The 65,500-nt window shown below is 32.8% G+C and overlaps 1 protein-coding gene across 1 annotated transcript; it reads right to left on the minus strand.

Moving 5' to 3' along the window:
* Positions 1–32,856: 32,856 nt before the first annotated feature.
* On the minus strand, positions 32,857–42,215 carry LOC125076872 (thiol protease aleurain-like). Its single transcript, XM_047688596.1, has 11 exons — positions 41,956–42,215; positions 41,261–41,488; positions 40,515–40,641; positions 39,937–40,112; positions 39,036–39,143; positions 38,504–38,634; positions 38,258–38,333; positions 34,560–34,683; positions 33,961–34,136; positions 33,442–33,543; positions 32,857–32,996 (listed from the first exon to the last, which is right to left on the minus strand). The coding sequence occupies exons 1-11, from the start codon at positions 42,176–42,178 to the stop codon at positions 32,857–32,859; spliced, it is 1,611 nt and encodes a 536-aa protein (XP_047544552.1). The 5' UTR covers positions 42,179–42,215.
* Positions 42,216–65,500: the final 23,285 nt, after the last annotated feature.

The raw sequence follows: 65,500 nt of genomic DNA on the forward strand, positions 1-65,500 counted from the left end.
GTAATGTTTTAAATATTATAAGAGTTTTTTAAATATATACATATTTTTTTGATTAATAAAAAAAATATTTTCGTGTATATTGAAGACAAATACTCAGGTATGCGGCTCTATGCGTATAACTCTTGCACTAAACTCAAAGTAAATAGATAAATACGTTAAAAATATTTAGTTACATGTTCAAAGATATACAAACCATTCTTAGACTTCAAAAGCGTGATTAAATACTCGTTTTTTCGTAATCAAAAAAATCGTTAGAATGTGACCTTTTCGCGAGCAATGCAAAATAAAATAAAACTAAAAACGTCACTTTTATGAGATTCGTGTATCTACAACCGCCCACCGGTAGCCCGTCATTAGGGGCCGCTGCAAACTTACGACAGCATCTAATTGGCCGCTATATATCATCCGCCGTCCGTCTGTTTTATTGTGGTACCACAGTAGCACCAATAAACTTGTGAAACTTGCATTTGTTATACGAAAAGCTGTAAACTTTTTAGTAAAACTGTTATTGGCTTATAAATATCACTTAGTTACTTAGAATACGAATACACATACTAGTATAATATTGTTGTGTGGTTTATAATTGTTGTATTTATGTGGACTTAGAATTAATTAGTATTTGTTATTTTAATATACATGTACCGAATCTAATTGCCTTATCCTCTTCGTCTCTTCGGCGGGCGTATCAGGAACGCTTTTACCTGGTACTATGACACTAACTCTTCTCGGAGCTAGAAGGTTGGCAGTGTTACACTGCATCGGAAAAGCGTAACACTGTTGTTCCAGCGACTGAAGTCTCAAGTCAAGTCCGATTGACTTATCGGATTACGAAATGTCAAATGAGAGAGGTTAGTGTTGAGTTTGTATACGCACATAAATTGATATAAGCTGGGTCTTCAGAATACCTTCCGCGGACAATATCCTGTCAGGATGACTTCAAAAATAAAATAAGCGCGAATTTCTCTAAAAAAACTCTCTAAGCACATAATATGAACAATTCAAAAATTAAAGATAGCACTCAGATAGGTAGGTACGTAGAATTAATTTATTATTAATATTAAATAGCACCGTAAAATCGTTCAACGATCATCATGAAATCGAGTTTTAGACTAAACATTAATATACCTCGTCACCATCGATGTTGTACTGCAGAATTTCGAGTAATAAAATAATACAATTTTAATAAAATTTATTACACGAATATTTTGTTTTCGACCTAACATACTAAAACAAAAAGAAAATTACATACATATAATGAATATATTTGTATCTGGATTAAATGTTATCATACCATTGTGCGGTATTTGGGACGAGATTATGTTACAAAGCTTTTCAAACGCTCCCAGGCGAGTTGCCTGATTGGATAGTCTATCTTAGGTAAATACAAACTCGATTGTTGAGACTCCAACCCGCACGGAAGAGAGAGATTCGACAATACTCTTAACGCACTTGTTAAGAAACTACTGAGGTCACCGAGCATTGAGGTCTTCCAAGGTGTCAGCCGTCAGCGATATACTGTAAAGGTTAGTCAATTGATGTGAAATCCTTTACAGTCCAGAAGGTTGATGATATCTTCTTAACCGACTAGCGTCTTGCTGCAGTTGGAAATGTTTCGAGTTCTTGTCTTGAAGTTAGGGCGATCGTAGAGTTGTGCACCACCCGCCAGCAGCTCAACTCTAGCTCTCTGTTACCAAGTGCGTTATTATTTTTGTGTTGTACGAGAGCTAATCTAATCTACAAGATTGACTCTCGGATAACGTAAAAACCGACGTCCTTATTATCTTCAATGTAATGCCGAATAAGTCTTATTTTGGGATCGTATAGATACGTTATATTTATATATATCCTAAATGGAGATGAATGAGAGTGAACCTTGGGTACAACTTTTATTTCTTGCCACTCGATTGTCTAGAAGATTTGACAGACCCGTTTCTTGCATGGTGGAGTGCACATGACTCACCCTGTAATAGTACTCTCCTGTAATAGGATGATTAAAAAGAGATTGTAGAAATCTAGTCGAATAAAGTTGATTTGAATTTGGAAATCATATTCCTTGATTAGTACCTATTACCAAAAAGTATTTAATTTGTAGACAGGCCCAACATAATTTTATTACACACACACAGTATCATCTTTGCAAATCTTAATTTGATTACTTCAGATAATCCCCGAAACAATCACGCTTAATACAAACTTGACGCCCGTCATTTCCCGTGTACTGTTTGTAGTCAATACTAAGGCCGGTAGCACAGTAATGCGTTTCGTGGCACAATGACTTATTATGAGATAACATCGCTTTCAATTAACATTCCGTCCATGACGGGCTCGTCCTTACTCGTCTATTTAATTTTAAGCTATCAAAGTAAAACAAGTATACAACATGGTCATGTTAGATAAAAGTTTTTGTAAAATTTTAAATTTTACTTACATTTTTCATATTCAAAACGAGTATGTTTGTAGTACCTACGCGTAAAAATCAAGCCATTATGTTAAGTCTAGACTCCAGTGATTATATTTATCGCAAATATTACAAGGAAGAATAAAAATAGAAAACCGTGTCACAGTACAAATGACGAGACGACGAAACGATTAGTTGTTTGTATACGCGAATATTATCTAAAAAAACTTTTTCGTTTGTCGAACAGGGAGAATACCGGATTTCGTGCTGCGCGGGCGCAGCCACCGTGTAAATGTCAAAATGCCACTTTTATACCAGTGAGACCCGTGAGGCGTGAGAAATTAGGATTGCGGGTTTTGTTCTAAATCCCTTGATGGCAGAATCGTGATTAGATAATGGTTTGAACGTAGTAGTTCTTGAAACAAGTGGAAAATTCGTTTTTAAATCGAGCCAAATACTAATAAATGATGACATAGGTGGAGTTTTATTACGTCGTTCTTGACATTTTAAGACCTAAAATTAATTAGAATAAAGTGTCGTAAACGTGCATTAACACGCGAATATAATATTTTCATCAATATTAATTTTATAAGTCATAAGTATCGTAGGTACACAATAAAACTAGAAGTCAGACGAGCAAATTCTATTCTAATTAATAGTCATGGTGGGGCATCATGCAAGCCTGCCTGCGTACCTGCCACTCATCACATATTCTACCACCAAACAGCATTACTACAATATTGTTGCGATCTGGTTTAAAGGATGAGTGTGTTAGTGAAATTACAGGAATAAGGCACATCTGAGTTCCCAAGGTCGTAATTACAGGCAAAAGGGATGTACATCTTAGGGCCTAAGGTTGATGATATAAGGATGGGTAAATATTTCTTACAGCGCCAATATCTATGGGCGGCGGTGACCACTTACTACGAGGTGGCCTACGTGCCCTACGTGGCATTTATAAAATATTTATAAATATCATAGATATTGAAATTTTTCCATGGCATAATAAACAAAATAAATAAATATTGGACAACATTACATACATTACTCTGATCCCAATGTAAGTAGCTAAAGCACTTGTGTTATGGAAAATCAGAAGTAACGAAGGCTACACAAACATCAGACCCAAGGCAACATAGAAAACTAATGAACTACATCGACTCGGCCAGGAATCGAACCCAGGACCTCGGAGTGACGTACCCATGAAAACCGGTGTATACACTACTCGACCACGGAGGTCGTCGTAAATAGTCTTCCATTGCCAAAGCAATCTTATGGTAACCTATCCGAGATCGTGACGTTTCTTACTATAAACGAAATGTCACCCAGAAAATTAAAAAGTATAATAAATTGAATAAAAATCACACCGAAAAATGATATACGGCTCTTATTTAAATAGCTAATGCAATCATATATTCAAAGGAAACGAAAAACAAAAATCTTTAACCCAGATGCATCCGATATTAATCAAAATAAATTCTTGCACAAATTAAATTAAACCAAAGAAACGATCTTATAAGATCTTGGCCACTGGTTACGTTTGCAAACTTAAACTTTAACTCATAAAATTTTTGTAACCCCTATCTTAAGGATATAAGGATCATATTTGAGCATTACGATGGTATATAATTTGGTAGTTCGAAGGTGTCAACGATGGTATTTGTTTTGTTTTTAAATTTACTAAGAGATTTATGTCCTGCTGCGACATCAGGCTTAAGATACCGGACCGTCTAAAATATTGACGTGAATAATTATGTGCTATACATATTGTTGTGAGCCGAAATGGTCCAGTGGTTGGAACACTTGAATCTTAATTGAAGTATGCAGCTTCAAATCGGTCACGCAACTATGAATTTTCAAGTACCTTATTTATAATTATAATTCATCTCGTTGTCGGTATTGAAATAATGAAATTGTCACATATTTCGTGTTGGAATAAACCTTCTCTTCAAAAGCAGCCCGCAGTGGGAGATTAACAGACATTTACACTACACATATTTTTCGACACATGTCTAACGACAGTTTTAAGTAACTTCGTTTATCTAAATTAATAATTGCGTTAATAGCGCAATGGTATACGTGCTGCCTAGCGATGTAAAAAGTCGCTGGTTCGATCATGACTCATTGATAGCCGATCCACTCCTTTTTTTTTTTTTTTTTCGCTGGAAAAACGCGTTACGCGTTTGGAAGTGGGGGGGTATATGGGACTCGCCGGTGCCCAAGATGTTAGCGGCACACCGGAATACCCACTAAAAAACCATAACGTTTTCGCAGAAGGAGCGCATTTCTGACCAGCACGCCTCGCTACCGAGCATTGCGTTGATGACGCTCGGCAGCGAGAGGTCTCCGCCCAAAGACGCCACCAGGGAATGCCTCTGGGGCCCCCACGCAGCACACTCAGTCAGGGTGTGGTACGCCGTGTCCACTGACGCGCCACACTGATGGCAGGAGGGTGACACCTCCCGCCGCGCTATCCCGTGCAGGTACTTACCGAAGCATCCGTGCCCGGTAAGTACCTGCGTCATCCTGAACGTGAGCGTGCCACGCTTTCTCTTGACCCAGCGACTCAAGTGGGGACGAACCGCCTCCACTGTCGCCAGGCCTGCCATGGGTGACCCCAGATCCTCCTCCCATCGGGCGATCAGGGCTTGCTGGGCTATGGCCCTGATCGGCCCGACCTCCGCCAACCCTGGACGGTCGCCGCCGTTCCTCGCCTCCGCCCGGAACCGGTACACCTCTGCGAGCACCTCCGCTTGGAGTTCCCAAGGTGGATCACCCGCGAGAAGTATCGCCGCAGTCCATGACACCGTACGGTACCCTCTTATACTAGCCGATCCACTCCTAGCACAACGCTTTAAGCGTAAATTGAGGTAATTAGAAAAATTCCTTATAATAGGGCTACTGTTATATACATTTCTACTATTCTTTTAACGTCAAAATAAAATAATTAAAGCAACATATAAATATGTTAATACAACCTATCATCAAGACACACGATGAAGCTAACAATATTAAAGTATAATTTAGTTAGATCGTCTACACTAAAACAATGTATATTTGAATATAAAATAGTCGTATAAAAATATTAATGAGCTTATATTTAAAATATTAGTAACAGGATATTATTTTTATATGTGTTCTGTAGTATAATGACGATCGGTTTTTAATTTCAGCAATTTTTATATATAAATTTTGTTTATATGTAGTATATGTATTAAGTAGTTGTTTGTAATTTTATATATAGTTATTAGTAGGTATATATGTATAACACCAGCCATCTGATTTGAATGTTTAAATCTCATAACTCAAAGTTTGTCTGCACTAATATTATTAAGAGGTAAAATTTGTTTGTTTGTATGTACCGGGCTATCTCTGGAACTAAGGATCCAATTCTAAAACGTCATATACTTTTCATCATTAATAAATTGTACTCGTGCGAAACCGAGGCGACTCGTTAGTAAGGAATAAATCGCTAATATGCGAGACTACTTTGTATTTTTTTGCTTAAAATAATTTTATGTAAACCAAGTATAAAAAATTGTATTATTTTAAATAATTGTTACCTGTTCATCATTCACTCTTTAGTGCACACCAATACTTAAACTAAATTTGACATTTGGATTAACAAGCATTTTAGCCGTGTAGGTACATATTACGCGAACTAAATATCTCAAACTCAATAAAATGCAAATTCATCAATCCACATCTGATAATTCTAGTATCAAGTCGCTGTGTACTATCAGAATAGCATTCTTACTCGAATAGGGCGGAATAGTTAAAAAACAGGACCTACAATTCAATAACAATATTATATCGATATATACGAAATAATATTATTCATTACAAGAACTAGCTCCTTACTGACCAGCAACAGTCTTTGGTGTCACCGGCGAACAACAAAAGGGTCGTAAAGTGTCGTAAAGCATAAGTCCAGTTCGATCGCCGGATGCGAGGGCGATATGATAAAACCTCTCTGAGTGTTAATACCGTGACAAATGTTGAATTTATGCGATAGTGGTGGCAGCGCGCGCCCCGCTGTGCGCGGCCGCAGCGAGGACACTCTACATACGTTTTCTTAATGATATATAATTTTCCTGCAGTAGTTTCTATCTGAGCACTCGGATAAATACTTTGTCCTACTAAAATCTTTTTTGGAAGATCTTTCCCTAGAAATTTCAAATCTAATATGTTATGATGGATTTGAGTATAGTGGTGCCTGCAAAAGCTACGAAACTCCTCTCGTCAGTGTAAAAAGAGACGGGACTTTAGCCCAGCACTTGGACAGCTCGATTTCCAACTTCATGATAGCATAAGAATTAATTGCCACGTCATACCATTAAACGGTTATTTACGTACCTTTATTCGCGTCCTATATACGTCTTACGCTTGCTTCCTCATTTTATCCTTCTTAATTTTATTCTCGTTTGTAATTATGGAGTTGAATTATTACTTGGATATATGTACCTTTTAATTTCGTACTTTATTCGAGGCCTGTATTACTGATAAGCCAGTTACGATGGTACGTCATCTTTGACATTGTCACCGAGAAAACTAAATATAGACGAATAAAATAAATATTTTTATTTACATTAAAGCGACCCGTTGTTCGTTTATTTAGTATATTAAATACCGTCGCCATGTGTGTATTCCACTTTATAATATTACTTGAAGTATATCTTGTAACCTGCCGACTCTATAATGATGCGGTTCGGGTCATTTTTAAGTTAGACAAGGACTTATTCGCGGGTTATATCAAAGGTATTTTTAGGTTTTCTTTTTACGTCAACCGGTAGTCGTTTAGGTAAAAATGTAAATATGAAATAAACTTTTTATGTGAATACTTTTTTTTTAACCAGCCGGATTGGCAAATGGGTCACCTGATGGTGATCACCATTCATTCCTTACATTAGGAATATGCAACCAACCTTGACGACTAAGATGTTATGTCCCTTTTGGTTGAAAATACACTGGCTCACTTACCTTTCGAACTAAAGCAAAAAAGTACTAAGTATTACTAGATATTGCTTAGACTTTAAGTTAGGCTATTCAAAGTGTATCTCTAGAGATTATTTTTAATATAGATACAATATAAAATACCCTTACTTTGGAATGGAATATAAATAAAACAGATTATTTCCTATAAGTCTTCCCTGGATGTAGAAATGAATAAAATTACCTCATAGCATAATATGTCAGTGACGCGAGATGAGCTAAAAACTTCAAGGTAAATTTAAGTTAAATTCTGACCCAAAAACCAACATCAGAATGTGTTTATTAATTGTTTCCTTAGTACTAAAATATCAAAGTACAAATAACAGCACACTGTATTGTTGTGTTCCGGTTAGAAGGGTGAGTGAGCCAGTGTAGTCACAGGCACAAGGGATATAACATCTTAGTTCCCAAGGTTGGTGACGCATAGGTTATGTAAGGAATGGTTAATATTTCTTACAGCGCCTTTGTCTGTGGGCGGTGGTGAGCACTTACCATCAGGTGGCCCATATGGTCGTCCGCCAACCAATGCCATAAAAAAGCAACATTTAATATTAGAGAAATACGAGATAACTACGCGTGTTTATGTTCAACGCTGCCAACGAAAAATGTTAATTATAACAGCAAGGATTGCTCATTACTCATATGTTAATTTGTATAGGAAATACCGTTCCTTATCATTAGCAACAACTAACAATTGAATGTACGAAATCGTTCATCAATTAAAAAGAATGAATGGATTGAATGAAATAACTTACTTTAATGACAACGAAACAACATTAATGATCGAACAGCTAAATGAATCGAAAATGAATTACACGTATCGAACAAAACTTCGCTAATGTCTTATCGAAAAACATTGTAATCGATGTATTAGTATCAACAATCGAATTGTATGATTTATTATAATCGAAACTATTAAAGCCATGTGCACAAAGCCAATCAAATTTCCACGCCAGTAAACAAAGCGTAAAGCATGGTGTACACGAAACATTATATCGAGTTAACAATGGATTGAAAAGGAGCGTTAAAATATAGAAAAAAAACTATTGGTTCGAGTAAAGAGCAATTGTGAACGATTGTGTGCAAACTTACGATCCGACGCGCTAAATGGGGCGGAATTAAACGACCCGCGCATGTGAACGTTGCTTAATGATTTAGAAACAATTACTTGTGAGCACATTTCAACTCTATCACGTACACATAAAGTTCAAATTGTATTGATCATTAGTTACTGTTATAGCTTTATAGAAATTAGGTTTGCGTATAAAATTAAATTATGAGAATGATAATAATCCATAGTTTACCTCGTTTGCGATTATTTTTCATATTTTTTTTATGTAAACAATACGGCGGCTTTATAGATCTTTCGGTGCCTTTGCGCAAATCAACTCATGCGCACCTAAGAGGCAATATTAAGATTTATTGAAATTTATAATAGTAAGGATATGATATGGGATTTCCGTTTTGTGAGAATTATTTAAAACGTCGGCAATATTTTAATTATGTTATTTCCTGTTATAGATATAAAAAAAACTCATGTCTTCTCGACTATTATTATTTAGTAACAATTTATTAATTTTCAACAAGGATAAGAAAATAACCTTATACGAAACTTTACTTATATATAAAATAAATTAAAAGAATGTTGAAATGTGCTTTAATATAATTATAAATATTACAGACGAAATATAATAATGCAGATCTTTGATTTAAATAATATTATAAAATACCCGATAAAAATTAATGAGAAATATCTGAGAACAATCAATAATGACGTCACTTCACGTGTGACAAAATCAACACGCAAAAAATACACTTAAAATTTTAATTACACAAAGAAAAAAATTATCAACAGAATAAAGCGGTCTATTAAGAAATCACAAAGCTTTTTATCAAGATACGATCTCAGTTTAGACTCTTATTAATCAAATGGAATGCGCGGCACATCATAGAAAAAAACATATGTATCTAACAAATAAAAACAAAATGGCGTTAAGTAGACAGAACAACCTACTTCGAGCAGCCTTTGTAGCAACGGTTTGATTAATATACAATATCAAAATTAAAGTGCACACTAAAAAGAACTCTACAACACACGAGATAAATTATAATGTTCATGGAAATACGTAAGCCTGTAAGGGTTAAAATACCTTGAACGTGATCCTTTAAATCAAAACACCTGTTAAGATATCTTACACAAGCCTGTACATATTTCGTTGACGCATTCTTCTATAATAATTAACGGCTGTTTAATTTCAACCAATGAATTAATTACTGGACCAATCAAAGACGTTCTTTTAGTAAATTATACATAGCTTATACGAAGAATAAACGGTAGCGAACGGAAGTCTCCCAATCGGTAATCTATTGGCTTACTTTCGTTAATAAAACGATAACTTATATGAAATATTCATCACTTTCTTTTAAATTCAGACCCATATGGCTTACTAATTACTCTGTTTCGAAATTTGAATTCAAATATATACAAATATCGTTTAACACAACTAACAGAATAACTCACTGCGAGGGCTTAATAATAAAATGTTTAACTCCTTTCAAGCTTGGTGATCCCTTATACAGGCGTCGGCGTGTCTGGCTGTTACGATCACAAAAACTGGTTATAATGCTACAGTATTCAATTCTATGCGTTATGAGCGGTTTCTTATTGATGTTTTTTTTTTCATAACAGAGGTATTTGAGCCGGTTGTCAGTGTATAAATGTTTGGAGGAAATGAATAACCATTATAACGCCGTAGAATCTAAAATAACTACAATCAACATCCAGTTAGACTTTGAATAATATTTTAAACGGTTTTAAAGTCATTTATATGTGTTCTACATAAGTATTTATTTCTGATCAATAGCTGATTAGTGAAACAATTCTGTCTTCTTTTTTCTAATGTCAAATCAATTATGTTAGAAAGAGATAAATCAATATTTAACTAAACACCGAATAATCAGATAATCGGGCAAACGTGCTAGGTGTGGGAGTTCGTCTGATGGAAAGTGATTTCAACTTACCATGTGCATCTGCAATACCGGATAGCTTGCAGGTGCGTTGCCAGCCTTAAAGAAATAAAGTTCTCAAGTCGCGTTGCCTTTTGCTACTGCTTTCCGATATTTAGTGTGAGCTCTTTCTCGTACTGGATGACCGAATGGGATGGCAATCCCATTCGGCTGTGATCCCAAGGTTTACAGGTCGGCACTACTACAGTAATTGCATAAATAACACTGCAGTGCTTTAAATATTCAAAACTAGTATGTTAACTATTTTTCTAAAATATTGAGATAAAAACAACATCACTATCAAAAGTTTTCGTTTTGATTGATTGATTTTTCTATTACGGTGCTTAAATGTATTTATATGGGCATCAAGTAAGTATGAAAAATTTAATGAGATGATGAATACATGTACATTATTCTAAAGATGTGACGAAACAATTTCGAAACACTGACGATCTAAACCAAACAAACGATAGAGTAATTACGTACGGTGAATCCGAACAAACGATTCGAAGCCGACAATTTATCTGACACACTCCAACCGTCAAATTTTAATAACGAATCTTTTATCGATTTAACAGATAAACTTTATACAGATATAGTGATCCCTATTTCCAAAGCGATAGATGTTATTTTAACAAGACAATAATGTTGATATAAGTTTGTTGCCACCGTATATGTCGAGATCTTAAAAAAGTAAGACCATTAAAATGTAATGAGTGGCCGATCAAGTGGTACTCTATACAACCACGTGCCAATCACCAAATACGGCCACAAAGAAACTAACTACCGTTCGATGTAGCACAATGGATAGAAATAATTGTACAATTAATGTCGTAGTATATTCATAATGACACTTGAAACAGTTGAGTCGGAATAATTGGAAGTCAAGTTTTTTTATTATCGAAATCTTATTCTTATAAATAATTATGAACGTTACTAATTGCTACTTCGGTTGAGTCAAGATGTTAATACATTTGCGTATACGTATTGTTTTAACTGATGTGATTTATAAAAAAACTTTAAAATTAATACGCATCATCTAACAATGACACATTTTATTTTAAATATAATTTTTATTTCTTACATTTAAAGTCCTACTACTCCATTAACTGTTCAAAATATATTTTCCTTCAATTCAATTTTTAATGTTGCAAACGATACCATGGAACTCTTGCAAACACTTTTGTCAGTACCAAAAAAAAACCTTTTGTTTCGTTCGCCACTACGTTAAGACTAGGAACTGCCATTGTATTTAAAAACTGTTAAAATTGTAGATTATAAATCACCGACCACAGCGGTGTTAAGAATGGAAATTAAATTTCAATTCAGAGCTCTTTGTTATCTGACCACGATCGGTAAGACAAGGGATGTTAATTCAATAAAAGCAAAGGGTTATATTTATAATACAATAATACAATACGTGCATTCGTTCTCTCTTTTGAGCTCTATTTTCAAATGATATAAGGACATTGCTATTTATATGGCTGTGGATTTAATTTGATGGTAAATAAATCCGACATATCGCATGAGTTAATTTTTCCATTCTGATGCCTTTTCTCAATGGTCTTATATAGGACATTGCCAAGGGTGTCAGATTGAAAGATCTTCTCACGATAATAAGCGACCTTTGTCTAACAGCGAAATATAAATGCACTGCGGAAATAATAGCTAATAGTAAGTCCATCAACAAGCGTACTATTCAAACAAAATAACATATTGGCCATAAAGAATTGAAATAACATTCTTGATAAATTTTCGTTATTTGAAATATTACGAATCGCTGTCAATTCCAGTTAAATAGATACTCATTGAGAATTTGGTGTATTTGCTAAAAAGTTTGCTTTGAAACCAGACCACTGGGAGCTCCATTGACGACGTGTAAACAATACGTACGCTGCCAAAGAAATGTGGCCAAACCAGAAATAGTACGTCCAACAATCGACACGGTCATAATTGGTGATGTTTGTATAACAGGAGCCATTCAACATACAGAAGCCGAAAGAGAGATTTAAAAATACAAATCTTAGAAATTTCATCTTCACTTGTCTCCACAAACAAAGCTTTGCCTTTCAAGTGGGCAAACCGACGAGTATGACAAAAGCCAGGTTACTCAGAAACCAAATATTATCACGCGCAGCTTGACTTGAACTCGAAGACGACGCTAACAATGGTCCGAAGAATGAATGGACTCGTACGGACACTGGTATTAATGTTTGTTTAGTTTTATACGAAGCGTCTAATGAAGGTAATAAAACTATAATCTAAACTAATAATAAAATTGTGGACTCAGTATAATTTGTCAAAGGGTTAATGATCTTAAAATTATCACTTACGAACTTTTTTTACGATTCCAAAACAGGAATGTATATTTAGGTCTTTGTAAACTAAAAATCAGAATACAAAACTTCTCTGCAAAGCATATTAAAGTTTTTATTTAATAAGTAATGGATGAATGCATTTATTTAATATCGGCGTATTGCTAAACTCATTGTAGTCAAAAAAATCTATATAATTTATTATTATATTTGATATCTTACTATATCATGTGTTGTAACCCCATGAGAGCTGTTTCAAGTTAATATATTTCAAGAGAGGACACGCCTGGAGCGTTCGTTCGTTAGCACGGACGGAGACTATTCCTGTTTTGCGAATTCTTTTTAGCATTGTACCGAATACAATTCATCGACAACAATGGTGTTATTGTCATAAAAATAGCCAATAGGTTTGAAAATGACGGGTTATGAGCGGCTGCGTAAGAAGCAATCTTTGGCCATTATTAGCGATTCTTTGTTCGGCATATCCTCGGGGACTTCGAGACAACGTCCACAATGCCACCGTGAAATGTATTTATAAACGTTATGATGATATGAATGGATAATATAAGACTGTGATACCATTATGACAGTGACAACAATAGCGTATCGTGACCTTGAATTACACAATTCGGATGTTAGGTACTTGATTTCTAAATATATGAAAAATCTTGTAATTGATAACACGCATTGTTGTCCTGTTCGTTATTTCCACAGACTAAGTCCCGTGTACCGGTTTGAGGAAATCGTTTCAGAAATTAATCTAAGAAATATTTAATTAAAAATATTATGACTATTTATTATTAATGCTAAATTTAATTTTCATTTAACGAATGGCGCAGTTTTATAGCGTACTTAAAGGTATTGTAAAGTCGATGCGCGACAATATAATTGATCGGAATGGTATCTTAAATAGCGCGGCCGGGCGGCCATTGTGCTCTGTTGAAGGCGAAAGATAAAAGAAAGAAAAAGGTAAAAAGATAGACTATTCTGTTTGAACAAAGCGTGTCACCGACAGCCATATTCGTCGTCCACCCAATGGGATCGAATTCGAACTATGGAAAATTGTTTGAATATTTCGTTTTTGATATTACTTTTTCCATTGTCTTATTGTCATGCAAAAAACGGCTTGATTAAAAAGTCACGGTAAATGTACGTGTAAAAATAAAAGATTAAGATTTTCCCACAGTGGTGTTAAAAAACGAAATGGAATTCCATAAAATATAATTCCGAACCGACTTAAACCGATCTTGTGTTAGTTTAACAGAAATAAGAACTTGAGCAATCGACTCTTGATTTAAAATAATACAAAACCTGAATCTCACAGTAGCTCCGAGCCTAAAATAACAAAAAGTCTTTATAATACGATATTGGATTCAAAAATTGCGTGCGAGTTCTTTTGTGACAGATTTTTTTTTCAAATCATCAATGAGATTTGATACATTGACGGAACTCCTTTGTGAATGGGTTTTATTTTTTAAATTTTGACACCTGAATCTTGTCCCTTTCGAGGTGAAGCCTGATCAATTTGGTCCTTTGTGTTCTGGAGATATCCCGGATGTGAGGGGTTTATATTCATTGTAAATGTAGAAAATGTATGCTTCTAAGCCTTTGCGTCATTATAATATCTAATATTGAAAGTTTGTTTTTTTACAAAATAGTTATAAGTGTTTAAATATACATATTTTTTTACATTCATTACTATAATAAGATACCTTTTAGATGTCAATATATTAATTATTATTCTGGTTAAGGAATCACCGCAATGCGAAAAAGCAAAATCAAAATCATTCATCTTTATATCGGAATTTTATATATTCGGATGAAAATGAAAAAATGTTTATATCATCTCTACAATATTTGTTAAATAATATGTCTTGTATATTATCAAGTTATTAATAAAAGCTTTAATCGTATTTATTATTTGAAAATGTATTTATATCTCAAGAACTAATTATATTGAAATAAAACTAGTTTTTAACGGATTTAATCGCGTATATTAATTATTTTAACATCCCGACGTTTCGAGCACTTTGCAGTGTTCGTGGTCACGGGCAGACAATGTGTAATAATCGCGAAAATCTAAGACAACTAATTATATTCATATTTAATACCTACATTATATATGTGTTCTCATTTCACACAGAGTTACATATTATTATAAATAAACATCATTGCATGAAATCCTTCTAGATTTCGGCCACAGCAATGAATCACGTTAATCAGAATACCAATTGACAAGAGAAAAATGTTGTGTATGCTTAATCACAAATCAACATACTTCTTAGGAGATACAACTTTACGTACTTGGGGCACGAGTGTGTACCAATTTTTACCTTTAACCTGCTAAAAATTTACCTTCCGTTAGGGCTTTGTGCAAGCCCGTTCGAGTAGGTATCACCCACTCATCTGGTATTCAGACACAGACTCAGACACAAGCGACATAACATCTTAGTATCCAAGGTCGGTGGCTAGTTAGCGATGTAAAAAAACTGGTTCATATTTCTTTCAAACACATCGCCATGGGCGATGGTAACCACTTACCATCAGGCGGCCCATTTGCTCGTCCTACCTATATGATAATTAAAATAAAGTATATATACACTAAAAACTTATGAAACATACTACTGACTTTTTTTTCTTTCTTGGATTTTAACCTCAGGATCTCAAGATATGCAGCCTTGTAAACTAGCTTAGACCCATTAGGCAGTCATTCACAACTACACATTAAAAGTAAAATATAATACTGCTACAACAAAATTCTCCCAAAGGGTGTGAAAGCTTAAATGTAACCAAAATTACTTTAACAATTTTCTCACATGCCTTGATTATATTATATTCATTAGAAGTAAGAAATAGGTGTGGTCCACCCCGTAGATATCTCCGCCCATTATTCTAATAGTCGCCTCATTCATTTCTCGAAAATTCGACAACTTTTTCGCAGCAAGACGTCAACTCCTGCTCGATACGTAGGGTTGAAATGCGCCCTGTGGTGCAAGATACAGGTAACATTGTTGTACGTTATTAAATGAATTAGAATTTAATTTATTGTTATAATATATACAAGATTAGTGTATTTTGATTTAACGCTTAGTTAAGTATGTTTTATGTTGGATTAATTCATCGTATCAAATAGTTGTGCGAGATTTTATATCATAAATATTACGTGAGATGAAGTGGTAGATGCCGGGAGGTGAGTTTATAATTATATTTAGTATATTATAACTAAAGTGTATCTGCTACGCAAGTCATTAACCCTGAACAAAAGTAAATATGATTAATATAAATAATTTTGTTCAACAACATATCATTTAATTATAATATTTTCTAGACTTTACTTATTAGTTAATAATGAATATTTTAGAACGCGTTTATCTTATCCGATGATTTCGGGTTCGAACCCAGGCAAGCACCACTAAATTTTCATGTGCTTAATTTGTGTTTATAATTCATCTTGTGTTCGGCGGTGAAGGAAAACATCGTGAATAAACCTGCATGTGTCTAATTTCAACGTAATTCTCCCACATGTGTATTCCACCAACCCGCATTGGAGCAGCGTGGTGGAATATGCTCCAAACCTTCTCTTTAAAGGGAACCCAGCCCAGCAGTGGGAAATTTACAGGTTGTTGATGAATGCGGTTTATCATAACAACAATAAATAAAGTAAAATTTAGTCGAGTTATTTCGGTTCAGATACAGAACATATGGATTTCAGTCAAACATTAATATATTTATGCTGCCCCAAAAATAATGGTTCAAAAAATACTAGTATATCTCAAGTAATAGAATTTTTATAACAATTTTTTCCCAAACATCCCCTTAACACGTCTTAATAATGCGCTGGTGCAGGGCGGGACACATGCTGTTCCGCCCGCCCACTTTGGAACACCAATACTTCCTTGTTACATACTTGTTCACACGAAAACTTGACTCAAACTCATTATTACTAGTCTTTAAAACCAATTGAAGTCGTATGAGAGATTCGTTTAATTCTTAAAAATTAAAAAGCTTTCGTTTAATCTGTTGGTGTGTGTATTTTAATCCTTTAATGATTAAACAGTTTTGGACCTAAATTTAGTATTGATGACATTCAAAACTAGTGTATTAAATTCCATACGTTATAGTAAAGATAGGTAATAAAAATGTGCTCTATAAACATCTTAAGAATATTTTTTCTAACGATGTGATTATAATTAATTACTCTGTGATAACATGCTCTTAAACAAACGAGTTAAAAGAAATATGCAGAAATTTAATTCTTAAAAAACAACATATACAATCAGATTTACACGTAATTACTTTATTAACTATATAAAAATAATAATTTTATTATTAGATTTTAAATTAACATGGTTATTTTTATTACTACAAGTATTTGAAACGGGATATTTAGCATGTTTTTTTATTTTTATTATTTTTATTTGGTGGAGCTCGATATTTCGATATTATCTACGAATGTCCCCTTCACGAGACTGAAGTTTGCGGGTAGATGTTAAAAACCACGGTAAATATCCCGTTTAAAATACATATAGTAATTTTATTATTATGTTGAATTACATAATCAATTTATGTGTGAAATAAGTTTTTACATGACCCTTTGTTGTAATAAAGTTACTGAACTAACGTGAATTACTAGGCTTATAATCGAAATATCTTGAGAAATTTTACTTGCGCATGCGCAGGGCGCCACACGCTGCGCCGCCCGCCCACCGCACTACAGGCATGTTCGTTCTCACGGAACGTTACTAAATTATACAGTAGTCAACTGAGTAAACACACAATTGTGCTTAAAATTAATATTATTCTCCTTTTAAGGATACTTTGAATGGGTCACTGCTTTTATAATATTTATTAACTTTTATATTTTTTAAAGCCATTTAAACTTAATTATTACATATAAATATTACATTATCAACTAAAAAATATCACGTTCACTACATAGATATAACATATTTTCTACTGTTTTATTTGCAGATTAAAAAAAATAATCCGACAATAAACCCTTTTAAAAGTAATAAAAAATTATACAAAGAGTATTCATAAAATTAATATAATTCAAAATACACTTTTAAAAATGTAGCAACGTCATCTTAACGCACGGAACACCGTAATCCTCTCACTGAACGTCACTGAACACATTATAAAGATTCTCATAAATTACCAAATGCATAGAAGACATGCACTTAAGTTATACACCGCGTAATAAAAGGGACATTTCAGTAATAAAATTACCATAGAGTATAATTAGGGCTATTATAGTATAGTTTGCACGGTGGGCCAGAGATGGTCAAACAGTGGAAGTGCGTCACCCCATATATCACAATGCGTTTTGTTTACATTGTGTATGAATGTATAATTAATAAAGATATATCGCTTGAAGCATGAGAAAATACAGACGGACGGGAATACATTAGAATTTTTATATTTTCCTAATTTTTATACACCCTTTGTAAGTGACCACATCGTTATGGACTTTACGTATTTTAAAAATAATATCATTGTTATACCTACATCAGTACTTATGTACATAAAACTAAAAAATAGTAAGTGCATTGCAATATTATACAATCTATGTAAATCTATACTAATATTATAAATGTGAAAGTAACTGTCTGTTACACTATCACGGCTAAGCCACAAAACTAGATTTGATAACATTTGGCTTAAAGCAAGCTTGAAACCAAAGACCGCTTTTTCATACCTATATCATTCGACCCCTTACACGCGGACAATGCTGATGAAAACAAGTTTTATATAATATTAAAATATAGTATTTGTAGTACTAGACTCTTACAAGCACTTTTGTTTTGTCATTTTATATGGGATATACATAATATGTACATGTACATACTTATAAATTAAATCTCTGTATCTGAATTTCTTTCGCCGGTTCATATCGGAATTTTCTTTTTGAAATGAAATTACTTACTATTTAACGAGTTAACTAAAAATATATATACATTAAAAAAGGTTAAGGTTTAATCTGTGCGTATAATAAACTAGTATTCATTATAAGCTCCGTTTCATTGCATTATTTATTAATAATTAAGAATGTTAAGTCAAGCGATAACTGTAAACAATATTATTGTATTTCGTTATATATTATATACTAACAAGCTAATGTGTATATAAATTGAAAAAACGTTCTCTTTCAAAAATATGTCCAAACAATAATTCACAATTCCCTAAGTAATCGGTAATCAAATAAACAATAATAAAACATCACAAAGCTCAAAGCGAATCGCACTTCACAATTGCATTTAGCCTGATACCATGCCTTCACGCCTCTGCAGGTACAAACAGCGCGACGAAATCCTAACTTATGTTCCTGAGCTGGTTGTCCACTACGAAGCTGATAATATATTTAAACGAAGCGTTATAAAGTACCGATATAACACGGTATTTACAATGTTTGTTTCTTTACCAAATACCTTGGTTTCAAACCCGGACAAGATCTACTAAATTATCATGTATCTAACAATTAAAAAAAACAATAGAGAACAGTAGCTATGCCACTTTTTTAAGGAATTAAGGAATCCTATTATCCCCTCCAATTAAGCCTAATTTGGATATAACAATAGCTTATAGGAATTAGGATGGAACCTACGACTTTAAACATCGAAAAGTGGCCTGCAAGCCAGTGCGCTTTTGATGCTTAAACTTAAGTCGAGTTATCAAATTAATAAGTGTTAACTTGTGCTCAGTGCGTGAGATGAATAAAAGCGTGAAAAATCGAATGCTTTTTTTGGTTTTTTATTTCACGTGTGGGCTTTGAGTAACCAACACTTGAACTGCGAGTTAAAATAAACTATAATCTTACTCAAGGAGAGAGAAGATCTTTCCACATTCACGGGCTGTAACTTAGTAATGTGCATTTTTAATACAGATGTACAATATATTCACTTAAGCATTGTCTTATATATAAATTCTGATGATTAGAAGACGTGAATCTTACTTAAGAGTCCAACCCGGGCAAGCACCACTTTTATAAGCATGCTTTCGTGCTCGGCGAAAATCTGCCACGCGTATTCACCAACTCGCATAGAAGTTACGTGGTAGAGTAAGTCCACCGTAGCCTAGCTGTGGCACATTTGACTGTTACTTTACTATATATTACTGATTATTACTATATTTTGAATCTCGGAAGTTTAAATTAACACTTACTGGCTTTAACATACGTTTGATCACGAAGATTTAAAAAATCCCAATCAAATTTTATACATTCTTAGCATAAACTTATTAGCCAATTAAATTCCTAATAAAATATTTATTATGGAAAAGTATTATTTCGTAAAAAACTATTAGCTATATACTATATTATTCTTCGACTTCGCTCAAGTGTTAGGCAGGATGGTCGTAGGTGCTAGGTATAGATAAGTAGCCTATGTCTTCTTTGGGGCTTGCAACCCATGTTTGAGTATTCGTATATATTGATAAGTATATATCTACATTATACGAACACATAATTTAGGGTGACTAGGTGACATTCTGTAGCATAGCGTTATAAATCGCTTTATTATAAACAGTGGATAACAAACCTCATGTTTCACTCGACCGATTACAACAATACATAATCAATAACAATTTCAAGACGCAAGCGAGTTATTGATTTGTGGAGACATATTTAATGGGAAATAAATAATTACGTGGCACTTAGTTTTGGTGTAATATCGTGTTTTATATAAGCTGCATTATATCTATCGCTGGTTAATTCTGAAATGTACAAATTACTCTATCATATTTATATGCTAACAGTTATATGTTCGAGCGGTTAGAACTTATACTTGACCAAAGATTATGGGTTCAACATCCTCGCACTAGTTGATTTTCATGTGCTTATATGGCGTATATTGTTCATCTCGTGAAGGAACGCGTGTTGGATTCAAATCTATCACATGTTTATCCATAAAACTGCATTGAACACGGAGATGTATATTTTCATAGCAGTCTAACATTTAGAAGCTCATAATTTTAATTATGTACTGTTGAACAGGAGCGAATTGTGTGTGTGTGTGTGTGGTTTTGTACCTTGTGCTTGCATCACCATTAGCGAGTCCCATTCTGGTTAAGAAAAAAGACAACACAGAGAGAATGTGTGTTGATTATCGAGAGCCTAACTCTTATACGCAACCCGAACCCTCCCCCGTCCCTCGTATTGAGACTTTTTACCAAAATAATCTCGTATTTTTTATGGCATAGGTTGGCGGACGAGCATATGGGCCACCTGATAGTAAGTCACCACCTCAAAGACAATGGCGCTGTAAGGAATATTAACCATTCCTTACATCGCCAATGTGCTACCAAGCTTAGGAACTTAGGTGTTATATCCTATAGTTACACTGGCTCACTCATTCTTCAAACCAATAATACTAAGTATTGCTGTTTGGTTGTAGAATGTTTGATGAGTGTATCTAGCCAGACGTTCTTGCACAAAGCCGTAAAGCCACCAAGTAAAGTGTACGCAACTGTTATAAAATTAAATTACAAACTGTGAACAATATACACTTACATGTAAAGACAAATAAAAGCTTGTAAAAGTTTTTGGGCAGATGGAAACATTGTTCATACCCAAATCAAAATGTATTTCAAGCAACTCGACTCATGAGCATATTTGAGTTAATTTAGTGACTATTCGAATACTTTTATGCGCTGACCAAAAGCAATTTAAAAAATTTTAATGGGATGCGCAGTCGCTAATGGTAAATTAAAATATTTCGTGTGTGACGACTGAACTACGAGTAGGTTCGTGTTCTTATTTCAAAACTCACTTGTGTAAATTTGTAAGCACCGGAACTTTTATATTAACAAACCCTAATACTTATTTGTTATCAGAGTTAAAGTCAAAATCCATGTTTAATATAAAGTAACTTCCTTTAAATGTCACATTATTGGGCTAACGCTTCCTCTCCCTTTTGAGAAGAAGATTTTGAACCAACTTCACCACGCTGCTCCAATGCTGGTTAGTGTATACACATGTGGCAGAATTTCACAGACATTAGTCATATGCAGGTTTCCTCACGATGTTTTCCTTCACCGCCGAGCACGAGTTGAATTATAAACATAAACTAAGCACAAATAAATTCAGTGGTGCTTGCCTGGGTTAAACTACATGCGTTCTTACTACTGAACCATCTTGGCACGGTATACATGTAATAAAGCAGCACACTTATTGATTGTAAAAAAAAATAGCTCCGAATGGAAAAGAAACGCCTCAGACTTCAAAAGAACTGGCAAAAGAAACAAATGTTCCGGTTTCGCAAACGTTTTTTAACGAATAATGTTCAGATTTTGATGTCGTCGTTTGTTTTGGGAAGTTAACGCTTTCCATCATCACACATCAACATGGACTCGTCATCGTGTTATAAAGCCGGAATATCAAATAATAATATTAGGAACACTTATGGCGTATTTAGTGCTAAAGTAACAAGCTGTAACCTAACAGAATCAAAATCGTCATTTATTTATACCTGAAACTAAAAAAAAGACTTAATTACATATGTACAGTTATTGTAAAATTAATGACCGAATTTGATGCGTGTGTAAATATTATAATTATTATAATAAAGGTTGCACAACACTTTCTGATATTTTACGATAAAGAATTACGAGTTTCAGGTATTTTCTAACTAAACATCACACAGAGTCAATTGACTTTTACAGTATTCATAAAAGAGATAAATTTAATTCAATTTATTCATTATTAAATCATTAATTCCATTTGTTAATAAATTACGTATAAATAATAAACTATGCATTAACATTATTGCAGAATTAACAAGTTATTGGTAATTTTAAATCAATAATGTTTAGGTGTTGCCATTAATTTCATCTGTCTCATGAATCAAATAACATTTAAGTGCCAGTAATAAGTCTTGATAGTTGCGAGTATTATGTACCTATAAGCGAGCCTTTAATTTTATGTAATTATTTATTGAATAAAATTTAATATATAAAGAAAACCAACCCGCATTGGAGCAGTGTTATGGAATATTTTCCAAACCTTCTCCTCAAAGGGAGGCCTTAGCCCAGCAGTGGGAAATTTACAGACTTTTAATGTAAAAAAAATATAAAAATTCATAAGTCTTGTGCAATAGAAACTCATTGGTAAAATCTTATTATAAGTGTAACTAAAGTAATAATTTAAAAAAATAATATCTCGGTTGTATTGATCATCGATTTTTATAATATAAGGCACAAAAACAGCAAATAAGTATATATTTATTATCATACTACTATACTAAAAGATTAAACTTATAAAATATCACTTATGTGAATTTTAATATAAAAAAACTAAAATCACATTTATACGCCATTCAGTATTTTAAGTAAGTACTTTTATTAGTATAGTTCAATAGATCCATCCATCTTATACATGCAACCGTCGAGACTGAACTTTTAATTATATACCAAGCGTAACTAAGAAAATTTAAATCATCGTGTTGAAAGTTGTCATACAATACTAATTTGAATTATACCATAAAACCACAATAGTTTATTTATGATATGGCAACATAAATATTTGCCATCAATAATATTACCAGTGCTGCCATTAATTATAACTGTCATATATATCATGCGACAATCGTCGACATCATGAAGTCAGGCGCTCTCACAGCGTTAATGTACACACGCCTTTAGAAATTGAAATTCAATTCCATATCATGAACTATAAGCCGATAGAAGTAAAGCCCCGACATACTGGAGCTGAGCTATTAAATCTAAGACTAAGATTGTTAAAATAAACTTAATTATGCCTTAAATTATATTGCATAGTTATTTTTTCTTACAATTTTATTACAGAGAATTAAGAAACATCAATTCTCAAATATCGAAAAATTAAGTTAATAAAAAAAGAAATTCCTTTGAATATCGAACGAGTTTTATACAGAAATTGTTTCTTAAACGACAATTTATAATAGTAATAATCACACATATATAGTCTAGAATAAAAATAATTTAAAAAAACACGCGTTCGTACAAGGATTAGAAGACAGAGGTTGTCAGAATTATTCTTAATTTATATTATTTTTTTTGAGTTTTTTCTTCGGAATCAATATGGCCGTTCCCGTATCACGCATGCGCACCAGGTACCTCAGTAAATCAGGATTAGCTGTTCGACCAACGAGACTCATTTGTGTGTTATTTATAAACTAAATCCGCGATACGGTAGGAAACGAAAAATATGATTTTATCACGGTACAGTACGCTTTATTGGTATGGAAATAGAGAATGGAATTAAGTGTTTATAATACAATATTGTGTCCACTGTACGCCGAGGTCATATCCCGATAAAATGAGCATTGCGTGGATTTTTTATCATTTTTACGACTGTCCCTTCAAAATGTAACCCTTTTATGCTTTTCTTATATTTTGAATAATTGAACTCATGAATGTAGTTTTACTATCTTTGGATATCAGTAATAGCTTTTTTTTAAACGGACTGTTTTTTGTTTGGATTTAAAAAACGGACATAATATTTACAATATGTTCTGGAATTTATTTCATCTAGAGTGTTTAAGGCTGCTTTATGGACAGACCTCGTCATTCAAGGACTTAAAAAGGAGAACTAGTTGCTTTCAAGCCGGGAGTGACGTCAATTAGCCAAACCATTCTTTTTTTAAATTAATAGAATTAATTATTTTGAATTTACTTTAACTTACGCTGTTTGTGCACGCATTGTGTCTAGCTTTAATTTGTATATTAATATAGACATCGTTTGGACTAACTAACGTTACTTATGTATGCCAAATAACCGTCACCGGTAGTGCCAATAAGACGAGTTGTGAGGTGTTTTAGAAAAGTTTTTAAATTATATTTATATCATAGAATACAATTACTGCCAGTTATTTTAACAAAAAAATAGCGGCTTTAATAACATACAGCATTAATACAGCAGCCATTGCGGATGACTTGCTGCCGTTTTTGAAGAGTTCCTTTGTCTATCTTCAAAACTAAATAATAACTAATCAAATCTTTAAGATTTTTTATTGGGAATTACAGTAGTAATAAACCTATTTAAGAAAAAAATAATTAGAAATCCGTCTCTGTATGAATGACTTGTATCAAAACGTACATAAAAATATATATATCTACATTCAAATTAAGAACCTCATCCATTTTTGAAGTCGGTTAAAAAAACAACTGCATCCCTTGAGGAAAAATTTATGAACAAATAAAAACATATGGTGCTACAAATAATAACAATAAACTATTATTTATTGTTTGTAAATTGCGCTAGTAGCTACTCATCAATGTTTTATGAGTTATAAGCGGAAGCGATTTTGTGTATTATTCATTAATAAATTAAACGACGTTTAAAACGACCGAAATATATTAACTTTAAATTTATATACCATTAGTTGATTAACCGGACATAGCTTTCCTTCTATCTGCATCCAATCGATCCCTGACAACTTTTTCAGGTACACCTATATATTCCCTTAGCAACATTTTGAAGATTGTGTGCGTGTGTGTGTATTTATGGGTCATTAATAAAAAAATAATTAAACTAACTAACAAATAAAAATTAAAACAAAATTAAATCTTATAGCGATTATCCTATAACTTGGACAGCTGATTCTGTAAAGCCCTGAAGCTGTGCACATGGCTTTTCAATACGAATAATGTGTTTTCTGTAGACAATGCATTTTCAATAAATTGTTTAAAGTAATGATGACGTATTGTTATAAAGGGTTTTAATATAATTGTTTCATTACATAAGTTAGTAAAATGTATATTTTACAAGAGACATTATTTTTTTGTAATCCTGTTTTTACTTTTTGTATTAGCCCCATTATACCTTAATTAAAAAATGCATACACACACAACGTGATGTAAAAGCGACTTAAAGAAGCTACCAAGTCACGTGGCTACAGCAGCTCTGAAATTGAAATACAGAGAATACTTCGTAAAACATTCCTGCATTCGTAGATCATACGTTTATTTTTCTTAATAGTTAGTGATCATCACCTCTCATAGAGATTGGCGCCGTTAAATATTAACCATTCCTTACATCACCAATGTATCACCAATCCTAACTAAGATGTATATCCCTTGTGCCTGTAGTTACAATGCCTCAGTCGTCCTTCAAATCAGAACACAACATTACTTAGTTTTACGGTTTGGCGACTTGCACCAAGCCTAACCTAGTATCTAATTTCAATTAAACTCTACCACATCTACTTAGCCGCCTTGGAGTAGCGTGGTGGAATGAGCTTCAAACCTTATCCTAAAAGGGAGAGGAGGCTTTAATCCAGCATTGGCTACTTTGATAAGCATTAATTTTTACTTTTATAATCTATACGGCGACGTAAAGCTAAAAGTTTTTTTGGCTTAACCATAGCTACTAATTTCAAGACCTTTTTTATTATTTTGAGTTGGACATGCCATTTACTAAGTACATAACATTACGACCAAAGGGGGCGGAGCAATATCAGTTAACGAGGGTGAAACATAGAACAGCTACAAACAGTTACAAATAGACATAAAGCTCTAAGAAATAACAAATATTTGAATCTTCAAAATGCTTTAATTCACTCAACAAATGTTCTTGTTCTATGCCAGTTCGATTATATGCTTGCCAATAGCTCTATGCATGCCATTTCTGTGAGTTTCCATTGTCCGTCTAATAGACGCAACGTCCGAGCCCGCTGTGAACGATTCGCGCATGTCTGCCCCCGTTTGCATCGCATTTTCGCTCGAATTATGCCATTGTGGTGTGACAAGTAGTTTCAGAAAATATACCACCCTGTAGCTAGCACTAATTTGGACAGGGAAGAATTGAGGATCAGTTTTATTATTAAATAATTTATTTGTATCTTTTCAAACACAATTTTATTTTGTTTACTTACTTCTAGTTATTAAAATGTAAGTTTATTATTTGAAAAATGTTATCGATAGTTATTTTCTTAAAATATAAAACGGTACATCGATTTTAAGTTCTTCAATATGTTTACGTACCTGCTTAATATTTATTTCCACAATTTATTTAAATATATATAACCAAAAGGCGTTAATTACTAGTCAAATAGAGACAGAGAATATACGATGAATATATAAGATAGGACCCAAATAGACAAACAATACACAATTAAAAATAAACGTGACCTTATTATATGAAACTCAATATATATGATACATAATTGATACGATAAAATTAAAGCGCTGAATTCTCAAGTAACGTTTCTCCCTGCATTTTTAATTCTTAAATTAATAATACATAACACACCCAAATACTTAACAAGCAAAAAAATATATATTAATGTACTGAATTTAATTGACGTCCTGTTAAATCCAGCCCTGTGTTTCAAGGTGCAACCCGTTGCAAAAAGCCAGAAATTGTCCAAAAATTTCTAAACGTGATCACGTCATTGTCCACGCACACCCGCCACAATGCCAACAAAGCGCCCATCCTTAGCTCCTCTTTTATTCTTACTATTGTGCCTTACTTACTAACAATATATTTCTATCTCGACTAAGATGCATAAATCCTAAACAAATGTGATCGAAATTTCAACCGTATTTTAATAGAATAGAGCTTGATGTTCTTTGTGATTCAATTGTGGTTAAGACGTTTCACGTTACGTGGTGCAAATGACATTTCACATGTTTGCCATAGTGTCATTGTTAGGTACACCCATTGTTGCAATTGTTCAGTTCATTGTTGGACGGATCAATGCGAAACATTTTAATATTATGAAATTATAAACGTCTCCCGTGTGTTTCGGTATTAGAACACGGATGAGGCAGAGACGACATGTATTCTATTTATTTTAAAACAAATAGCAACGACTATTAGATGCATTTTACGTTTAAGATATTATATACTAGTGCAGTACTTTACAAGACGAGAATCTATCACAGTTTCAAAGAGATTTCCACCAAACAATAGAAGTAGTGAAAGCTCCTTTACCTATACCTATACCGACTATCGTAAATAAATTATCTAATATTATTAATATTTAACGTAAAATTAATAACAAATAAAATGTATTATTGTATAAAATGTATCAGAAAATAGATATATATGGCTAACTTGACTTTGTTGATGATCATATTTAAAATGTTTCAACATCGTCTCTATTGCTCCTCTGTTCCACCCACTAGCACGATTTATTGGAATGTAGGTCTGTCTCCACGTATTCTTTGTGTTTATATCGTGAAGACAAAACGCGGCAAGACATCCGGTCCCGAACAATTCGTGCGATATCGGTATCGAGATACAGTGTAATTGTATCACTCCTTGTTTGATTTGAAAAAAGAATACCGAGGAAATATAACGTTTTTATTCGATTTTTTTTTTAATATAACTTGATTTAATTTCTTTAAAACATAAGTGTGAACTCTTTTCTGCGCTTTGAACGAATAAGAACAAATGTTATTAGAATAAATTATATAAAATATACACTAGATGGTCCACGTGGTTTCACTCACGGTAAACGTTCGCTTCGTTCCGCTTCGCCCTCGTGAGGCATATAATCGTGATGCGAAAAAGCCTGTACCTTCCTCAATAATTTTTAAATAGTTCCAGCCTGTTAGTTTCAGAGATTACCAAAAAACAAACTCTTAATCTCAATCACACTACATAAGATTCGATTTTAATAGAAAAACAATTCGCTTGTGTATGTAATATATATTAAAAAATCAACTGCTTTAGGAGTTGAACTGTAATAACAAACTCGCAATTCGACACGATCATAAAACGTTCGAGTTGTATGCGACTTTGACCATAATTATTATTACGATTAAGTGTCAAATTTGTTAATTTCCTTGCGTTAATTACGTGATAAAAATCAACAGTGTCAAGATATATTTGGACTTAATAGTTCGTGGTCACTCTTCGTCTGATAGTAGGTTCATATTATTCTCTTCTGTTTGACCATAATATTCATGTTTTCAATTTTCCAAATTCGCCAAGTTGCGCAAATACTGAATACATTACCTTTGCCGAGGGCTGAATTATTTTAAATTAAAAAAAAAAACATCGACAAGTAGGGAGGTTTTTAAAGATGATTAAACTGAAAAATTAGCTCTATCCTTTATTCAATCTCGTTGATGATGATTTATTCACATTTGATTGATCACATTGATCACATTGATTTCGAAATCACATTTGACCAGAAATTTACATCTCGAAGACAACATTTTCCTAAGCCTCCTAATAGGAAAAAAGGAAGAAATAAATGACGTATGTGGATAAATGCAAACAATATATATATAATATAAATTCTTTGAGTATTCACTCTATGCACCTTTAGAAGGATTACATCCTCGTGGACTTCCGGTCAATTCGTAGATTTTGCACAATTGAGACGTGCCAGCAGGAAGTTGAAAAAGCGTTCAACGAACTACCGGACAAATGTGATGTATAAATTCAACACTTTTATGTATTGAGTGGATTTATTGTATCTAATACTCGGTAATTTTGTAACCAAAGGTGACATCAGGATTTTATTACCATCAATAGATAGAATAGACTTTGTGTATTTGTTAGAAATTATTGGTTACAAATGTATTGTAATTGGCTATGGTCCTTGAACATTTAAGTGGAAATATAATTCAACATTTGTATAGTAATTAGAGTCGAAAAAAAATTAGCAAATGTTAAGAAATAAGTCTTTATTCAACGCAAAATGAATATAATACAAGCAATAGCAATATTTAAGGTTTAACGAAAACTTTATTTTGGTAAGAAAATCTATACGCCTATTACTAAATAATACTTGGTAGTAGGGATTCGTGCAAACCCGTCTGGGTAAATTTTTTTACATTACATTAGCAGCCTGTAAATTTCTCACTACTGAGCTAAGGCCTCCTAATATATATATTGCTAATAATAATAATAATAACTTTCTATTATACTTTTAGATTTATGGAATTCTATTTATCATATGAGTTTGTTTTAATTAATAAAATTTATATTATAGATATAATTGGAAAGACCTGTATCTCTTCATATAGCTCGTGTAGCTTTTGTTTTTTCTTTATTTGGACGTGTAAACATTTTCAAAGATAAAAAATCTCAAAACGTTTCGCGGTCGCGTCTATGTATTTAATTTCTTACAATTCATTTGTACCAAAAATAATCTTATTGTTGACTTGATCAATGAAAAAGCATACACTAATATAGTTTTGCAATACATTTGAATGGACTGCACATTTAGTTCTACTACCTATACTGATCAATAAAACACAATATGCATAAGAAATGGTATTCCTGATCCCTAAGACTGGCTTAGTTTCATTCACAAATATTTACAACAGAGGAATTAGTAACTCATGGTACTATTGACAATTCTTATGGCCTTAACAATAGAGTTCAAAATGATGAAGTAATTATGTTTGTTTGAAATGCCGCTCCTAAGAAGAATCATTGATGGCAATTTATTGTAAGCTCAGCTTCGGTAGTTGCTAATCCGAACATTGTTGATAGTTCATTCATAACTACTTGTGTACATTTCTATGAATGGCCTTTTAATTTTCTTCGAATTAATTTTATAAATTAATACGAACTGCTTATACAAATAAAACTAATTCTGGACAAGAGGTGTTTGAAGTTTTTTTAGTTTTTGAAAAGCATTAGGAAATTAGGTAGATGATGATTGCCTTTTTGCTTTAATACATTTTGTTTTATCATTTATTTATTCATTATTATCACTACTTATTAACACAATTCAATGCAATTAAAGTGAACGAAAAAAAATGCATATCAATTACAAGTGTGCATAGCATTCATAATAATATTGAACACAGTAAGGAATTATTACAACATTAAAAAACAAAAAACAAAATTAACCACTGTAGCCAATGCTCAGGAATCAAAAATAGATATTAACGACCTACTCAAAACTAATTTTTGTCATGAGGCCAAACAATCAATGCTTAACGAATTTATATTCAGAACACTGTAAGAAAATGTATACGTACCTAACTGCAACGATGATACTGCACGGTCCGTCAGACCAGACAGAAAGGCACCGTAGCTCCTTACAAAGCATTTCATTAACATCCCGCTTTTCTGTTCCATCCCATACATCGTGTCTACTGAAGTATAAATAGTCGATTGTTGTCAGAAAACGTCTTAAGTGGGATTAGGATTCGTGGGCCCTGAATGGAGTCTTGAGGCTACCGACTTTGGTCACATGAAAACAGTGAATGGGCTTAAGATAAAATTTTACCATTTTTGCAAAATTTTGTCATGTTTTTTGAATTGACTTTTCAAATAATGTATAAAAGGTAATAAATGACAAATGAAGTTTTCGAAATAACTGATAATATATTTATTATCAATAGTAAAATCATTACGTCAGATATGAGAGATTTTTTCAGAATCTAGAAGAAATATCAAGCATGGTACAACTTTCCACACAACCCATGTATGTTGGCCGAGTCTAAAAACGCTTATAAACAACCTTCACTGGCTGTTTTACCTCACTTGTCCAAAAGCCATACAATATTGCATTGAAGGAAAATAAAGTAAGACTTCGACTGCTCGCTGCTGTTGCACTGACTGCCAATGTCTATTGGCAAAGATAACTTAACATAAATTACATTATATACATTAAATTTTAATTAGTATTTAACTCTGGGAATGCAATCCTGCTTCAAATGCATTGCACGTACCAACACCTAAAATGTTTTGTCTGTTATTAGTGTAGGCATTTACTTAGTAATAGAATAACACAATATATTCCGCCGCTAAACAGTAATACTTTGTATTTTCGTGTTCCGGTTTGAAGGGTGAGTGAGCTAGTGTAACTACAGGCACAAGAAACATAACATTTCTGATCCAAGATTTTTTGGACATTAGCGATGTGAGGAATAGTTAATATTTCCTACAGCGTCATTGTCTGTGGGCAATGGTCATCACTTATCATCAGGTGGCCTATTTGCTCCTCTGGCTCCCGATGCCATAATAATATATTACCCAAAATATGTAATGCTGCTTTTGACCTTGTATAGATATCAGTATTGAAAAGAATCTATTTGAATACTACCTTTATCAGTTATCCTATTAAGTCTACTATTATAATTCTGGCTTGGAACACATAATCGCGTAACAAATTTTAGCTCCACGTGATTTTTACATCATACCTAAATGATTCTACTACTGCATGCGTAACAATAAATTCACCAATAGAATTATCAACAAAAAGAACTCATAATATAATCTATTCCGCCGCATCCACGGCTGTTCGACATCAAATCAGCAACTATTCCAGTTTGGATGTCAAGCGTGAAATCCTCTGCTCCAGTCGATAAAATTAATTGATTAAATCCCTCACAATACACGTTGGGACTCGAACCCGGATTAGCTGAAGCCCGCTGCGTCCAATTATACCGTGAGAGCAACACGTATGTATTTGAAAGATTGTCTTCCATTCGTCAGATTTGGAAAATATTTTGGTGATGACATTTAAGAACAAGAAGATGGAAATAGTTTATGTGTTTTTATAACACATGCTCAGGCTATAATAACTGTCACAAGTCTGCTCTTTAAGTCGAAGTTTTATAATGGAATTTATATTTTATGCTGTTTCGTGATATCGTCTTCTATGATATATTTTATTTGTATTCCATCAATCGTTTATGCGTGATGTTTGAAAATCTTCAAATACGAAAACACAATTAAATGTTTTTTTGTATAATCAAAATTTTATTTAATTTGTCTGTATTCAAGTGAAAACTCTTAGTGTAATAGGAATATTTAACAATAATAATAATTTGAGCTTTTCATGATACTTCTTATCTTTCCAATTATATCTAAGAACGAATTATCTGAATTATTTTCAAAGCAAAGTGTAGTGTAATCGTGAATTTTAATACTTTATATAAATTAATTTTATGAATGAAGTGTTATAGGTTAATAACTAAAAAAGAAAATCGTTTCAATGTCTGTTCATTTAGATATATATGTTTGTATATGTTGTATGTTTTATAAATTATCTGTAGCAAAAATAATATACTAAATTGTATAGGAAGCATAGAATACAAACAACGAAATATTTATTTATATATGTATTTGCAACAATTCGAATTTAACTTAGCGGCATTAATTTTTATAACATCATTGTTCTTAGTAAAAATTGAGTTGATTTTTATTAATTAGTTTCATTAACCGTAAATGCACATTGACAAAATATAGAAAGGTCAATCTACTACAGCAGTAACAGCCGGATCAGCCATAAGGTTAAGGCAGTTCACTCCTCGCAGCATCCTCAAGTATCCATGTTCGCCAAAGACAGTACCCCAAGAGTTCTTCGCCAGCCAATATTTATTGCCATTCTCATCTAAAGTATTTGTATTACATTATTTTAATAGCACTTTTTCTCATTTTTATTGGAGCAGTTTAGTGAGTTAAATAATAGAAAAGGTTGAACTGAACTAGATATTGTGGGTTCGAATTGAGCCAAGTGATTAATTCGTGTTTAGGTTTCATTAATTTTGTGTACGCTGCTAAAGTAAAACGTCATTAAGAAACGTGTGTATGTCTTGTGTCAGCAGAAGTTCAGAGTGTACTGTACTGTAATAATAGATTTAAATACTATAATATATAATAAGTGAAGATTATCATTTCAAATTCAAATAATAGAATATGACATATCTTTAGAAATGACTAGAGCTGTTGAAAAAATCAGTAACATATATTTGGATTTGAACTCATGACCTTCGATGATGACGTCTTTAAAATGAGTCTTAATTTTAAAATTTGTATAATTTATTTTAACTTCATACCTGTTCCATAACCAACCAGAAGGATCGCGTGGTTAACTGCCCCTGCCTGACAATCTGTCAAAAGTCCACCTCTGTAAGGTTGTAATTTTTCGGAGTTGACCCCTATAGTGGAAAGATAATTGAAATTAAAATGATAAATTATTTTTAAGTGACTTATTTTTTTTTCCATTTTGTCACTGGTTAACTATTTTGGACAGTGAGCTCATTTAAATTTAAAAAATTACACTAGTTATTTGAAAATTGATCACAAATATATACGTGCCTTTGATACTGTGAGAAGGAATTGTAATGATTCTATGTAGACGGATGGTAAGTTGGTACTGTAAGAAATATTATACATTCCTCATATAACCAATGCACTATCAACCTTGAGAATTTATTGTCATGTCCCTTCTTCCTGAACTGACTAACTCGCTCTTCAAACCGAACACAATACCAATTACATTTTGGCGATAAAATAAGGCCTTGGAATCAGCCACCGTATAAGCCACAAGATCAACGAAGTTAAAAAACTCTTACCTATCATCAATGGTCCAATGCTGAATAATTGATATGCCAACTCGTCTTCTGTAACTTGTATTGCCTTACAGCTTTTAACCTTAACTCGAATATCTCTAGAATTGTATCGACAAACGTTGTCTCTTTCTTCGAAAGGATATCTGTCTTCTGTCATGGAGCCATATTGTCGTAAGTACCTTGAAAAATTGATAAATATTTGACAATTGGAAATTTACCTGAGTTATAATAATAATTCCTTAAAATTTCTCAACAAGAATCATCTTTGTTCATAGATTCATAACAGTTTGAAAATAACACGGCTGACTAAAACAAAACTTAGCATAGAATTGTAGTAGGTAGGTAATATCAGCTACTATGAACAAATTATATACTAAAACTGTGTGAACAAGATTTTTAGATTTAGGAAACATCTAAGGTAAAATACCTTACCTATACGTCACTACGTAGGAATAAGATCTTTTTTGTCAAAGACAAAGTCAAAAATCTTTATTCAATACAGAAGGGATTAATTCTTCGGGTCACTGTTAGACCTGTGATACTAACGATACTGACTGAGACAGGTCTATCATCAGTAGAAGTTTAATTATTTGAATACTCACTCGCACGCGAAACCCACATTCCCACCGTTACAGCCAGCACTCATTTGATCACAATCCACTAATTGTTGTTCAGACAAACTAACTGATTGTTGATGTTTAATAGCGTAAGCACTTTCCAAATTACCTGTAAACAATAATTTACGACATACAAAGAGCCGAGATTTCCCAGTGGTTAGAACGCGTGCATCTTAACCGATGATTTCGGGTTCAAACCCAGGCAAGCACCAGTGAAATTTCATGTGCTTAATTTGTGTATATAATTCATCTCGTGCTCGGCGGTGAAGGAAAACATCGTGAGGAAACCTGCATGTGTCTAATTTCAACGAAATTCTGCCACATGTGTATTCCGCCAACCCGCATTGGAGCTGCGTGGTGGAATATACTCCAAACCTTCTCCTCAAAGGAGAGGAGGCCTTTATCCCAGCAGTGGGACATTTACGGGCTGCTAAAAAAAAAAACTTTTTATTTCAAATTTACGTATCTACGTGTATGTTTTTATCTTTGGCGTTTAATAGTTCCATAATTTCTTATAATTTGATAACCATACATAAGTGGCATATTTGAATTTGTTTTCTGTCAAAGACATTTGAACAATAACTACACAACCATCATAATTCTAATGGTTTCTTTATTAATGGGAATATAACTTCTATGCCAAGTCAAGTAGTAAATCTGCAACGGGAGATCTATTCACAAACATAAAAAACAACAGCGACAAAAGAACATGTATTGATAAAAAAGATCTTGGCACATTTAAATGTCAAGTACTGCTAAAAAAATATGCAAGTAAAAATAATGAAAAATAACCGCGAATGAATTATATTTAACGACACTAGGAGAACGGTGCTTGTAACCTATTCCATATAAGAAGATGAAAGGCCAAATAAACAAAATTGGCAACATGTCATTGAATTGGCGCGAGAGCTTGAATGTTCTATGATAATCATTACAGAATCGAAAAAATGTCGACGAAGCAGTTTCGGAACTATGATCGTAGCTGTATAAATTTAATGGAATATGAAAATCTTAGGTGTGTTTATCTTTATTCGTTAATCTATTGGAATAGGCTAAAGGCAATCTAGTTATGTTGCGCAGTACACAGATTTTGCCAACTAAGAAATCTCTGAGAACCAGACCTTCCGTCAGTTTCCAATAACTTGCTGATTTCTTAAAATTTAATATTGTATAGTTTTAAGCGTAACAAATCAGTACATGATTGACCTCCAATTCTGTCACATGTATTCATTTTGTAATTAATTTTTTTTTAATTTTTAAATAAATTTTAATAATTTTTAAAAAGTATTAGACTTTTTAAAAGCTCCCGAAACTTGACTATTTATAATAAAAATCTTTTTATTTTTGTTTTGTGATCCGAATACTCCTGGCACACACATGAATACACTGGGATTATATTAGATACTATAGATTAGTCAGACGTTTTGATGTTGATGAAAATTAAAGGATCGTATGATATGGATAGTATTTTAGGTGCAGCACATGAATTGATAGATCTGTCTATAATAAATAGCATAAAAGAAAGTCGCTTTCTGTTTCTATCTATATCTCCGCTGTTGTCTTCTAAACCACTCTATGAATTTTATCGACTTACACTAATAGAAAAAGCGCTAATCGAGGAAGGCATATATACCTACTTACTTCGTAAATATTTTATACAAAATGCCTAAATTGTTACGATTTTTTATTCAAAAATCAGTTTTTCTACATTTATATGACTAACGGCCTTAGGAGATACCATAAAACAATGTACGAGAATATAATAGGCTAAAAAAGCCTACAGAAAAAATGTCTATAGAAATTGGTAAAAAACTATCAGCAACATATATGAATGTGTTAATTACCTTGGGCAACCGAACGATATAAATAAAAAAAATATATAAATATCGATAAATAAAATTAATTATTTTGATAGTGTCAAATTTTGTGTATATTATATCCAAGAATAAAACACACTTGTACAATCAAGTTTCGATCTCCAAAAAGTCATTTTCGCAAAGTCAGTATCGCAAGTATTTCTTAAGCTTTCCAATGAAATAATAATTAATAATCAGGATTGAAAACATAACAACAAACACATATTACTCAACATTAGGTACAACAAATATTTAATAAGTCTTAGTATTTAACATTAGCAAAGTTAGCATTCGTTGATACTAACGGGAAATGCATTCTTGACATCCACGCTGGTATGATTGTTAGGTATTCATTTTTATCAGAATATGTTATTTACGTCATCGGTGAAAGAAATATAATGGAAATAAAAAAAAAAACACTTTGGAGTAACATAAATATTTAGTTATTATCTTATTTGTTACTCAAGGTTATAAATGATTACATACATTCATTAGATAATCTATGACGTATATAAAAATACTAATGCTTTCAATGATTCACGATTTATAATCAATTAAACTATTTATAATACTCGTAAGCATGTTATATTTTATTAATCAATCAATGTTCGGGGAGAAAAGGTGTGCATGTCGAAACAAATAAGTACGTTTCAGGTATTACAGTAACATTTATTTGTACCCACAAAAAAGTCGTAAAGGACTGACAGTACACCCGCTGCATCCTAAAGTAATCATCCTCATGCAATTCTTCACTTGCCTACATTTTTACCACGTGCGATGCAATATTCAATTTTCATCGCTTATGCTATTGAAAGGTGATGTGTAAATTACATTTAAAATGCTTTTAATCTTCTCATTTGCATTGAGTCGCGAAAGTTCTATGAATAAATGGATAATCTTAGAAAACAAAATCAATTATTAATCAACACACGTGCCTTCTAATCTGTGGTGTAGCCGTTGATTTTAACAGAAGATAACTTTGCCAGATATATGATATTTACTATTATTAGATATGATATTTATAGATTTTCATTTTTTTTTTTTGTCATAATGGCAAACGAGCAGGAGGCTCATCTGATGGAAAGTGATTACCACCGCCCATGGACATCTGCAACACCAGGAGGGTTGCAGGTGCGTTGCCGGTTTTAGGAAGGAGTACGCTCTTTTTTTGAAGGTTCCCAAGTCGTATCGGTTCGGAAAAAACCGCCGGCGTAAGCTGGTTCCACAGAGTGGTTGTGCGAGGCAGAAAGTGTCTTAAAAATCGCGCTGTTGTAGATTTTCGGACACCCAGGTGGTGCGGGTGAAATTAAGAATTTTGACGAGATGTCCGAAGGTGATATTCAGCTGCCGGTATTAATCCGAACAATTCCTCGGAACATTCTCCGAATTAATTTCTTCGGTGTCAATCAAAAAAAGAAACTGTTAGAGAATATTGGTTACAATAATATACTATTAAGTAAAATATAATAAGTTCTAAGGCCTTTTACAGCAAACTGTTAGGAAAATTACTCATCTTCCGATGCAGAGAAACATTTGTCAGTAAACAGTTGTCAAATTGTTGTTTTGTGAGTTTGTTGGTAGTGTCGTCCCAGAATTTAGCATAAACTGAACCTAGTTACGAAATATCTTGAAGACTTCAATAGACCTAGACCGAATCTCATCGCATGTCTTCTTCAATTTTGAACTTTTTATGTCAGATATGTGTGATGTATTTTTCTGTACCGGTGGTAGCTTTATCTTAAATAGTTTGTTAAATGACGATTCAAAAGTGCTTGTAAAAGCCTACTTGAATAAAGTATATTTTGATTTGATTTGATTTGTACCTACCCCTGACGACATCTATGCAATATTTGACGATGATCAGATCATCGGTTGAGTTATATCGGAAAGCGTAAGATACAATCTGACCATCGACTTTATATTATTAGTTAGAATATGCTATAAGGTATTATATAAATACAAAAAGCAAATAAGGTGCTATGATTTATTATCAATTATAAAGGAATAGTTTTATATCCAGTAGAGAGCCAAGAGGTCAAGTTAAAAGAGTGTAAGACACGAAGATTTTTATACTGCAATAGCAAGAGGTGGTGTATTCATAACGCTGAGACAGTTCACTCCGCGCTGCATCTTGAAGTATCCCTGCTCGCCAAAACCAACACCCCAAGAGTTCTTCACCACCCAGTATTTATTTCCATTTCCATCTGCAGGTTTAATTTATATAATCGTTTAAATAGTCTATCTCGTCTAATACTAAGTTATAATCTATACTCATGTTAAGTTTTCTAATTTATATAATTCAGCATAGCAGTTCACTGCACTACTAAGAAAAACAAATGATATAAACATCAGAATTGCTTGCCTGACTTTTAACACCTTTACAATTTTTTTTTTATTTGGAAATCCTTATTGGATAGGATATTTATATATATTATTATCCTTAAGTCTCGGAGACGATCGAGAGTTATATTCGACTCATATCGACTAAGACCATAACGGTGTTCCTCTGTTCCGCAATTCTCCATGGACCATAATTTTAGGTCAATATACTCATACTATTACAACTAACAGCGGTTAGTCATGTTAATCGATTTAAAATCCATACCTGTTCCATAACCAACAAGAAGAACCGCATGGTTAAGTTTAGATCCTGAGCAAAAATCATCCGCTATAATTCCACCGTGATAATGACGTAAAACGTGTGAGTCGATCGCTGTAATAAAAAATACAATTATTAAAATAAAATACATCACTAAACATTGGTTCATTTGTATATACAATTGTAATAGTGATTAATTACATTAACAATTAACATTCGACACAGACATCGAGTACACAAGACACAAATCTCCTCATTTTCCACTCATTCGCCATTACGATTTGATTAGCAGTTCATAATATGCAAATATATCCAATAATATGAACAAACCAAGTGCACCACAACTTTACTAGCTCTCTACACTACCTGACCGACCCGAATCGGGAATCCGAATGGATCGATAGCCTACAGTCCGCAAGAGAAAGCCGATCTACTGGCGAAACTCTAGCAACAATTCTGTGATCGACGATTATAGCGCGCTGCCACCAATAATACTTCCATGTGGCCACACAATGCCTGACATTAAAATCAAGCAGCGTGATGTGCGTACTGAGCTATAATCAGCTCGACGTAAGGAAATCTAGCAGTCCTGATGGAATACCAGCTATCGGCCAATAGGTATCACCTCAGTACTTTGTAAACTCATGGAACGGATCTTTAAGGAAAAGACTGATCCATTCATTCATCCACCTAGAAGATCACATTCAAATTAAAGATCGTCAGTACGAGTTTCGTCCAAAACGGTCCACTGGTGAACTTCTAGCGTATGTAACACACCTCTAGGGTGACGCTATCGACAAGCGACAATCGTTCCCAAGCAATTTTGAAAAGTAAAAATGTTTTTTATTAGTTACGTTAATGCTACGTATTAGTTAAGGTAACTTTAATAATATTCAAATATACGTACCTATAGACAGTGGTCCAATGGTTGCCAATTTATTGGCTAACTCATCTTCTGAGACTGATAACTCCAAACAATTTTTAACTTGAACTTTAATGTTTTTAGAATTGTATTTACATTGGTCATCTCTTCCTTCATAAGGATAGCTATCGGCACTCATTACACCATTTAACTTTAAGTATCTAAAAAAGTACCAATATTTAATAATGGTTTTGTTCTGCTCTTGTACAATATTGCTTTAATCTGTGTCTAAAAAAATAATTGTAACTGCGGCAGTGAATTTCAAGGAATATCTATCCAACCGAAAATAAAGTATGATAGTGTAAAATTACGTGCATAACCATAGATGAACTCCGTTTTTCCTTCATCGTCCGATGCAAAAGCATTTCCTCCCGCAGCACAAATGGTGTGCATAAGGCACTATCTAGATGCTAGAGCGATAAAGCAATTAAGAAAGTTACATCCATTAAATTAAGTAAATTTAATATGTTTATACGTTTCGGATACATCTGAAAAACCTACCATCACCAATAGATCTAACATCAGTAGAGCAATATCAACTTAAATAATTAAGAGTTACTCACTCGCAAGCGTAATTCGGAAGCCCCCCTCTACAACCTTCACAGTGATCGGTAACGCAATCCACTAGTTGTTGTTCAGACAGAAGGACAGACTGATTAGTTTTGATCGCATAGGCACTTTCCACAGTCGCTGCAAACAAGTTAAATATTTGTATGCTAATAATCTATATATATAAAATAACATATCCTGAATGACTGATTCATCATCGCCGAGCGTTAACTATTAAAGTTAGGGCCATGAAATTGGGTGAGTAGGATCGTTTTATTGAGTAGACCCACTAAGGAAGCATTTTTCGAAATTCTACTCTTAAGGGGGTAAAATAGGGGTACAAAGTTTGTTGGTTTGTAAAATGGCCAGATGAGACCTTAAAGAAGATGGACAGTTCTAAAAAGCCTGTTCGAGAGTGAGCTTTGTGATGAGCCCACGAAAGTCAAACCACAAATGTGGTATTAAATTAACGTCATATTATAAATTATTCTGTAATATAAGCAATTTTCACGCGAGCAAAGCCGCGGGCAACAGCTAGGACAATATAAAATTATAAAACACGACGAATATAACTGCTTAGATCAATTAAAATCGTAGTTGCAAAATAAGAAGTAGTTCTAACAGCAATAATAGTTTGACAAATGATGACCATTTAAAGACACGAAGATCGGTTACTGGTCTTGATTCAATGACAATTATTATAACAATTATGTGTATAGTTTATTAAATGTCAACAAAATGTAGCAAAGTAACAACTCACCGATAGTACTAAACGCCCAGCAGGAACCACAATGAAGCTGGTCTTTCACATCACTGACCACTCCTTTCTCGCGCCAGTCGAATGACTCTGGCGTATCTTCAAACTTCAAATTTATTTTTGGTTCTTTACTTATGACTTTTGTCTTATTAGCAGTATGGTTGCTGCTTCTGTAGCCTGTATACTGTTGTATAAATTCTTCAGACGTTAAATCACTGAACTGCGTAATACCTTGAATGAGATACGAATTATTATTAAGCCGATATTAAGGGTGCTACAATTCTCTAAAATTCAGCAAACGAAATGTTATCGCTGCTTTGTAATATTTGGATAAAAATGCAACATAAACTTATAATATTCGTAACCGACTTAGGTTACTTACTAATTACATTTCAATATATATTAACTATATATTTAGCGAAGAAATAATACCTTATTTGATATCAAACAGTAAATCATATATTTCTTGAAATCAAAATCAAAGTAATCTTTACTCAAGTAAGCTTTTACAGGCACTTTTAAATCGCCATTTTACAGAACTGTATTAAGTAAAGCTTTGGTAGCTTTACTTAATACAGAAGAACCTGCAAGTAACACAGTAGTAACACACTTTTCCAAAAAAAAACAAAATACAAAACTATGTTAGTTAAGATATTCTAGTTAACTAAACTATTGTTCTGTATGTTTCAGTTACTTACCGAAGACAGCAGTTTTGCTTCGTGAATTAAGATAATTGATTATTTCTAAATTCTTCATGAAAATTTCAAACCTATGTGCTTTTTCTGTTTCGTCATATTCCTTTTCGTAAGTGCTTATAAATGTTTCGAAATGGTCAGACGCGTCTTCAGGGTTGTATCTTAATGCACTTTTACCTAAAACTGCATTAACTGCTAATAAAACAAGTAAGCAAATCGCACCCATGTTGACTTCTTGTATCCTGAGTTTCGATTGAATTAATGGAGGAAAATTGTCTATTTATATTAGATTTAACCAACAGTTACCCATATTTTGCATTCTTCGAACATTCTTATTTGTCCTTTATAGGTAATATAACTTTTTTATTTAAATATTTCATTTAATAACGAAATACCTTGAATTATTATGATAACGAAACATACCGTGAATTTTTTTATCTTTCTGCTTTCATTCTGTCTGTGGACGGATAACTTAGATAACGTTTATTATCACATATATAATCATTATTACTCATTATAATTTTGTACGTCGAGAATCCTTTCGTTGTATGTTTGTAATACAACGGCTATACTTCAAGTTGCGTGAAATATTATCATAATCTCCATCTTCATCATACCAGCTAAAAGACGTCTACTGCTGTTCAAGCATTTCCCCGATGGGTGGTCTTGCGCAATTCGCATCCAACGGCTTCCCGCGATCCTTGCAAGATTGTCCGTACACCATGCAAAGGACCTGCCCACTCTGCGTCTTCCGAGTCATAGTCGCCACTCGAGAACCTTTTGGTCCCAGCAGCCATAAGTTCTGTGAGCGAAGTGCCCTGCCCACTGCCATGTATAATAATAACACATCAAAAGATAGATCTTCTTGAAAGAAACAGAAACACGAACATGAATATTAAGGTTAATTTATAAAAAACAGTTGCGGACTTCCCAATTCTTTCTTGGGGACGGTTTAACTCAATACTGTAACATCGCGATTTAAAAGTGCTTTTACGAGCCTTCTTTACTAAAGAATATTTTCATGTACGACAAATTATTATTCGACACATTCAGTATTCTCATCGTGTTTCCTTACGTTCTTATCCGGATTTGATCTAACTTTATAAGCAATGAGTAGTCTCAATTATTTTTTAACCCATCTTTCAATAAATTACGGTATCTCGGTACGGTATTCAAAAACTCAAATTAGTATTTAATAATCCAAAATACGTTTTGTCTTTTTAAATGTGTAATTATTATACAAGCTCTTTTACTTGCTCCAGAATCTTTCGACACGTGGTATCGTCCTTGTTTGGGCAAAAATAAAAAAAATCACATGTTACGAAAACTTCGTTTAAATAATACGTATTAAGAATTTATAAATAAATTATAAAAGAGTATTCGTGTTCGATGATTTACAAGTAATGATTATCTTATTGTATTTGATTATATATGTAACTACTTGGAAAAGAATGACTACTAAGTTACTGGTCGGTTCTCCTAAATAAAATCTACATTCCGGACCAGTGTAGCTTTGAATTCAATTTAATCATATAAAATTCAAATTCAAAAGTACTCGTCTATAGACGCTTAGTCTACTCGAATAAAGTATTTTTTGATTCGATACTGGATTGATCATTTGTACACCTCTGCTTCTCCTATATCACCATTAATGCAGTTTCTCTATGAACTTGCCGAAATGCTAAATAGCTTAACTGAATTTTCGTGTCAGATCCAGACCGATATATGTCCTTATTTTTTACTATTTTCAGTTTATCGGTGCAAATTTAACTTGGTAGTAGAACTATGGGTAGGTAACAAACAGTCGCCAAACAGCAGTACTCAGTATTGTTGTGTTCCGATTTGAAGGGTGAGTAAGCCAGTGTAACAACAGGCATAAGTGACATAACATTTTCGTTGCCAAGGTTGGTGGCGCATTGGTGATGCAAAGCAAAAAAATTAAACATGGGTTAATAAAGAACTTTTGTGTTTGGTTAAAATGTCAAAGAAAACCTTTTTAACGTATTTTATAAATACATTTATAATACTTAAAACAATATCGTTGTTTAATTAAATTTAATTCAACCTTTGCAAAAAAATTGTCCGCTATCTTCCACCTTTGCTGAGGTCACATAGCCCTGCAGTTATCACTTCAACTTAAGTTCAAGCTGTAATAATCACCTTCTTTTTTACTTATTTGTTCTCAGTAAAAAGCATTAGACAGGTTTCTTTAAAACTTCTCAATTAAGTATCAAGATGTAACGATACTTTACTACAACTTAAATTATTTGTTTCAAGATAAAGTTTTTTTTTACTTGTTATCGGGACTTTGTGCTTGATTGGTACCACTCACCTTTAAAATATTCTATTGCCAAAAAGAAATTCTCAATATTCTTGTGTTCTGGTATAAAGTGCGAGTGAGCCAGTGTAACTACAAGGACAAGGAATATAACATATCATTTCCCAAGATGTTCGATTAATAATATTTATATCCCATGCTGTATAAACAATCGCCATCTGTGTAATACATTCGCCCATACCGTGCTAATATATCGTAATAGATACCGTCTACCTACCTACTAATGTATGTGAAGTATGAGTTACATTGATCCCTTTTTCACGGTAATTGTTAGCGGGAAACTTAAAAAAAGTATGTTGAACTTCATCATACACAGTATTTCCACTTTATCTTCGAATAAAATTAAGAATTAAGGAGCAATAGACATAAATATGCAAAGTATCCTCTGAATTTGTTCATTAGCATTATTTTCCTAAGCAATCCATCATAAGATTTTTCTATTGAAATCAGCATTGATACTGAATAATATAATTTATTTTTGCATATATTACTCATAGTATTTTACAAGAATTGCGACGCTACTTCTCTGCCACCTATATAATCAGTAAAGTGACAGGGCTGTGACACTTTTCTCCTTAAAGACTTTTGGTCAATGACGTCATCACGATCATAATACACGACATATGTCCATACATCCACCTCTTAAATGTCTCAAACGTTATTTTAAACCGGTTCAAATTGTAAAGTTTAAATAATAATGTTTATCTATTTTATTCCAACCACAAGAGGACATAAGCCAAAGAAACATTTAACATCGAATTCAGTAAGGATTTACAAAAAATGTCGTTTTGAACATCGACGAAACTGTCGGATCTTTGGAAATAAAATTAAAGTGAACATAAGTAATTTAGTAGAATTGTGTTGTGTTATAAATAAAGATATATTTGTCAAGAACTATTAGTGGTTCACAATATAGCTGAGCTATTACCAAATCGCGTTGGAACATTAAATGTTTAAACAAATATGTTACCTACAATATTTCGTTAATAAGGATTATTACTTTGTGACAAATAAGTTTATTTCGAAGGAATTCCTTAAGTTAGTTATGAGCCTTCAACTCTATCATATATTTATCAAATACACGCAATGAGGTATTAAATGATAAAAACATTTAAACTTTAATGATTTATTAATAATTATAGATAAATGAATAAACATCGAGTTTAAAACAAACGAGTGTAAAAGACAAAGACGATTATTATACTACAGCAGTAACAGCTGGTAATTTCATAATGTTGAGACAGTTAACTCCGCGCTGCATCTTGAAGTATCCTTCATCACCCCAATCTGCACCCCAAGAATTCTTCACCAACCAATATTTATTTCCAACGGCATCTGCAGGTTTAATTCATATTATCGCCTATCTAATACTAAAACATTGTACATAGTCATGTCAATGCCCTAACTGTTGTAATTGTATGTTCAGTAGTCCAGTAAACCACGAACTTAAACAAATGATTGGAGGGCTAGAAAATATCAGAATTATTTGTTTTTTTTTTGTGGAAATCTTAATTAATCCCATCTCGGAGATGATGTATTTGTTACGTCGGACTTATACAGACTAAAACCAGCTAAATTGTAGGTGTGTCGCTCCACGACAAATGGACCGACAGACCTCTAGTTTAGCTCAACCTATTCATACTAAGAGTGTTCTTCCATTTAGCCCATAACACTGATTTATCTGAATTTAGGTATTTTTATATACCAAAACTCAGAAAAAATGAAGGCAAGGGCTAAGCGAACATTAATCCAACAACTATACCAGTTTCATAACCAACTAGAAGAACCGCATGATCAGCTGTTCATCCTGGACATCCTTCTGTTATGGGTTCACCATTGTATTGTTGCAAAGCTTCTGAGGCAATCCCTGACATAAAAAATAAATTAATTAACATATAATTCACCCTTAAAAACTGAGCGTGTTTTATGTATTTACGGATTTTCGATTTTCAAAAGATTCGTGGATACAAACTAATCCACGCATCTTTCTAACTTCGAGTAGCGACTAGTATAATAAAAGCATTAAAATCATATATATTTTCGGAGTTTTTTGCCAATAATTGATGTTATCTATAAAATAAACATAAAGCGAAAACGGTTGAGAAAAGTTACAAACCAAACATATTGTCCCTATTAAATTAGATAAAGGATTTAAAAAAAAGAAACTATACTAAAGTTCAAAACTTTTATTATCAAATACCAATCTAAAAGGTGGGACAAAAACATAATATTAGGCCTGGCTGATGTAGGAAACAAGTATTAAGTGCCTATTATAACCGCAATATCTGGTTTCTGGGTAAAGAGGAAACAATTCATTCTGCACAGCATCCTAAAGTATCAATGCTTACCAAAATTAGTACTCCATTGGTTCTTCACCAGCCACTAATTTATGTTCATATTATCGCTTATTTAACAAAGAATAAATTATTTATTTACATAAGAATTGTTAACATTAAGGCCTACTACATACATATAAGAATTAAAAATAAGTACTGTATAAATCATGATCACGTGGAACAGAACTAAGAATGCTAGCAGCATCCGTTGAATCGCCTCCAGAATGAACCAGTCCTCGTGTCACCAGTGGAGCAATGAGGCGAGGTATTATACTTTTAATAAATGTTTTGCGTACTACTACTCATTATTTTTATTTATACTATAAAGATATAATAATTAACAATAAAATGATCATAGAGCCGATGAAGCCCAGTGGTTAAAACGAACTTTGACCCAGCGTACCTGTGATGTATTAAAAAATGTTCAAAAGAAGGTTTTAATTTCATAATTATTATTAATTCGATTCAACTGCCGATAAAATAACATCAGAATAATGATTAAATTGTCATCATTTTAATGTAACATTCTATTGAATTTTAGAATATTCCGACCTCTCAAAATCTCTCGCGTTTATTAATAAAAAATGTTCACAACGATAGCATCCAAATGCAGAAGAAATAAAGGAAAGAAATCTTTGTATTTACATAATCCATGCGATTTGCTATTTCTTTTACCTCTACAAAATTATGTACTAGAAGCAGTTCTTCGTTAATAGATATACATTTATTTATAGCACAACACTATTACACTTAGCAAATTGAATTCGCTTTAATTTTACTTTCAAGTTTCGATATCAACTTCGCCGACATTCACAATGCTATTTATTGACGAACTTATAATTAATTGTACAGATTATTTAGGTCTCGAATACAATGAAATTCAAGGTCAATTGTTTATTTATTCTAAATTTTCGTTCCGTTCGTGGGAATCAAGTATATATATATATATATATATAGGTTAATTTACAACGCAGTTTGCCAATGTACTTAATAGTACTACTAACAAAAATTTGTTTCTTATAAACCTACTATTTTAATTTCAATAAGAACTTACTACCGCCTCGAGTATTTATGGCATAAGCAAATAATTTTTTTTTGAGTAATGCACATTTTTTTAAAAACTCGCTGCTGATCGAAACTAAGATTCTTCTATGTATGTTTTATACTGTGCCACAATTTGTACTTCTATGCATTTAAACCATCCATTAGTATTTCAAGTAAAAATTATCGTTTTTTTTGCCAACTGTACTTAAAATCAATTTCATGAATATTCATTTGTAGTTGTATCCATTTTAGCAACTCACCATAAACAGCGCTATCACTTGGTTCAATTAGATATTTTTTTTGCCTAAAATTTCTGTTTCTGTTTCGTCATATCTCTTGTGTGAGTGTGAGTTCGTATAAATATTTCAAAATGTTCAGATGCATCATTGAAATATTCAGATCGTAATTTAAGATATTTTTGGCTAAAAACTGTATTCACTTCAAACAGAATTAATGCAATTGACACCTCGAAGACGAAATAGAGTAGGAAAGTTATTATCATCACTTTTTATAAAACCTAGAGCATTTTTGGAATATTCTATTTGTGTTTTATTGGTACTAACTTTTTATGTTGCTTATTTACGTTTAACATATTTAACATTTTAAAGCCATTTCTTGAATTGTTTTGATAACTAATAAAGTATCGCTAATCTATGTCCCGCGACTTTACGTTAGTGATTTTATTTATGGTATTTTGACGAATATATAAGTATCAAAAATATGTTAAAACTATTGAATCGACTTTTAGAAATACTACGTTTTAGTTCCATTCCATTCCATGTGTAGAAAACAAATAATATGTTATAATAATCACAAAACGCCTAGTAATCATATTAATTATTTTTTACCTACAAACCATTATTAAATTTATCGTTGGCTTATAACAGATTTTACAATCACCGCTAGACTATTGGACTTGTCTTGGACTAGACAATCTTGAAAGATCGTGTGTACGTCATTACAGCGATTCCTTTATTCAATCCAATAAGAAATACAGTTTTACAAGATTTTCTAAGACTTGCCTATGATAAGAACCAATAAGAATTAGGAACTGTGACAGATAATTGATAATGTTATTCGTAAAAACTGCAAAATCATTATTGCATTAACATGCAAAAATGTAAACGAATCATTTAAATATATTAACTATAACTAAATAGTGACTTAAAATAAATTATACCAAAAATACAGCAGACTTAATAAATACAATATTTACAAAGTTTAATTTTCCTCATTCTATAAATGAATATAAAACGATTCATTACAATTGAAATGGCTTTATTCGCGAGATACGGCCAAAGAAGTCTGTTGAATTCCGTTTGATATTTCCATTAAATTTCAATTTCCAAACTCATCTCGCCACAATAAGACCACCAACAATAGGACGACTGTCTACTGCTATATTTAATAACGGAATAGCTGTTTCTGTGGGCAATGTAATTGTCGGATAGGTGCTTGCAGTTTCAATGGTAAAGGATTCATTAGAAACTTTAATGGACCACACGCAAAATAGTCTAAACTACTTCCTCTACAAAAGACGAAGACGAAACTTAATCAATGATACGGTAAAAATATACAAAAACATTTCAATATGAATGGTATTAAATCAGACCTTACATATTTTGCGGGATATTTTGATTGTAGAATAAATTGGTGAATTAATAAATTAATCGTGAAATTGAAACTAATGATTACAAGAAATAGTAATTAGTGGAAACAAAATCCACTTACAAATATTGAAAAATTTATCATTGAAATGAATACTTTTAATGACATAACAATTACGCCAAGATTTTAACAAATTTTACACCAGTTTCACAAATTCAAATCGTTCCTGTAATTCCGAGAACACCATTGTCATTAGTGTTCATTGACGTTTTTTTGAAGCCCGCCTACCCATTGTGAGGACGAAGGTGTAGAATATAAATTTCCTCGTGGATTTTTTTTATTCTTTCAACAATGAAGTGTCATTGTTCATGTTTGTATTTTAATATCGCCGAACATACGTCGGGATAGATAAATAATGCGTGGCGTTTTTCGGCCATTTGTTAGGATGAATGGTTGGTTCCATAACGTCTAGGATATTAATGTTGAGGATGCGTTCCATTCATGTTTCTTTATCCGTCGTTTAAGAATGTGTGCGCATTCGTCATATCACGGTGACGCTTTATACTTTTTTGGTTTTCGGTGATATTGTCCTCATAGATAAAATAAAACGTAATTGATAGCTCAATTTTTCCGCTGTTATTTAAAATTACAATTTCACTTTTTCGATTTTTGACGTAAACAAATTAATTATTTCATTAAATTTAGTAAATGTACCTTTATATAATTATGAAATAGCGTCATTTTTATCAACAACTAAACTGATATTTTTTTTATAAATTCCTCATAATATACTTCCATAAATATATTTTCTAATTTCAAATGTTACTATCAAAATGTACCGGCATCTAAATTATTCAAGTCTTCAATATGACAGTGTTTATCGCTTATGTCTATCTGCCTAACCCCCTTTGATCAAGGCGTTCGACCATGACGAACCAAAGCAAACGGCCCGCGGTCAGGATTTCAAACACGTTTTGTCATTCCAAATGTTATTCCGTCTTTTTCTGTTCCTATAATAAAGGAAAAAGATGCAGAAAATACTGACATCCCTCTCGTTTTACACCTTTAGCTTAGAAAGGGATAGATATAGGAATAAAACTGGTTTACATTAGAATATTCAATGTTATAGAACTATTGTTATGTGGGAGAATATTTTTGTAGAGGAATTGTTAATAGGGTTTGAGGAACTAAATCATAAATTTATCGGTTAAATTTTTACGAAAGAGAATAATTTTATATTGGGTACTTGCGGTTATAAATTAAGTAGTTTCCTTTTTGTAGTGTATCAGCTAACTGTTATTTCCTTTGACTTAGATATGTTTTAATAACATCAGATTGTGGCTATTTTAGAGTAATCGCTCGTTCATTATAAATACGAATCCGACTCAAATTATTTTTGTCAAAAACTATTCGATTAATAAAATTAATAAGAACTATTTACCTGAAACGGTAAATAAATAACTTAAAATTAGAAGTTTGTTTTTTAAATGAAACGAAAAGATTTCAAATCGTCATAATTCTAAATAAGTTAAAAATGACCGATATATCTCTATAATTCAAACGTCCCTTTGAAGATTTAACAACCTGACTGGACACCAAAGACACCGGCACCGGAACACAGTCAAGGGCCCTCACACATAGAGGGAGCCAGTTTGTTCCAAAAATACTTTATGCTTTTGCACAGAGATCAAAAGACGCATGTGAAAAGGCCCTCAACTCCACTTGTGCAGTTTAGCTTTGAAACCATTGAATAAGCGTCATTGAACTGTTTGTAGATTCTAATTCTAGTTTTATTTTTGAATGTTTACGTTTTTATAAAGGATTTAAATACATTTGCATTTCAAACTTCGAACATTTTTTTTTTTTTTGTAATATTCGTTGTGATACCAAGGTCAGTATTTTTGAAAGTGAAATTATATATCTGTAAAGAAGTCGGTCATACAGTATCTAGAATGCATATATTTTGGATACCTAACTGTGTCGTTGGTTTAGTGGCCAGCTTATAATGCTGCAATAACGTTGTCCTGGGTTTAAATCTAAATACATTGGGCCTGGTCGGGCTAATGATTATCACATACGGTCAGAAATTTCCATGGTTTTATGTAATACACCTGTGTTTGTGCCCACATTTATGTACTAAACTATATCCAGCATAGTTAGTGAGTCTCGGTTGACCAAGTCTGTCGTGACTAAAAACGATCAGGAGAACAGCTTCATCATCTCCAACATGTTGGATACGTGAAAAGATTACAAGAATATGAATAATATGAATAGGTTACTTGACCTTGAACAAGCAAAAAAAGTCTTGTTGGAGGCCCGCATAGGCGGGCCGATTGTCAGGACGTCACGGTAGTTTGCAAAAGCGGTCCCGTGGCGCCCCCCAAAGAGACGGAAAGGGTACCACTGGTTTTTAGTGGGTATTCCGGTGTACCGGGGCACCAGCGAGTTCCACATACCCCTCCACTTCCTCGTAGGGGAAACGCGTAACACGGATTTCCAGCAAAATAAAAAAAGGCAAAGAAAGTTTGATTACTTGATTACGTCAGTAAAAAAACAGTTCATTCTTCAGACAGAATATCAGTTGGCATAGTTTTGATCAATTAATATTTTTTTATATAATTTATGTACCTATATCAACAGACATTTTGACCATTGCATTTTAATTTTTTTTTTTAGTATGCTTGTACATTTTACAGTATCGCAATTTTTTTTATAGGATATACAATTTTAAATCTTTCATATACCATAATCATGCATTATATCAATTGTGTAACGAGTATTCAAATACTTATGTAAATTCGCAATGACATTCGATGTACCTACTGTTTGAAGATTATTTAAGAACAACATCCAGATTACCGACGGTAGAACTGTATAACGGCTTGTGTTGAAATTTTCTGGTTTAAAAGGGTTTGTGACGCAGTGTAATTAAGAACACAGGGGTCATAACATCTTATATCCTATGGTAGTTACAGTGTAATGAATCGTTTAATATCCTTTTCAAGGGGAATCTCTAGGTGACACTATTTATACACACATGTTTCTGGCAAAAAAAATTAAATCAACTTGTAGCGACTGAGTATAATTAATCACTAAAATCTAATTACTGTATTGTCACTGGTTTGACAAAATAATTACACTATCACGAGGGCAGTTACCAGTATGTTAAATGTAAACAAAGCCATATGCGAGGTCGAAGATGTCACTCTGCCCTTCTGTCTGTGTAATTTGATTATCATATGTTCTACTGTTCATCGACTTCCGTAGATATTTGTAACTCTATCATAGTGAATCTTATAATCATGACATTCAGTCAGAATTGATTTACAATTAAATAATTAGAAAGCCTTAGTTGTACAACAGTTTTGATGTTTTATATTATAAATTATTTTCTAATTGTATCGATGGATGGCGTTGCGGTATATGCACTTCTATACCATTTAGCCGACTACTGGGATAACTAGCCTTCATCTTCATAATAAATAAAAACTATTATTTGTATGTTTGTCTTGTATGCGTTCTTTAACTATTCATCTCAACGTGATGAATCTTTAATATTCCGTGTACGCCAGCGAAGGCCGTGGCTTAAAAACACAAGTTAATATTTTCTTTGTATATTATTATGGAACCTTATTGTACTCGATAGAGCCGAGATGGCCCAGTGGTTAGAACGCGTGCATCTTAACCGATGATTTCGGGTTCAAACCCAGGCAGGCACCACTGAAAATTTCATGTGCTTAATTTGTGTTTATAATTCATCTCGTGCTCGGCGGTGAAGGAAAACATCGTGAGGAAACCTGCATGTGTCTAATTTCAACGAAATTCAGCCACATGTGTATTCCGCCAACCCGCATTGGAGCAGCGTGGTGGAATATGCTCCAAACCTTCTCCTCAAAGGGAGAGGAGGCCTTTATCCCAGCAGTGGGACATTTACGGGCTGCTTATTGTACTCGTGTACAGCAGCGATCAGACAACCTTAAGACAGAAAACCAATTAGGTTATGTAAGTCCAAGACAAGCGGAAAAGAACACATATTAAAAAAAAGGTTTTAATTAATGCCGATTCAAAATTGTTTTAACGTCTTAATGAAGAGAAACATGTCTAAGTTTAATTTTACCTTTTTTTTACTCCAGCAACATTCGTTTTTCGTTTTTATACTTGGGATCTTTATCATTCACTAATAGTCAAATTAATAATCCAGAAATCTATTCAAATATTTTAAATACCACAACTGGTGCCTTGCTGTCTGGCTGTGTCAGACACCACGGCACCTACCTGTCCCGTGATCCTTCTTCCGTCTCTCTCTAATCCGCGCCTACCACCCACGCGTGAAAGAGTCCGCACTATCTCATTTCTTTAGCTTTTGAATGAAACGGTAAAAAAACATGGCGCGCGTACATTTTTGTTTGTTCTGGCCGCCCGCACTGACCCACGTCATTATGAAGTGTTATCTTCGATGAGGGTTATATTTTTATTACATTTTTATCTTTTTATACGTGTGAGGAATGATATTCCTTGAATATATTGGTATTAAACTGATGTAGTATAAGCAAAATTCTAGATGATTTCCTTTACGTTATTTACTTAAACATTATAAATCGATGAAACTTTTTTTTAATGTTCTGTTCTAGAGATAGTAATGTCTCATTGTTTTTTTTTTTTTTTAATAAGACTACTCTTTCTAATAAGAACATGTACCTATGATAGTTCAATCCAGTGATAGAACAATAAATAAACGGACCATACTAATATTTTAGTTATGGTTAACTGTATTTTTGGCTAATTGCGAGTTTTCTCATTGTTTTTCCATATACTACGCTCACCTGCGCCCGCGCATCGCAAGGCGATCGGGCTCCTTTATTGAGGGTTTTATTAACGGAGTGGGTCGGAGGCATTTTTGTGCCTTGCTCCCGAACGTACGTGGGAACACGGTATGGTGACTTTTCAATTTTTGTATTGTAACCATATGTGATGTTTTTTATAACCGGTGAGCTTGTGATGAGTCAAATTTATTGTAGACAAGAATCAAGAAGAAAAATTCTTCAATATACCTTTTATAAATCTAAAATATTTTACCTAACAGAAGACACTTTAACGTCAAACTCGTTTTATACAAATGTTACATATGTAAACGTTGCTCTTATAATCGACTTTAATTTTTCTTCATTAAACAAATTGTTTGATAATTTTGTAAAGGGTTCGTTAGACGTTTTAAGAACCGTGGCGGTTCTAACTCGATAGTGTGTGAGTTTAATCGTCGTACTAAATTTTGAATTAAGAACAGTGACGTTGACATATTAAGTTAAGTTAGAATACAAACGAAACTCAAACATCTTACAATTGTCTAAAGATTTTATACAATAAAACTTTTGTTAACAGGAGGGATCAAAGAATGAGCTAGCAAAACAGACCTGTCCTATAATTTATCTAGCTGTTTGCTAACCGGACGTGAACGGGTGAACCGGACTGAACAAGTCTGAAATGACCGACGACATAGGGTTGTCAAAATTATGTATTTCGTCTCTAACTATGAGTAAATTTTTTACAATATTGTTTTTATGAAATATTATTTCGTAATTTTTAACGATATTATCATTAATTTCTCATCAACTACCTAATTATGATTTTCTAAAAGATAAAAGGTTGTATATTCATAGAATATAAATATATAATTTTTAATTTAATATTTCCGTGAACTCAAATAAATAAAACATTTCTATTTTAACATCTAGATGAGTTCTTTTAACTTTATCTGTTGTAAGCTAAATAATTTATCGTTACAGTATGTGACAACCCTAGTCAAGACCACTTCAGCCCCCTCGTCACCTGCTAAATCACCGTTAATCTCCACTGACCGCAGTTCCCATAAAAAGAGATTTAATACTCAGCCCATAAATAAACTTCTTTTATTTATTATTATCACATTGTATGAAGCAATTTAATTAGCTACGGTTTGTCTGATCTTTTCTTATTCTTTGAGAACCGGTGCCTTTTTAAAGTACACTTACCTACTTAGCTGCAATCAAACTTCACTTGTCAAAATAATATTAACAAGATGTTTATTAAAGTACAGGATCAGCATCGGGAGGCGTCTTGTGATCTCAGAACAATGTTGATACTAGATTTGGCTGAACATGTTTTTACTGGTGCTTTGTGCAAACCTTTGTGGGTACTATCTCATTGCAGTTCATTACTTATTATATTGACAAATATTAATAAGTACTCCTTATTGTCGTGTTCCGGTTATTGGGCTAGTTAACCCGTGTAAAGCATAAGGGTCGTTGCATAACTTAAATTCTGAGGGTGGCGGCGTATTTACGGCTCAAGGAAATTTAAATATTTCTTATTGTAAAAATATCTGATAGAGGTAGCCGCGGGGTGACTATTTTACTGGTATGCCTACCTATTACAACTATAACTAAAATAAAAATGACCCACCATCGCTATTTAAAATAATATTTTTATTATTACAAGAGGATGTAGTGGAATACAGTATTTTTTACAGATTAATTCACTTAGTCTTGAGGCTTTTTGCAAGCCCGTGCATAAGTACCACTCACTCTTCAGATATTCTACCGCCAAACAGCAGTATGGTTGTGTTCTGGTTTCAAGGGTGACTGAATCAGGGTAACTACAAGCACAAGGGACATGGCAATGGCGATCTAAGGTATGGTCAATATTTCTTACAGTGCCTTTACCATCAGGGGATCCATTTGCTCGCCGCCTACCTATACCATAAAATAATTAAAATTACTGTTATAATTTTGCATCACACGTCACGACCAATCAGAGTCGAGGATAGGCCTCAAGCGCATATTAAGACCAATGCCTCACTAATAATTACTATTATTATTATTAACATTCTCCATTCATTACCAATATTACAAATGTTACCATTGTAAAAAAAGATTTTGTTGTCATGTATGTATATTTTTTAAACTTTCATCCGTTAATTTGTGTCGTGTATCTTTTTATAACATTTTATAACACAATTAGAATGTTCGAATATTGTATAAATATTTATGAAAAAATAAGCACTTTAATAAGTAACGCGCGACAATTTCAACACCCGTTAAGAAGCACTAAATTGACGATATGTCGCGTCAATTAATATTTTATTGATAACATTTTTAATATGCAATAAAAATTTGATTTCCTAAGTCAGAAAACATATTAAGGTTTATAATATTGGTTTTGATTTTCCTTAAAGCTAAAAAGTAATGTGACAGGCCGTTTATATCCCTTCTGGACGAAGGCATCCTTCTGAGGAACCTTTGGCGCCTTGGAGCTTACTCCAGCGCGCTGTTACAATGCGAAACAAATCATCGAAATTGGTCTAACGTCTTTGGAGGAGCTCAGTTACATATACACGTACAAATTATATATTTTTACACTGATTTAATCATAACGAGATTTCCCAAGCAAACGGTCCAATTGACTTAAAATTTAGCATAGTTTCGCTACGCTATTTTAAATTTCAACTTCATATACACCCTTAGGAGGCGTAACTTTGTATGAATTTTATCAGTAAAGACCTAACGATCAACTACTGTGTCTTTATAAATAACATTGACCATCAATTATACGAAAGCCTCGAGTCTTAATGAGTGCAGCGGAATATGAAAAAAATGTGTACATAACTGTCAAAAGTAATCAACAATATACGAAGGAATATACGAATTTAACTGATGGTTCAATTTATACCTACCTATATCTGATAATGTACATTGTACAAATTATTTACTGTATTAGGCGTGGGTTATTTACTCAAGGAATAACGACACGAATGAGGTACCCTAGAAATGTCAACTCATCCAGAGCCTTATAACTTCCAATAAAATAGTACTTAAACGGCAGCGAATATAATGTTGTTATTGCTTTAATAATTCCAAACGCTCTGTATTGCATATAATTTATTTATTAGCTTGTAAAAAAACGTTAACGGATCGACATTATCGTGTTATTGTTGCATTTATCGGCACGTTTAAATATACTGCGTTGTGTCCATGGTACAGCCATGCAAAATTACTTTAAAACTGTTCTGACCAGAACTGAAAACTACAGAGCTATTTTGTAAGAAATCACTTCGTAACTCACTTGTTGAAAAGCAATTTTTGTGATAGATACGCCATTATGATATGTGAGATATAATAAACAATTGTTATGTTAAAATTAATCTATTTAAATTTAAAGTTATATACAAGTCATGTACACATAAATATCATTACGACTCAAAAAAACTTAAGTTTTTTAATTAAAAATACCAATATTAATCTCACCACGCCGCGTTAGAGTTATTCCGTAAGAAGAAACGCGAAACTCACCGCAGCACATGAGCGTGAAATGCCACATTATGCGACATTTCTTACAAGAATTATAAAAATTACAGGAGACACACACAGGATTTTATGTTCTCAAAATGACGTATCACCATAAAACGGTTGTCAAGATTTCACGAAGTTAATTCTTGCAGAATCGTTATGCCGGTTGCATGTGTGAATACGTAAAATATATTAATAATAAGACTTCTAAAAGAAAAAAAAATAGACGCGTTTGAATATATAACTCAATATTACTTACTTATCAATTCCTTTAACAATATCTTCCATGCAATTAGTTACATTTGACATCCAGTTACGCCCACTTTCCCCTAATGTTAGTGTAAATCCTATCCATTAAGGGTAATAAAAATCACCCTTTCACTATAACGTCCTCTTTGTCTAAACAATAATAACAGAAAGAGACAAAAATATTAACCCCATGAAACGAAATGAAGACACGAGACTGTTATTGCAAATTTATTCGTTGGATATCCGATTTTTTAAATCATCAAGATGTTTATTTTTCCGATCGAATGAGAATTATTTATTCGTTTTGTTTTTTTTTTATAACAAATAGCTAGCTAGTGTACGAAAACTTTACGAAACCAGATGGCCCAATAATTCGTACAAGATCTTTACCGGAATGTAGATCCCAATGACGAGAGAGTTGAGTCAAAGAGGATAATATTGTCAGAAAGCCTGCCTGTGTTAGATGCAATTATGCCGCATTTGAACAGCGTGGTGAAAAAATTCCAAACTTTCTCAAGAGCTATGAAAATGTATTTTAAAAATAAAATAAAATAAAAAACAAATAATAATAATTAAATATATCGTATCCGACTCAGCACACGTGACAGAAGAAGCCCTTTCCCACTTGAGTCCGACCTTGAAATTATACTCTCAATGCGCCTCACGAAGTTTCACGTCCTTAAAAGTATTTAAAGAATTGACGTTAGTAGGTACTCTATATATTTAACGAATTCTAAAAGACAAAGTAAAAATATAAAAGTATTTTACCTTAGCAACGAAAATATTTGAAAGAAAGAAGAAGAATTACAAAAAAAGGTTTTATATAATAAACTTTGTGAATATATATGTTTTCACCGATATTTATTGAACGAAGCAGATTTTATTTTTGAAATGGTTTTGAATTTAAATTCTTCTTTTTATTAAAATGTCCCTGACATATTTTTAAAAATCGAATTTATTTTAAATTGTTCCATAAATGAAATTTGGTTTGTTTATGATGTTTTTTTTTTAATAAATTAAATATCAATGCTAAGACAACGTTCAGATTAGCTTATAAATGAATTCATTTACTTAAATGTTTATATTATTCTAATATAAGATGTCGATTAGTGTTTCGTATGTATATGACCATGGATTTGAATAAAATTATCTGTCAATATGTAAACCTTTTTATAAGAAGACGTCAATATTTTTTTGACCCGAAAAACCATATAACTTTTCCGGAATTAAAAAATATATATTGATTAACGATATACCTAACCCATGATGATTTCCCAGCTGTAGTTGTTCAGAATTATATATAGCTATACTTGACTTCAAAGTCAACCCAGCGACTTCTACAGAATAATTTTGGATAATATTCATAATCTGTCATTCTCACCGGCTGCAGAAAAACGCTTGGAACTAAACTAAACGTCTCCTGCGATAACAATTCGATAACTCACCTGGACCACCACGTACACTGAGACCATGACAAACACAGATATTGGGTATTCAAGTATTTTTAAAGATTGAAGATCAAAGCTGAAACTATTGAGTAATTAAGAATACTTGGATCAGTTATAATAATTAAAGAAAAAGAAAATCTTATATACGAACAGACACGTCAACTATCTACATATTTCTATAGATATACACATTATCCAGAGTTAGGAAATAAAATCTAGTTTAATATATTTTATAACCAATTCAAACCGGTTAAGTCCGCTTTCGCTCGTTAAATAAAGCTAAGTTTCACAAATTAACGAATTAAACTCCGAAACTTGGTTAAACGATACGAAATTAACAGACACCATTATCATATTGATGATGCAGTAATTACGAATAAACCTGATTTTATAGCGAAGACGCGTTTCGGTATGTTGATTATTTAATTATTTTTATGATAGTATGTTCTAGTAGAATATAACTTGACTTTAAATATTTTCAGAGAAATGTTATTAAATGATAAATCGGTAACGTTATATCCGCTTTCGGTCTTCTAGTCTTTCCAGAACATGACGAGTATCCTTCGCTAAATATAGTTATAATCCGGATTCAATATGAACATTACATAATTCACGGAAAAGTGCTCGTGCTCGTGAAAGCAAAAATAAATATAATATACAGGTAATTAAGATCCTAGAAGAACTGTTTACATCGAACCTTGACCGTAAACTATAAAACAATATTAAGATCACAAGAAATACATAATAAAAAAATAAAAAAAATACATTAAAGATTATATATTATGATATGATAAATTTATAATAATATTAACACTAAAATTAAATGCAAGGATTAGTGTTGATTGTATCTTGTTTGTTACAGATGATAAAAAGGTTTTTTATAATTTCTATGTGAGCTTATTTTAAATTAGGAATGTCTGTTTATTGATACGAGTATAATCTGTACTATTAAATATGTTTAATAGATAATATAATTTTATATATTATTAATTATGTATGTACAACTTTTTTTTTATGATATAGGGGTCAAACGAGCAGGAGGCTCATCTGATGGAAAGTGATTACCACCGCCCATGGACAGCTGCAATACCAGGGGCGTTACAGATGCGTTGCCGGCCTTTAAGAAATAAGTACGCTCTTTTCTTGAAGGTTCCCAATCGTATCGGTTCGGAAAAATCGCCGGCGAAAGATGGTTCCACAGAGTGGTTGTGCGCGGCAGAAACACTACTGTTAGTTTATAATTACGATGTTTTATTTTTTATATATTAAAAGAAACTTATTAAATTCTCAATACGTACAATAGCGAAATTATCGACAAATATCTATTGTGTTCTTAGAAACCTACAGACTTAAATGATAAAAAGAATTCTCTCGATCCTTGTCTAATCAACAATGCCACCCCAATCGAACCGATATTAAATTCAAAACCCTTTTAAATACAATTGTATGATATTTATTGGGTTTTTTTTTGCAATCGATTCGCATTGCTGTGTAATGCTCTACATAGAGATACAATGGTTAAAAAAAAACGAATAAAAAATACAAGATTGTGCTCAGGGTACGTAGGTAACTTGAGGTCATGATCACACCCCTGTACTTCCTGTTTTAAAATCACAGGGTTGTCAACTTATTTGATATGTGTCAGCCATTACTAATATAATATACGTTAAACTTTTATAAAAGTATTTATATTATAATAATATTATATCCATTTATAATATTATATATGTGTACTAAAAAACACACTATTGATTTATTAAGAGAATAGTAAATATTAATTTATTTGGTTAGGGATACCTAATTAAACATAAAATAGCAAACAATTTTATAAAATATTTACATACTTAAACCAAATTAAAAAAGACGTTTCCGTTAAATAATTAATTAACGAAGAGGCTATTTATTAACTATATTAAACTGAAATATAATAAAATAGAAATATCTAAATTTTGCAAATCGTAAGTAGCAACCCTAACTGTATGAAATCCTAAGATCAACGTGACAGGTCACGGCGGCGCGTCACGTTCCGTGAGAACTTCCATTGGGCAGCTGATAGCGATGACAGAAACATCAACGACAAATACTAGCAGAATCTATACATAACTGTTGACAGCCCTGACTTGATATATCTCTCTTATTCTAGACAACCCTTGAAGATTTGTACAAACTTTAAGTATACTCGGCGAAAGATATATTTCTACATACGTCATCCAATTTTTTGTAAAAAGAGAACATAATGTATACCCATAAAATACCCATCTAACACATACATAAAAAATAAGAGATTGTTTGTTTGTCTTGAAACGCAAAATGATTCGAGCGAAATTTCAGAAAGTCGGTATAATGTAGACTCACTGCCTCGTTAGTGGCATAGATATAAGCCCGCAATTATCCGAAGTCAGTCAGTCAGTAAGTGGGTTTTTCTGTCGATATATTCTCGGAAGCATCTGGAGCTTGGACGTGTGTACACTAGCGTGCCTCGGAAAGCACGTTATATCTAGTTAGTGGTATGGTGATCATAATGCTCGCTTAGATAGTCCAACATAACTGTTAACACTGTATGTTATAGAATAACTCTAACCGTTACAACTTCGACTATGAACATATGAGTCAACTTCGAAATTGCATATTTTATATGACTATTATCTTACCCATAAAGCTTTACCTTGAAAACAAACTCGATACTCACCTCACACGATCGTGAAATATCAGAGACATTGGACATTTAGTATAATTATAACACGAATCAAAATAACCTATAACTGTAAATTTATTTTCATAATTTCACGAGATAAATAAGCAGCGAGTTCTCACTGCACTTCTGTTCGTTAGGTGAATATTTAGGTTGCGTTTAAATACCTATTACGATCAAAGAAACACCTAATACCTAATAATAATTATTCAGTGCTATTATTTTACGTAAGTATGGAAAAGTAAAAGTTAAACTCACTAATAAGTTTCGTATTTATATGGAAATATAGCATGAATGGCCGTACTAGTATCCGCGCGTGACTTATCCCGCGTGTGTGAGTCAGGCGTTAAGGATTAAAAGTACTCTATGCTATTCCAGACTATAGTCTATATCTGTACCAAATTTCATTCAGATCCGTTCAGCCGGTCTTGAGTGATTGATTGTCAAACATCCCATATATCCAAAACTTTGCATTAATAATAAGCACTAGTAAGATTACCTAAATTTCTATTGAAATCGTCTTTAAATAAACAACAAAATGCATATAACTGTACTGAGATCATTTCCCTTGCTCTTTTAGTAACTTGGATACAATTCTAATTAACAAAGCAGTAGCTTACTACTGCCGAATTCTTTGGCCGTCTCCGAGAAGCTCGTGAATGAGAGCACACGTCTGGACTTAGCACTATTGTGTCAAAAACTACTCATTTGTACATTTGGTCTTCACTTCCGTTCGCGACGGAATACTAATCTTCTACAATGAGGTTTCCGTAAAGTTGGATGCAACCTTAAAGCCTTAAACGAACACCGGCTATACTTTCATACATTTAAAAATGACTCTTAAAATTACTGCTTAAAGTCTAATTTTCTTTGATGAAATGTTTCATATAAGTAGGATTTCGTTTTCATACCCAGTGTTGTTGCGTATTGTGGTATCAGTAATCTCTTTTTAATAAAGTACCGCCAGAATTCATAGTATTTATCATAATAGTGTTTGGCGGTCAAAATGGGATACATATTATTATTATACAGCGTGTTACAAAGTTACATTGCCGTATAAAGGTACAAAAAAGATTATTTAATATTATTTTTTTTAATTACAATAACGGTAATTATGTAAATATATGCGGTCACATATGTGAAACATTCAAGTAATAATTTGTACATACATACTTGCAATTTATGTTCTATAAATCTGAAAACGGATTGTCCAAATGTCTATAATTATGTGTATAATTGCCGTTAAATTTTAGTCAGCTAGTGAGGTATGTGTGAGAACTTTTGATTAAACGATATCGATAATCCTCTCGTATTTGTAATACATCGACAATGTATTCTGTTAACATAACTAGTTTTAAATTTCGAACACATTTTTTCTCATAGAACTTTAAACGTTTCCAATGTGACAAAGACTAACCGCACTCAGCCTTGTCTCAGAAAAAGCAAATCTGCATTTCGAATCTGATTGTTATCTTCGTTAATGCGACTTTAAATACGACCAGTTTTTTTATATCCGGTATCGACTGACCATTTACTGTTAACCATTCAATTTCCAGCTTTAAACTTTTGGGATAAGATTGGATTTTGATTGATTTTAAAAGGACAGGATTTAAGTTAATGATACAATGTTTATTGTCAAGTCAAAACCACTTAAACGGAAGAAAGTGTGATCCTATCCGATGATACCTTTCATTTTTTTTAATGAAGTACTCTCGATATAGATAAGTGGTATTCTATACGTGATCGTTATCTATTGAATATTTACAGCTGGTGTTGCCATGTGCGTGGAATTATAGCTGTAAATTCCCATTGATAATAAAATTGCGTGAATGAATGCAAAGGGGTTTTAATTATTCGCGTGTTTACTCAATGTCCGGATTTTACGTCATTATGTCTATTTCAAAGGCTTAGCAGATGGACAGCGATTTCTTAGCCATGTGAAAACGTAACGGTACCCATCTATGTAACACAACATAACTACTTAGAATTATTATTGATTCTACTCTAATTTTGTTAACTTGAATTTATTATATTAATATAGTATTTTGAGTTATAATTGACAGCAAGTCTCTGGTACCTATAAGTACAATTACTTATGGGACGCTTAAAATATATTTTAATAAAAATATTATAATACTTAAATTAAAAATAAATAAGAAGAAGACGATAATCTGACCTCATATTTTGCGTTATTGAATTTAAGATAAATAAGTACATAATTAATCTTAAATATTCTTAATGATATATTGGCGTAAGTTGATTTTTTTCAATTAAATCAAGAGAAGCAAATCCAAAGCACCAAAGCATCTTGTGTAAACTTTGTTAATGTTATAAAATTAATATATGTTATAATTTGTCAGTTAAATTAGTTACATACTGCATTGAAATCAATCGTAAATCTTATTAAGGCACTCGATATATTTAGGAAAGAGATACCTACATATATGTATAATTGTATATGCATACACACCTCTAACCTGTTAAATATTTCGACAGTATATCTACTTAAAATAATTAAGTAAATATTTAAATATACAAATTTATTATATATAATATATTGTATCTTAGCATATCCTGGACAGATTCTCTATCGGGAAGCATAGCATATTGGAAGCAAAACTTGAAGGCCAGCTTGGTAACCACGAGTCGGTTCAACCTAAAGATCATCATTTTATATTTGGTGCGAGTCAATTTCTTGATACGTATACCTGACTGAAACCTATTAGTACTCACCTCTCGTTCCTCGTCTACCGGCTACGTCAATACAAACAAGATAGGTATATATAGGTATATATCGTCAGTGAAAAGGAAGAAAGACTAAAACGCCAAAATGTTACTCTCGTGTATGGATATCCCATTTCTCAAAAGCACGATTTTGGCGCTTTAGCTTTTCTTCCTTTCCATTGATGTATACATTATAAACTAGATTTCTACCGCGACTACTATTACTCGGTGGTAGGGCTTTGTGCAAGCCCGTCTGGGTAGGTACCACCCACTCATCAGATATTCTACCGCCAAATAACAGTACTCTGTATTGTTGTGTTCCGGTTAGAAGGGTGAGTGAGCCAGTGTAATCACAGGCACAAGGGACATAACATCTTAGTTCCCAACGTTGGTGGCGCATAGGTGATGTAAGGAATGGTTAATATTTCTTACAGCGCCATTGTCTATGGGCGGTGGTGACCACTTAACATCACGTGGCCCATATGCTCGTCCACCAACCAATGCCATAAAAAAAAAAAAACTTCATTCGCGTTTTCAGGCATGATTAGGTTAGATATGAAAATTTCTATGTCCGTTTGGGGTTCGAGCTTGCTTCATATTAAATTAAATAAAACTCCGTTAAATGTTTCATGAAAGTGAACAGACAGACAAACGGAGTTACTTTCGCATTTATAATATAAGTATAGGTATCTTTTCTAACCATGTGATGTAAAAAGTACAGTTAAATACCAGGATGAAGATTCCTCTCAAAAATAAAACTCAGTTTAATCATAACTGAGGTCTAATTC

The sequence above is a fragment of the Vanessa atalanta genome, chromosome 3 (assembly GCF_905147765.1).
Source record: "Vanessa atalanta chromosome 3, ilVanAtal1.2, whole genome shotgun sequence".
NCBI lineage: Eukaryota > Metazoa > Arthropoda > Insecta > Lepidoptera > Nymphalidae > Vanessa > Vanessa atalanta.

Bases quoted from the DNA above. Each gene is read 5' to 3' on its own strand.
- LOC125076872 (XM_047688596.1), bottom strand. From the start codon at position 42,178: ATGGGTGCGATTTGCTTACTTGTTTTATTAGCAGTTAATGCAGTTTTA. The intron at 40,113-40,514 runs GTGAGTAACTCT...GTACTTTTTTAG, and splicing joins CTTCCGAATTACGCTTGCGA to ATACTTAAAGTTAAATGGTG. The intron at 38,334-38,503 runs GTATAAAAATCT...GTCGATGGTCAG, and splicing joins CACCACCTCTTGCTATTGCA to ATTGTATCTTACGCTTTCCG.